At 41.7% G+C, this 71940-nt stretch overlaps 3 protein-coding genes across 3 annotated transcripts; 1 reads left to right on the top strand and 2 right to left on the bottom strand.

Moving 5' to 3' along the window:
- Positions 1 to 32836: 32836 nt before the first annotated feature.
- LOC121437428 (small integral membrane protein 10-like protein 2A) lies at positions 32837 to 33107 on the bottom strand. Its single transcript, XM_041637321.1, has one exon. It carries the CDS (start codon positions 33105 to 33107, stop codon positions 32871 to 32873), a length of 237 nt encoding a protein of 78 aa, XP_041493255.1. The 3' UTR covers positions 32837 to 32870.
- A 7467-nt stretch (positions 33108 to 40574) lies between these two features.
- On the top strand, positions 40575 to 50892 carry LOC121437501 (cancer/testis antigen 55-like). The gene is made up of 5 exons (XM_041637368.1): positions 40575 to 40665; positions 42919 to 43100; positions 46905 to 47043; positions 49816 to 49928; positions 50701 to 50892. The coding sequence occupies exons 1-5, from the start codon at positions 40575 to 40577 to the stop codon at positions 50890 to 50892; spliced, it is 717 nt and encodes a 238-aa protein (XP_041493302.1).
- Positions 50893 to 55562: 4670 nt separating this feature from the next.
- LOC121437500 (synaptonemal complex protein 3-like) lies at positions 55563 to 65453 on the bottom strand. The gene is made up of 9 exons (XM_041637367.1): positions 65329 to 65453; positions 62271 to 62419; positions 61622 to 61688; positions 61338 to 61372; positions 59227 to 59341; positions 58392 to 58491; positions 57885 to 57983; positions 55768 to 55872; positions 55563 to 55646 (listed from the first exon to the last, which is right to left on the bottom strand). The coding sequence occupies exons 1-9, from the start codon at positions 65451 to 65453 to the stop codon at positions 55563 to 55565; spliced, it is 879 nt and encodes a 292-aa protein (XP_041493301.1).
- Between the last annotated feature and the right edge of the window lie 6487 nt (positions 65454 to 71940).

Genomic DNA, 71940 nt, shown 5'->3' with positions numbered 1-71940 from the left:
GGTTTCATCCTCTTGGCACAAGTTTGCAATCCTCTAAAACCAAATAATCAAAACTGGACAGGAGGATTGTGAGTACATGTCTTGTATGGGTTATGGTATATGTTTAATGCTAATATAAATGACTAGAATGAACAGAATCTATATAAAACTGAAATATCACTAAAACCAAAGATAAGAGGTTTATAAACAGTATTTTAGTGTACACATGCAATTTCATGTAATCAATGTGACATCTTGATTACTTTTCGATGAAAAGTAAAAATAATAAAACTCTTGATAAATTTTCCTCCAGAAAACGGTCAGAATCTCTGGCTTTAGTCCAAGTGGGTCTGGTTGATCTTCAGGATCCTACACAAGGTGAAACTGTAGGTATCCAGCGTTCTTTGCCATACTTAGGTCCCAGGGGACCTTTAGGACCAGGACTACTCTACCTGAAGGAGCCAATACATTTTCAATCTTTGGTGTTTCCTATTTGCCTGGAAGAAAGTCAAGAACAAGAAAAACACATACAACTATATGACTGCTGGTTACCGAGCTGGTCCCTCATGAGAGGTGAGTAGTAATGATGAAGAGAGTGGAATATGATCAAAGAATTTTCTTTTTATCAATTGAGGTTTTATCTTTTTTATATTTCATATATGTTTTTGATTTCTCTATATCATAATAACCTCCAAACAAAAAAATTCTCTTTGACTTTTATTAGGAAGTCCTGGTATCCTGCAAAAAAGGCACTTCAGCATCATGCAAGTCAGCACCTGTGCTAAATTTTGGCCTCAACTGAATGAGTTCACTTTCTGTGTGAAGGCCAAGAAGGCTATCGGGGAATTTGGCTGTAAGGTGAAAAATAGAAGAATGTACTAGAAAGACATAAGAAATACCATTTTAAAGTAAATGTTATCTATTATCATCTTTCAGTTTGTCAACTAATGTTTTATTCTCAAATTTTTTGTAGGGTGATCTTGGGGCACCTTTGGTATGTCATCTAAAACAAAGAGACATATGGATGCAGGTGGGAATTTTAATTGACTGTGATGAACATTGCAAAAAGCCCTATGTCTTCAGTCAAGTTAGCCCCTTCATATTCTGGCTCCAGAGAGTTACACAGCCCAGTCGTGCACTCTGGTCTCCTGAAAGACCTGTGATTACATCTCCTTTCAATTCCCTGTCAGTCTCTACCAGTAGGAAAGATTTAACTTTTACATCATCATCTGCTGCTGTTCATCCACACTTCATCTCTCTTCCACAGCCTCAAGGTAAGATCAAAGTGTATTGTTGTATGTGATCCAGTATGAAATTGAGAAAAATAGAGATTTAAAGGAGGTAAACAAAATTTCTGTCTCTGAAAATTTTATTATTTTTCTAATACCTGCTGATTCAAGATTTCTTTGGTCTTTGCATGGGCAGTTTATACCTAATGCACTGTTCTGCTATTGTAATGTTACTGTAAAATGCTTATGGTGCCGATTATAGTTTATATAATTATAATAATTGACTACTCTGAGACCCAGAACATTAAATACTTTGTTACATTTTAAAAGGTAATGAGCAACACATACTTTGATAATTTAATATCTAGCAGAGTTTTTATTAGTATACAATTTACCTATTTAGATGGTAGAATCATTTTCAATTTAGATACTTTGGCTTCACTGATAGGGAATATTGACTTCATAGGTTCTTGAGCAGACAACACTGTAATTCTGTTTGTGATTGTCATCTTTTTCCCTTCATTTTTCTGAAATATATCACTGCTTCATAAATGACAATTTAATATTATTTGCTTCAAGTAGAATATACACTAATGCTTCATAGAATCAAGACCTAGTATAACATTTAATATGAATATGTTTCCTTAATTATATTGAATATTTTTAAAACACAAATGAAAATATTTTCTTTATTTGTTGAAATATAACACTTAAAATGTTTCCTATATTTATTCAAATATAAATTAGAGATGATAGTTATGCTACAGTTTTGTCATCACTTGTGTGGTGTTTTATGACATATAAATTATCTTCACCATTTTCTATTATTCTCCATTAATTGGGCATAGAGAAATTTCTGTGACGAAAATTCTTGTTTTTTTATTGAGAAAAGGAAAAAAAAAGTATCTGCCTCCTCCAAGCCTCCCATTTCCCTCCCCCTCCTCCCACACTTCTCCCCCTCCCCCCACTCCTCTCCCCCTCCCTCTCCAGTCCATAGAGCAGTAAGGGTTCCCTGACCTGTGGAAAGCCCAAGGTCCGCCCCTCTCCGTCCATGTCTAGGAAGGTGAACATCCAAACTGGATAGGCTCCCACAAACCCAGAACATGAAGTAGGGTCAAAACCCCCTGCCATTGTCCTTGGCTTCTCATCAGCCCTCATTGTTCTCCATGTTCAGAGAGTCTGGTTTTATCCCATGCTTTTTCAGTCCCAGTCCAGCTGGCCTTGGTGAGCTCCCAATAGATCAGCCCCATTGTCTCAGTGGGTGGGTGCACCCCTCGTGGTCCTGACTTCCTTGCTCGTGTTTTCCCTCCTTCTGCTCCTCATTGGGACCTTGGGAGCTCAGTCCAGTGCTCCAGTGTGGGTCTCTGTCTCTATCTCCATCCATCACCAGATGAAGGTTCTATGGTAATATGAAAGATATTCGTCAGTATTGCTATAGGATGGGGTCATTTCAGGTTCCCTATCCTCAGCTGCGCAAGGGACTAACTGGGGACTAAAATCCTAATAAACAATAAAATTCTAATAAACAAGGGTATTAGTATCATCCTGCATGCATTTTTTTCCTTAATAATATATTTGCTATTAAATTACAATTTTAAGATATCTGGCTCCATTAATATTTGTATTTAATGGTCTTCTTTCCAACACATCCTTTCATTTTATAGAATGCTATAAAACTAACCATTTATTTTCTACAAAGAAATAAAATAAAATAGAAACAGGAGTTGTTAGATAACATAAAATGGTGTCCAATATTTGCTCAAGCAGGGAAGTAGGAAATATAAGAAGATATTCCCTTTTTAAGGAAAAAAAATCTTTCTATCTAAAGACTAAGGAAACTCTCATTTTAAAAACAAATTTTGCAATGCTACTTGTTTGAGAAGAGACATATGAAATTAAAATCTTTAAAAAGAGGTCCAACTAACATTTCCACCAAATGTAACCTCTCCTTATTTTATATTTTCTTCTCTATTTAGCTTTAACAGATCATATTTCTGTGCAATATGCTATGCCATGGCAAGCTCTAATCTTCAGTTGTGGGAATCAGATCTGCAGTGGCTCCGTTATTAGTAGCTACTGGGTTCTTACTGATGCCCACTGTGTGAGAAACATGTAAGTTTATTTCACATCTTTTCTCCTACAATATTTTGTATTTCCTCAAGTATGTTGAGACTTTCTTTTGAAAAAAATTAGCGTCTAGATTTTTTGTCCATTTCTCTTGTTCTCATGCTACCTTGCTTCTGTGACAACCGAAAATTATCTCAGTATGTCAGTTGAATTTTATGTATTTTAATACTTTTAGTGAATGATTCCATATATACCCTCACTTCCTTTGTAGAGTTCTCTCTCTCTCTCTCTCTCTCTCTCTCTCTCTCTCTCTCTCCAAAGAAGGAAATGAACACAAAATCAAGAGATATTGTTTCTAAAGGTGTAATTTTTATACAGAATTCATTTTAATAAATTTCTACCTACCATATAGGAATCCTGAAAACACTCTTGTGATATTGGGCCTTAGACATCCCAGAAAACCTCTGAGAGTTGCTAAGGTGACTACTATTTTACTGCATGAAAGATTCCGTTTAGTGAGTCAGGCTGCAAGAAATGACCTTGCTCTGGTGCTTCTTCGAGAAGGCCAGAGTTCTATTCATATAATGGCACCTTTAGGAAGCATAAAGGATTTGAACACTTCAGAATGCTGGCTTTCTGGATCCCAAATTCTTAAAGAAGGTTAGTGCACAAATTCTTTCATTTGTCAGGGGAGGATCAATTTTATTTTGAATAAATACCTCGATTTTAATGTTACACTTAAGGAAGAACTATAATTACAATAGTTTAGGCAATCAACCTGTAAAAATTATAGATATACTCACAGATATATATTTTTATATGGTAGTCTTTGTAAGAAAGCATGGATAATAAGACACTGTTACTTCAGCATTTCAAAATAAAAAAATGGCATACATAATAATATGTTGTACATTTCTCTCAAAGTTTGTTGCTTCATGAAAGTTTACATACATGAGACTTGTATTCTTCATCTATTTTTTTAGGATATATATTTGAAAATCTAGACATGTTACAGATACAAGTGATGGGAGCATCCAAATGTGCCTATCTCTATCCAGACATAGGAAGTGCTACGGTTTGCTACAATGCACAAGCCGGTGTTCCTGTAATAAGCATAGTAAGCATAAAAGCTTTACATTACTCTTTTTATCTACCAGAAATTAGAAGGTATAAATATAAGAGATCTATATTTCTGTTAACAATATTTCTTTCTTTAATGCTCTCTGAGTCCATCCATTTCTAATTCTTTTATTGAAAAGGGCAATAGTGTAGTTGAAGGCTCAAATATTTTGTCTGTTCTGATTTTGCATACATTTTAGAAAACATATTCTTTTCTGAATCAAAATTGCACATGCCAACTTTATGAACATTTCTATTACTATTTAGGAAGTCTAAGAGTAAATAATCACTTTGCATAGCAACTTACCTGTCTTTTACTTTACAGGAGTCAATGAGTCCTGGAAGTGCTGTGATATGCAGACCACTATATGGAAATCGCAAATGGAGACAAATAGGCTTCACTAGTCTCAAGTGTCTAGCTACCATAGTTGCTCCACACTTTTCCTGGATCTTGTCCTCAACAGCAAAGTCAGGTTATCCCTTAGATCAGGCACTCATTCCTTGGGTAGAAAATTCCAAGTCCTCTAGCCTTGAGAAACATCCAACCACATTGCTACTTTCCATCATAATATTATTTCAGTGAAAAGGGTTTTTATTTTGTAGTGCACTGATTACATCAATGTGTTCAAACCTGCTGAACAAATATATCAGAAAAGTTAGAAAAAACTTCTGACTTAATGCCTTATAGTACCTCCCAAAATTTTGTTTTAATAAAGAGTATTTCCCTAAACAATGACATCTTATTTTCCGTTTTTCCTAGTTACCAATGATATTTGGCTAAGTCTACTATTTTATAAAATAAGTTTTTAAATCTATATTTATGTGTATTCCATGTATAATCGTGGTTTCCTCAGGAAAGTTGGAATATAGTTGATCCCCTTAGATATACACCCAACTATGAGATACCAAACATACTTGCTAAGAAACAAATTTAAGTCATACAAAATAAACACTGTTATCTTCTATGGCATCTCTCTTCCCCCACACCTGTATCTTAATTACATGTTTGCCTTTAAATGTTCACATAAGTGCAGGTGCCCATGAAGACCAGAAGAGAGTTCTTGTCCACTGGATCATAAATAATAGTTAATTGAAAGCCACCATTTAAAACCTGGTTAAAAGAAGCAAGCACTTTTAAGTACTGTGTCATCTCTCCCCATGCACTAATTCTTAAATTAACAAAAAAATAGAACGTATATTTACCATGAAAAAGCATAACAGGTCTTGGCTTATTATTATGTTATTTTTAAAAAATGAATGATATATACTTTATGTTTAAATTTGTTAATTATAAACAATGTGCACCATTCTTCTCTCCCAGTGTATTGCTAACTATATTCTTTATTAATACTGGTAAGAAATACTTTATAGACACTTAATTGGGAATTAAGCATTATGTTCAATCTAAACACAATGTTGCTTTTATTAAATAAAATTCAAGATAATAACATAGCTCATTAGCCAGGGTAGAATTGGGCCTTAGGTCTTTAGACTATCTTGCATCATAAATTAGAGGGAACTTCTAACTCTATGCAGAACATGAACAAGAAACACTCAAGGATTATTATTGAGATCATCACCATCTTTCTAATGCCAACATATATTTCATCCCCCATTAGTAGAGTAGTTCTCTTCTCTTCTGGAAAAAACCCACAGCATCTGAGGATCATTGTCCTTCAATACAACTCTTGATGCCATTTACTTGATAAAAATCAAAACTAAAAACAAAAACTGACTATCCCTACAATGGTACTGTAGTTACACATCTACAGGAAAATAATAAAATTTAATCCCCACTGCTCCTAGACCTGAGAAGATGTTATTCCCCAATTGCATAGCTACATCTATCCTACTCCACAGCTCTAATCAGATTTTTATTCTTTAATTGAGCTTGTAGAAAAATGTCTCTTGATATGAGTGGATCTGATTCTTTAGGTTATAGACCTCTAGTTTTTGTTTGATCAAAAACTATAGTCTCTCAAAATTAACATTATGCAAATTGCCCTTACATCTTATTGCCTACAGCAATATCATTCTGTAACCCACAATATTCATTATGCTTCTGTTTCCTTAACAAAGTATACAGTCAGAGATGACTTGCCAAGTTTTAGAAAATATAAAATTTTCCTGGAAATATTATAGGGAATGTCAGCCACCCCTAACATTATGGTAATGTAGCTTCACCTAGTGAATAAAGAACTACTTCTTTTCCTAGTCATTCTACTTCTCACTACTGAGAAATATATTACATGTCCGAGTGATAAACAAAGTAAATTAAAAGGGGGCTAACCATTGATTAAGAGCTGATGACTTTCTGCCTAAAAATTTCTGAATGATCCTATTGGCATAGAAATAACAAAGCAATGGTATAATGGTCTGTGAGTTAAAAACTATTGCTTAACTTCTGGAACTCTGGTAATATTAAGAGAAGTAAATAAAATTGCATTTTCCAACTATAAAAATCAAATATGAAAAATTGTAGGAAGTAAAATGGTTTTCAGCCAAGCTGAAATTTGATGGTCAGTTAAAACATATTTCTTGGCTGAGGAATCCCATCAGGACGGGTGAGTGTGTGCTACCCAGGGGCAGACTGTCCCAGAAGAGAGCACAAACCCCCTCCCCCAGCTCCTTCTGCAGGGCTGTCTTTCTTTCACACGACCCAGCACCCCTCCCCAACCCTGCCCGGCTGTATGCTAGGACCAGTGCTCAACTACAGTCTTAAGCTCCTAAACTAAGGCGACCCACCCAGAGCGGTGAGTGCCTGCCAGCCGGGCAGGCATCAGGGTCCCCTGTAAGGGAGCTGGGCACCTTCAGCTCCAACGCCAGGCTTCCTGCGCGCTCCTGGATACCACCCCTCCCCCCCCCTGCTCCATTCATCCTGTTGGCCCTGGATCATTGGGCTACCTGCGGCCCTGTTTAGTTGCTGAGGAATCCCATCAGGACGGGTGAGTGTGTGCTACCCAGGGGCGGACTGTCCCGGAAGAGAGCACAAACCCCCTCCCCCAGCTCCTTCTGCAGGGCTGTCTTTCTTTCGCACGACCCAGCACCCCCAGCACCCCTCCCCAACCCTGCCCCGCTGTATGCTAGGACCAGTGCTCAACTACAGTCTTAAGCTCCTAAACTAAGGTGACCCACCCAGAGCTGTGAGTGCCTGCCAGCCGGGCAGGCCTCAGGGTCCCCTGTAAGGGAGCCGGGCACCTCCAGCTCCGGCGCCAGGCTTCCTGCGCACTTCTGGATACCACCCCCCCCACTTGCTCCATTCATCCTGTTGGCCCTGGATCATTGGGCTTCCGGCGGCCCTGTTTAGTTGCTGAGGAATCCCATCAGGAAGGTTGCGGAGGATTCCCATCTGGACGGGAACAGTTCCTGCTTCTACACTGAAGAGATATACCCTGAGAGTCAATCACAGCAAAGTCTGGACCAAGAGACCAGGCCTCTCCTGGCTCCATTTGAAGGAAGAGATGGGAAGGCGCCAATACAAGAATACCTCCAACAATCTGAAAGGCAACATGACACCACCAGAAACCAGGGATCCCGAAATAAGAAGAATTGTACACCCTACTCCTGAAGAAATAGAAGAAATCGACTCAAAAGTGAACTATATGAAAATAATAGAGGACATTAAACAGGAGGTGAAAAACTGCCATAAACAATTAGAGATTACAAACAAAAAGGTAGAGGAAATGAATAAATCGCTCAAAGACACGCAAGAAAACCAAGAGAAACAAGAAAAAGCAATCAAACAGGTTAGGGAAGCGGTTCAAGACATGAAGAATGAAATGGAAGCAATGAAGAAAGCACAAACCGAGGGAAGAATGGAGATGGAAAATCTGGGTAAACGAACAGGAATGACAGAAACAAGTACTAACAACAGATTACAAGAGATAGAAGAGAGAATATCAGACACTGAAGATACCATAGAAAAAATAAACACACTGATCAAAGAAAACAGCAAAACAAACAAATTCTCATCACAAAACATTCAGGAAATTTGGGACACAATAAAAAGACCAAACCTAAGAATAATTGGAGTAGAAGAAGGAGAAGAAGTGCAGCTCAACGGTACAGAAAATATACTTAATAAAATTATAGAAGAAAACTTTCCCAACCTGAAGAAAGAGGTACCTATGAAGGTTCAAGAAGCATACAGAACACCAAATAGGCTGGATCAAAAAAAAAAATCCCCTCGCCATATAATAATCAAAACACAAAATACGCAGAATAAAGAAAGTATATTAAGATCCGCAGGGTAAAAAGGCCAAGTTACTTATAAAGGTAAACCTATCAGACTTACACCTGACTTCTCTATGGAAACCATGAAAGCCAGAAGGTCCTGGATAGATGTACTGCAAAAACTAAGAGATCATGGATGCAAGCCCAGACTACTATATCCAGCCAAGCTTTCGTTCACTATAAATGGAGAAAACAAAATTTTCCAGGATAAAAACAAATTCAAACAATACGTAGCCACAAATCCAGCCTTACAGAAAATTATAGAAGGAAAATCACTAACCAAGGAGTCCAACAATGCCCACAATAACTCAGTCATCTAGAGACCTTTCACCAGCGCAACTCAAAGAAGGGAAACACACAAACCCTACTACTAAAAAAGTGACCGGAGTTAACAACCACTGGTCATTAATATCACTTAATGTCAATGGGCTCAACTCACCTATAAAAAGGCACAGGCTAAGGGATTGGATACGAAAACAGGATCCAACGTTCTGCTGTCTACAAGAAACACACCTCAACCACAAAGACAGGCACCTACTCAGAGTAAAGGGCTGGGAAAAGGCTTATCAAGCAAATGGTCCTAAGAAACAAGCAGGTGTGGCCATACTATTTTCTAACAAAGTTGACTTCAAACTTAAATCAATAAGAAGAGATGGAGAGGGACATTTTATACTCATAACAGGAACAATTCATCAGGATGAAGTCTCAATCCTGAATATCTCATGCCCCGAATATAAAAGCTCCCACGTATGTAAAAGAAACATTACTAAAACTCAAGGCAGACATCAAACCACACACACTAATAGTAGGAGACTTCAACACTCAACTCTCACCAATGGACAGGTCAATCAAACAGAAACCTAACAGAGAAATTAGAGAATTAATGGAGGTAATGAAGCAAATGGACTTAACAGACATCTACAGATTATTCCACCCGAAGAGGAAAGAATTTACCTTCTTCTCTGCAGCTCATGGAACCTTCTCGAAAATTGACCACATACTTGGTAACAAAGCTAACTTACACAGTTACAAAAAAATATTAGTAACCACGTGTGTCTTATCAGATCACCATGGATTAAAGTTAGAATTCAACAACAATGCTACCCACAGAAAGCCTACAAACTCATGGAAACTGAACAGTCAACTTCTGAACCATACCTGGATTAAGGAAGAAATAAAGAAAGAAATTAAAGTCTTCCTGGAATTCAATGAAAATAAAGAAACAACATACTCAAACTTATGGGACACTATGAAAGCAGTGCTAAGAGGAAAGTTCATCGCACTAAGTGCCCACTTAAAGAAAACAGAGAAAGCACATATTGAAGACTTAACGGCCCACCTGAAAGCTCTAGAAAAAAAATAAGCAGACTCACCTAGGAGGAGTAGAAGATTGGAAATAATCAAACAGAGGGCTGAAATCAACAAAATAGAAACACAGAAAACAATCCAAAGAATCAATGATACAAAAAGCTGGTTCCTGGAGAAAATCAACAAGATTGATAAACCCCTATCCAAACTAATCAAACGGCAGAGAGAGAATACCCAAATTAATAAGATCAGAAATGAAAAGGGGGACATAACCACAGACACAGAGGAAATTCAGAGAATCATCAGATCATATTACAAAAGCCTGTATAACACAAAACTGGAAAATGTAAAAGAAATGGACACTTTTTTAGATAAATACCATATACCAAAGTTACACCAGGACCAGGTGAACAATCTAAACAGACCTGTTGGTCGCGAAGAATTAGAAGCTGTTATCAAAAACCTCCCTACCAAAAAAAGCCCAGGACCAGATGGTTTCAATGCGGAATTCTACCAGAACTTCCAAGAAGAGCTAATACCCATACTCCTTAATGTATTCCACAATATAGAAACAGAAGGGTCATTACCTAATTCCTTTTATGAAGCTACAGTTACTCTGATACCAAAACCACACAAAGACTCAACCAGGAAAGAGAATTACAGGCCAATCTCACTCATGAACATCGACGCAAAAATCCTCAACAAAATACTGGCAAACCGAATCCAAGAACACATTAGGAAAATTATCCATTATGATCAAGTAGGCTTCATTCCTGAGATGCAGGGCTGGTTCAACATACGAAAATCTATCAATGTAATCCAGCATATAAATAAACTGAAGGAAAATAGCCATATGATCATCTCATTAGATGCTGAAAAATCATTCGACAAAATTCAACATCCATTTATGTTAAAAGTCTTGGAGAGATTAGGGATACAAGGGTCATACCTAAATATAATAAAAGCTATATACAGCAAGCCGACAGCTAACATCAAATTAAACGGAGAGAAACTCAAATCCATCCCGCTTAACTCAGGAACACGAGAAGGATGTCCACTCTCTCCATACCTCTTCAATATAGTACTTGAAGTTCTAGCAATAGCAATAAGACAACATAATGGGATCAAGGGGATTCGAATTGGAAAGGAAGAAGTTAAACTTTCGTTATTCGCAGATGATATGATAGTGTACTTAAGCGACCCCCAAAACTCCACCAAAGAACTTTTACAGCTGATAAACAGCTTTAGTAATGTGGCAGGATACAAGATCAACTCCAAAACATCAGTCACCCTCTTATACACAAAGGATAGGGAAGCAGAGAGGGAAATCAGAGAAGCTTCACCATTCACGGTAGCCACAAACAGCATTAAATATCTTGGGGTAAATCTAACCAAGGAAGTGAAAGATCTATTTGACAAGAACTTTAAGGCATTGAAGAAAGAAATTGAAGAGGATACCAAAAAATGGATGGATCTACCTTGCTCTTGGATTGGGAGGATCAACATAGTAAAAATGGCAATTCTACCAAAGGCAATTTATAGATTCAGTGCAATCCCCATCAAGGTCCCATCAAAATTCTTCACAGATCTGGAGAGGACAATAATCAACTTTATATGGAAAAACAAAAAACCCAGGATAGCCAAAACAATCCTATACAATAAAGGATCTTCTGGAGGCATTACCATCCCTGACTTCAAACTCTATTACAGAGTTACAGTAATGAAAACAGTGTGGTACTGGCATAAAAACAGAGAAGTCGACCAATGGAATCGTATAGAAGACCCGGATTTTAACCCACAAACCTATGAACACCTCATTTTTGATAAAGGAGCTAAAAGTATACAATGGAAGAAAGAAAGCATCTTCAACAAATGCTGCTGGCACAACTGGATGTCAACCTGTAGAAGAATGAAAATAGACCCACATCTTTCACCGTGCACAAAACTCAAGTCCAAATGGATTAAAGACCTCAATATCAGCCTGAACACACTGAACCTGATAGAAGAGAAAGTGAGAAATACCCTACAACAGATGGGCACAGGAGATCGCTTCCTATGTATAACCCCAGAAGCACGGACATTAAGAGCAACATTGAATAAATGGGACCTACTAAAACTGAGAAGCTTCTGCAAAGCAAAGGACACTGTCACTAAGACACAAAGGCAACCTACTGACTGGGAGAAGATCTTCACCAACCCCGCATCAGACAAAGGTCTGATCTCCAAAATATATAGAGAACTCAAGAAACTAGACTTTAAAATACTAATTAACCCAATTAAAAAATGGGACACTGAACTGAACAGAGAATTCTCAGCAGAGGAAGTTCAAATGGCCAAAAGACACTTAAAGTCGTGCTCAACTTCCTTAGCAATCAGGGAAATGCAAATCAAAACAACTTTGAGATATCATCTTACACCTGTCAGAATGGCTAAAGTCAAAAACACCAACGATAACCCTCATCCATTGCTGGTGGGAATGCAATCTTGTGCAACCACTATGGAAGTCAGTGTTTTGGTTTCTTAGGAAATTCGGGATCAACCTACCCCTGGACCCAGCAATACCACTCTTGGGAATATACCCAATAAATGCCCTATCATATGACAAAAGCATTTGTTCAACTATGTTCATAGCAGTATTATTTGTAATAGCCAGAACCTGGAAACAACCTAGATGCCCTTCAATGGAAGAATGGATGAAGAAAGTATGGAATATATACACATTAGAGTACTATGCTGTGGTAAAAAAACAATGACTTCTCGAATTTTGCATGCAAATGGATGGAAATAGAAAACACTATCCTGAGTGAGGTATCCCAGACCCAAAAAGATGAACATGGGATGTACTCACTCATAATTGGTTTCTAGCCATAAATAAGGGTTACGGAGTCTACAATAGGTGAATCTAAAGAAGCTAAGTAAGAAGGGGAACCCAAGGAAAAACATATAGTTATCCTCTTGGCTAAGGGAAGTAGACCAAATTGCCGGGGAGAAAATTGGGATCTTGTGGTGGGGTGGGTTTGGGGTAAGGGGAGATGGGGAGAGAAAAGTTAGAAGGGAAGGAGGTCGGGCCTTGGGAAAGCAGGAGGATTGGGATAAAGGAAGGTTGGACAGGGGAGCACGGAACCACAATTCTTAGTTAAGGGAACCACTTTAGGGTTGGCAAGAGACCTGACCCTAGAGGGGCTCCCAGGTGCCCAAGCTGGGGTCCCCAGTTAGTTCCTTGGGCAGTTGAGAATAGGGAACCTGAAATGACCCTATCCTTGAGCAACACTGACGAATATCTTGCATATCATCATAGAACCTTCATCTGGTGATGGATGGAGATAGAGACAGAGACCCACACTGGAGCACTGGACTGAGCTCCCAAAGTCCCAATGAGGAGCAGAAGGAGGGAGAACATGAGGAAAGAAGTCGGGACCACGAGGGATGCACCCACCCACTGAGACAGTGGAGCTGATTTGTTGAGAGCTCACCAAGACCAGCTGGACTGTGACTGAAAAAGCATGGGATAAAACTGGACTCTCTGAACATGGGGAGCTATGAGGGCTGATGAGACGCAAAGGACAATGGCACAGGGGTTTGATCCTACGTAATGTGATGGCTTTGTGGGAGCCCAGCCAGTTTGGATGTTCACCTTCCTAGATATGGACGGAGGTGGGAGGTCCTAGGTCTTACCACAGGGCAGAAAACCCTGACTGCTCTTTGGACTGGAGAGGGAGGGGGAAAGGAGTGGGGGGAGGGGGAGAAGGGTGGGAGGAGGGGGCATAGGGGGGGAGGAGGGGGAGGGAAATGGGAGGCTGTGAGGAGGTGGAAACTTGTATTTTTTTCTCCTTTTCTCAATAAAAAAAATATATTTCTTTCCAAAGTATTTCTTAGAACATACCATAATCATTTTATTTACAATTAATGCTGCTGTTCTTTACTAGTACTAAAATTAAGTTCACATTAACTTAATGTGAAGTAAGACTCTCTAGTATCTCTAAATGAATTATAAAATCAGGGTTATAGATAGAGTAGCTAGTCTTGGATGTGGGATATGATTATGGTTAGGGTTAGTGTTAGGGTTAGAGATAGAGTTGGAGGGGTCATGGTTAAGGTAGGGATAGGGTTATGGTTAGGGTTTAGGGTTGAAATTTGAAGGTTAGTGTTAGGGTTAGCATCAGGATTAGGTTTAGGGTTTAGGGCTTGAGTTAGTGTTTAAAATTAGTGTTAGTATTGTAATAGGAATGGCGGGGCTGCGTCCCCAGCACCCTGGCCGCCTGGCTAGCTTATGCTCGAAATAACAACACACAAACTGTATTCATTTAAACATGCTTGGCCCATTTCTATCTAGCCTCTTCTAGGCTGACTCTTGCACCTGGACTAGCCCATTTCTTATAATCTGTGTAGCCAACAAGGTGGCTTACCAGGGAGATTCTAGCCTATGTCCATCCTGGGTCGGAGCTTCATCGCGTATGCCTCAGAGAGCAGAGCTATCCCCGCGTCCACCCAGGAGAGAGGAGCATAACGTCTCTCTCCAGAGAGCAGAGCTGTCGAGTCTGGAGAGGGGAGCATGGCGTCTCTGCTCACTTCCTCTTCCTCCCAGCATTCTGTTCTGTTTACTCCTCCCACCTATGTTTTAACCTATGAGGGCCAAGCAGTTTCTTTATTGCTTAACCAATGAAATCAATAGATTGATATATGACACTCCCACATCATGTTAGGTTTAGAGTTAGGGTAGTATCATGGTTTATGGATTAGTATTATGTTTAGGGTTAGTGTTAGGTTTAGTGTTATGGTTAGGTTTTGGCTTTAGGGTTTTCAGTTCGGGATAGGGTTTAGGTTTAGGGTTAATATTATGTTTAGTAATTGTTTTAGGGTTACTGTTAGCCTTAGGGTTAGGTATCATTTAAGGTTTGTGGTTATATTTAGGGTTATTAACTTCATATAATCATTAATTTTCCTCAAATAATACATGAAGATTTCTGTGAAAGAATATGTTTCTTTTCACTTTTCTATGCGATGTTAGTATATTTATTAGATTTCTTGAGAAATTCATATATGATTCTTTCTAAAGAGTAACATGTTTGTAGTAATAGGAGCAGCAGGCTGATTCCCTGCACCTAGCCGCCCGCATGGCTAGCTTTACCCGAAATAATTACACGGACACTGTATTCTTTAAACACTGCTTGGCCCTTTAGCTCTAGCCCTTACTGGCTAATTCTGATATCCTGATCAACCCATCTCTAATAATCTGTGAGCACCGGTCTTACCAGGAAGATTCTAGCCTACGTCCATCCTGGGTCAGAGCGTCATCGTGTGTGTCTCCCCGGGAGCGGGGCATGGCGTCCCTTCTGAGGCGTCTGCTCCCAAGAGGAGAGCTGTCGAGTCTGAGCTCACTTCCTCTTTCTCCCAGCATTCTGTTCTGTTTTCTCCACCCACCTGTGTTCTAACCTATGAGGGCCAGCCAAGCAGTTTCTTTATTTTTTTTTAACCAATGACCTTCCTCCATCATTTCCCCTTTTTCTGTTTAAACAAAAACAAAGGAAGGCTTTAATTTTAACATAGCATAATTACATATAACAAAACAGTTATCAAGTAAAAATTACAATAATCTTTATCATAACTAAGGAAAACTATAACTATAACTAACTATTCTTAACTCCATAAAAGACTCCAGAAAGATACAATACTACCTAAGCAAACAAGAAAAAAACAACTTTTAAAATTCTAGAAATGACAGAGACATCTCGCTGCCTGTACAGTCACCCAAAGTTCCTCTGTACCATTGGGGCATCCATCTTTGGCCTACAGGCCCATGGTATCCAGAGACATTTCCATGAAGCAGAACATTTCAAAGTCAGTTCAGTCACTATCTGTTGTGTCCTGCAGAAGGTCTCGCAGACTCTTTCATGTATCAGGAACCCCGAAAGATCATCTCACCTTTAGGCAAGTTCAGTAGTCCTCTCTCTGTGGGTTCTCTGTGTCCAGTTTATGCAATAGTCCAGGCAAGAACAGTTTCTTGCCCAAATGGCTATCAAATTCCATAAGGATCCTCTTCGATGCCCATTTTCTTCTTGGAGTAGATTGGTGCTGCCAGGAGCAGAGTGTCTCATTGTCATGAAAAGTCCTAAGTTATTAAAACATTTAATAGCATATTCCGTAGTCTTTGAAAGATATGAAGAATGTCTATCTAACTGAAATGTATCTCTATATATCCAGAAAATCCAACTAACATGACTACAAGCTTGACCATTACTGATGATTATCCATTAACCTATATTTCTTAATTATACATTACATTTTTTAAAGAACTACACAATCACAATATCTTAATCAATAGCAGAAATATGCATATACATATAACAAAATTGACCTTAAATCTCTATCAATAAAGCAAAATCTATACCAACAAATTATCCATACCTATATCATATCCCCCTTTAAATGTTAAAGAACTTTTATAAACCATATTTGGGAACATGGGCGCAGTTTTTTCTCTCCAAACTGCTTCCTGCTGAATGGGGGCATCGTTAATTAGGTCTTTCATGGTATAACCTGTGTGCTAGTTTCATCTCAGGTGGCAGTTGAGCGAAGCAATTTTCTGAAGATGTTCACAGCAACCCTTCAGGAGGGCGTGGTCCATCATACCATATCGAAATAGAAGAAATGAACAGCATCTCATCCTCTGTGAAAACAAAATAAGAAACTCCTTTCCAAAGCATCTTGTCCTTAGATCCAAATTTCAAAGTCAAGGCATTTTCAAAATATCTATGTTGGATTAGTTCAGCAGCATTTATAAACATATATCTTTTAGCAGCTGTTGCTCTTGCCTCAGCATTCAAACAGAGCATAATAGCATACAGTATCAAAATTCTCTGTGTATTTTCCATCTTTGTATGGCTTTATTTTAACTCTATTTTGTTTATTTTACTTTTATTTTGGTTTTTGAGACAGATTTTTTTGTATCTTTGACCTGGAATAACTCTGTAGACCAGGCTGTCCTTGAACTCTCAGAGATCCGCCTGTCTCTCCCTCCCAGGCAATGGGATTAAAGGTGTAAACTACTACACCTTGAAATCACAGAGATCTGTTTGTCTCTGCCTTCTAGGCACTGGGATTAAAGGCGTGTGCTACCACACCTTTAAATCACAGAGGTCAATCTCCCTCTGCCTCCCAAGTGTTGGGATTAAAGGTGTGTACTACCATACCCAACTACTCTCTTCCTTTTTTTGTTTTTTACTTTAAGAACTTCAACTTTAAGTCTGCATATATTTTTAACACACAGTAAACCATTTAGAAATTTTCTTTGTCTTTGAATCTCTCTTTACTGTATATCTCTCTTTTTCTGACCACACGAGCCTTTAAATTATTGAGCAATATGGGTGGGATTAAAGCCGTGGCTTTGGCAGCTAGATCCAGCCCATTCCTTAGCTTTCCAGCCTCTTGGCTGAGGTACTGGCTGTAGCCATGTTTACTGCCACAACTCTATGGCACTTCAAGGTCCCTGCCAGCAAGTGATCTTCAGCAGCCTGTGTTTGCAAACCGCACGAACCGCCTGTGTAAAAGAGTCAGAGTTTACCCTGGCAGGACAGCCCAGAAAGCTGGCATTTTTAAACGGTGCAGCTTTTTTCCTGCTACGGCTGAAAACCGAAAAGCATGCGTTCAGCTTTTCATCAACACCTTTTAAGTGTTTCGTGGCAGGACCTCTTAATGAGCTGCAGGGTTTTGCAGCTAAAGCTGAGTCAGGAAGCCTCTCTTAGATGAGAGTGCTTGCTTGCCTCTAGCAAGCAGAGCAGACCCAAGAAATTGCCACAAGAAACATGCTTTACTCTATTCTTTTCCAAGCTTTCTCAGTTTTCTGTGGACTCAGTTACCCACACATCTGGGTGCCATTCTGTAGTAATAGGAGCAGCAGGCTCAGTCCCTGCACCTAGCCGCCCGCATGGCTAGCTTTACCCGAAATAATTAGACGGACACTGTATTCTTTTAAACACTGTTTGGCCCTTTAGCTCTAGCCCTTACTGGCTAATTCTGATATCCTGATCAACCCATCTCTAATAATCTGTGAGCACCGGTCTTACCAGGAAGATTCTAGCCTATGTCCATCCTGGGTCGGAGCGTCATCACGTGTGTCTCCCCGGAGCGGGGTATGGCATCTCTTCTGAGGCGTCTGCTCCCGAGAGGAGAGCTGTTGAGTCTGAGCTCACTTCCTCTTTCTCCCAGCATTCTGTTCTGTTTTCTCCACCCACCTGTGTTCTAACCTACGAGGGCCAGCCAAGCAGTTTTTTTTATTTTTTTTAACCAATGACCTTCCTCCATCACATGTTTCTTTAAATTGTTTAAAGCCTTGTTAGTAGAATAAGGATGGTTTTCTATATTTTAGAGAAACCAACAGAATTTATCAAGTGTATTTAGCTTTTCTAAGAATCATGAATTTGTCTCATATAAGCGCATAAAGTTTTCTGTGAAAGAACCATATTTTTAAAGACCATTCTATGCACTGTTACACATCAATAAAAATTCTGGAGAAAAGCTTATGTATTTCTCTTTCAAGAGAATTAAGTTTCTTTAAACTTTTCAAATGTTTGTTAGTAGTAATACACATGGTCTAGTAGGAAATATATGCTGTAATTAGAAAGAATTAGCTCATTATTTATTTTTTGTATTATTATTATTATTATTATTACAAATTTTCACCTCCTCCCTTCCACCCATTTTCCTCCCTCTTGCACCATTCCCCCTCCCCCTCGCTCTCCATACCAAAGAGTAGTCAGGGTTCCCTGTCCTGTGGGAAGTCCAAGGTCCTACCCCTCTGTAGGGCCCTGGTCTCCCTTTTTCCTGTGGTGCATTTATGGGGACAGTTTATGATCAACTAACTAAGATTCCTGTGTGTTTCTGTGCTATGCCTGCCCCACCTGGTGGTTAGCTGCAGGGCACATGATCTTAAGTGTCTTTTGGCCATTTGAACTTCTTCTGTTGAGAATTCTCTGTTCAGTTCAGTGCCCTATTTTTTAATTGGGTTAATTAGCATTTTAAAGTCTAGTTTCTTGAGTTCTTTATATATTTTGGAGATCAGAACTTTGTCTGTTGTGGGGTTGGTGAAGATCTTCTCCCAGTCAGTAGGTTGCCTTTTTGTCTTAGTGACAGTGTCCTTTGCTTTACAGAAGCTTCTCAGTTCCAGGAGGTCCCATTTATTCAATGTTGCCCTTAATGTCTGTGCTGCTGGGGTTACACGTGGGAAGTGATCTCCTGTGCCCACATATTGTAGAGTACTTCCCACTTTCTCTTTTATCAGGTTCAGTATGTTCAGATTGATATTGAGGTCTTTGATCCATTTGGACTTGAGTTTTGTGCATGGTGATAGAAATGGATCTATTTTCATTCTTCTACAGGTTGGCACCCAGTTTTGCCAGCACTATTTCTTGAAGATGCCTTCTTTCTTCCATTGTATAATTTTAGCTTCTTTATCGAAAATCAGGTGTTCAAAAGATTGTGTGTTAAAATCCGGGTCTTCTATTCAATTCCATTGGTTGATTTCTCTGTTTTTTTATGCCAATACCAAGCTGTTTTCAATACTGTAGCTTTGTAACAGAGGTTGAAGTCAGGAATGGTAATACCTCCAGAAGTTCCTTTATTGTATAAGATTTTTTCGGCCGCTCCTGGGTTTTTTGTTTTTGCATATAAAGTTGATTATTGTCCTCTCAAGGTCTGTGAAGAATTTTCATGGGACCATGATGGGGATTGCATTGAATCTATAGATTGCCTTTGGTAGAATTGCCATTTTTACGAGGTTGATCTTCCCAATCCAAGAGCACGGGAGATCCTTCCATTTTCTGATATCCTCCTCAATTTCGTTCTTCAAAGACTTAAAGTTCTTGTCAAATAGATCTTTCAGTTCCTTGCTCAGAGTTATCCCAAGATATTTTATGCTATTTGTGACTATGTTGAAAGGTGATGCTTCTCTGATTTCCCTATCTGCTTCCTTATCCTTTGTGTATAGGAGGGCAATTGATTTTTGGAGTTGATCTTGTATCCTGCCATGTTAATAAAGGTGTTTTTCAGCTGTAGGAGTTATTTGATGGAGTTTTTGGCGTTGCTTATGTACACTATCATATCATCCGCAAATAACGAAAGTTTAACTTTTTCCTTTCCAATTCGAATGCCCTAGATCGCCTTATGTTGTCTTATTGCTATTGCTAGAACTTCAAGCACTATATTGAAGAGGTATGGAGAGAGTGGACAGCCTTGTTGTGTTCCTGATTTTTGGTGGATGGCTTTGAGTATCTCTCCATTTAATTCGATATTAGCTGTCAGCTTGCTGTAAATAGCTTTTATTATATTTAGATACGACCCTTGTATCCCTAATCTCTCCAAGACCTTTATCGTAAAGGGACGTTGAATTTTGTCAAATGCTTTTTTAGCATCTAATGAAATGATCATATGGTTTTTTCTTTCAGTTTATTTATATGATGGATTACATTGATAGATTATCGGATGTTGAACCAGCCCTGCATCTCTGGGATGAAGCCTACTTGATCTGGTCATAATGGATAAGTTTTCTAATGTGTTCTTGGATTCAGTTTGCCACTATTTTATTGAGAATTTTTGAATCGATGTTCATAAGTGATATTGGACTGTAATTCTCTTTCTTGGTTGAGTCTTTGTGTAGTTTTGGTATCAGAGTAACTGTAGCTTCATAAAAGGAATTTGGCAATGATTCCTCTGTTTCTATATTATGAAATACTTTAAGAAATGTAGGTATTAGGTCTTCTTGGAACTTTTGGTAGAATTCTGTATTGCAACCGTCTTGACCTGGGCTTTTTTTGGTAGGGAGGTTTTTGATAACAGCTTCTAATTCTTCATGAATAACAGGTCTATTTAGATTGTTCATCTGGTTTTGGTTTAACTTTGGTAAATTGTACTTATCCAAAATAATGTCCATTTCTTTTACATTTTCCAATTTGGTGGCATACAGGCTTTTGTAGTAAGATCTATTGATTCTCTGAATTTCCTCTGTGTCTGTGGTTATGTCCCCCTTTTCCTTTCTGATCTTATTAAATTGTGTATTCTCTCTCTGCCATTTGATTAGTTTGGATAGGGGTTTATCAATCTTGTTGATTTTCTGCAAGAACCAGCTTTTTGTTTCATTGATTCTTTGGATTGTTTTCTGTGTTTCTATTTTGTTGATTTCAGCGCTCAGTTTGAATATATCCAGTCTTCTACTCCTCCTAGGTGAACCTGCTTCTTTTTTTTTAGAGTTTTCAGGTGGACTATTAAGTTTCCAATGTGTGCTTTCTCTGTTTTTTTTTTTAAGTGGGCACTTAGTGCTATGAACTTTCCTCTTAGCACTGCTTTCATAGTGTCCCATAGGTTTGAGTATGTTGTTTCTTTATTTTCATTGAATTCAAGGAAGACTTTAATTTCTTTCTTTATTTCTTCCTTGAGCCAGGTGTGGTTCAGTAGTTGACTGTTCAGTTTCCATGAGTTTACAGGCTTTCTGGGAATAACATTGTTGTTGAATTCTAACTTTAGTCCATGGTGATCTGATAAGACACAAGGTTGTTACTAATATTTTTTGTACCTGTGGAAGTTTGCTTTTTTACTGAGTATGTGGTCATTTTTTGAGAAGTTTCCATGAAATGCCGAGAAGAAGGTATATTTCTTTCCTCTTTGGGTGGAATGTTCTATACATGTCTGTTAAGGTCCATTTGATTCATTACCTCCGTTAATTCTCTTATTTCTCTGTTAGGTTTCTGTCTTATTGTCCTGTCCATTGGTGAGAGAGGAGTGTTGAAGTATTCTACTATTAGTGTGTGTGGTTTGATGGCTGCCTTGAGTTTTAGTAATGTTTCTTTTACATAAGTGGATGCTTTTATATTAGGGGCATAGAGATTCAGAATTGAGACTTCATCCTGATGACTTGTTCCTCTTATGAGTATAAAATGTCCCTCTCCATCTCTTCTGATTGATTTAAGTTTGAAGTCAACTTTGTTAGAAATTAGTATGGCCACACCTGCTTCTTAGGTCCATTTGCTTGATAAGCCTTTTCCCAGCCCTTTACTCTGAGTAGGTGCCTGTCTTTGTGGTTGAGGTGTGTTTCTTGTAAACAGCAGAATGTTGGATCCTGTTTTCGTATCCAATATCTTAGCCTGTGCCTTTTTATAGGTGAGTTGAGCCCATTGACATTAAGTGATATTAATGACCAGTGATTGTTAACTCCGGTCATTTTTTTTTTGGTAGTAGAGTTTATGTGTTTCCTTTCTTCAAGTTGTGCTGGTGAAGGGTCATTAGATGTCTGAGTTATTGTGGGCATTGTTGGACTCCTTGGGCTGTGATTTTCCTTCTATTATTTTCTGTAAGGCTGGATTTGTGGCTACGTATTGTTTAAATTTGTTTTTATCCTGGAAAATTTTGTTTTCTCCATTTATACTGAACGAAAGCTTGCCTGGGTATAGTAGTCTGGGCTTGCATCCATGGTCTCTTAGTTTCTGCAGAACATCTATCCAGGACCTTGTGGCTTTCATGGTTTCCATAGAGAAGTCAGGTGTAAGTCTGATAGGTTTACCTTTATAAGTAACTTGACCTCTTTCCTTTGCAGCTCTTAATATTCTTTCTTTATTCTGTATGTTTTGTGTTTTGATTATTATATGGTGAGGGGATGCTTTTTTTCCAGTCTATTTGGTGGTCTGTATGCTTCTTGATCCTTCATAGGAATATCTTTCTTTAGGTTGGGAAAGTTTTCTTCTATAATTTTATTAAAAATATTTTCTGGACCATTGAGTTGTTCTTCTCCTTCTTCTACCCCTATTATTCTTAACATTGGTCTTTTTATTGTGTCCCATATATCCTGTATATTTTGAGATGAGAATTTGTTGGATTTGCTGTTTTCTTTGATCAGTGCATTTATTTTCTCTATGGTATCTTTAGAATCCGAGATTCTTTCTTCTATCTCTTGTATTGTGTTAGTTATGCTTGTTTCTGTAGTCTCTATTCCTTTACCTAGATTTTCCATATCCAGTCAGCCCTCGGTTTGTCTTTTTTTCCTTGGCTCCATTTCAGTTTTCAAGTCTTGAACTGTTTCCGTTATCTGTTTGATTGTTTTTCCTTGGTTTCCTAGGATATCATTTACAGATTTACTCAATTCTTCAAAGTTTTTGTTATTCTTCTCATCCATTTCTTTGAGGGAGTTTTTCACCTACTGTCTGAAAAACAAATTGTTGGAGGAATTCTTGCATTGGTGCCTGCCCATCTCTTCTTCCTAATGCTCCCCTATGGGTCTTCTTTTATAGGATCCGGTCTCCTTGCTGGCCAGTGAGCTCGCAAACAAAAGGCCTACCTTGCTGCAGGCAGGCTATTGAAACACTGGTACTCCTGCCCACCCACCCGGTTGCACTCATGATTCGGTCCCAGTGCCCAAACAGGCTGAGCTTGGGGATGTTATGTGCCTGAAGAGAAAATGCAGGAGGTAGGGGATTTCTGGATGCAAGCTGGGTGGGGTAGGAAGAGAGAGACAGTATCCGGGGATAAGAGCCCCTGCAGGAAGACTCCTTTCTTTATTTCGTTGTTTCTTCTCTTCTCTTCTTCCTTCCCACAATCCCCTTCTTCCCTTCTTTTTTCTCTCCTCTTTCATCCTCTCTCCTCTTCCCTCCTCTCTTCTCATCCATTTTCCCTACTTTTTCCTATTTTCTCCTCTTTCATTTTCTCTTCTACTTTTTTCCCTCTTCATTCCTCATCCCTGATCCCTGCTCATCCCCCTCTTTCCTTTTGCTTCTTGCCTCCTCTTTCATCCTTTTCCTTTACCACACTTTCCTCTTCCCCCTCTTCCCCCCTCTTTTTTCATCTCTCTCCTCTTTTACCCACCCTTCTTTTCACAATTTCTTTCTATTTCTTCCTCCCTCTTCCCTTTTACCTCTTCTTTATTTCTTCCTTCTCTTCCCTCTGCTCTCCTTTTGCTTCTTCTGTCTGAATCAAACCTCCCTATCCTTACCTCTTGACTCTTCTTCTCAATTACCTCCTCTTCCTCTTCTCTCCTCCATACCTTTTTCTCTTCCCCTTCCTCCTCTGCCCTCTTTCATTCTCATAACTATGCCCTCCTTCTCCTTGTCTTCTCTCTTCTCTGCTTCCACCTGTTCCTCCTGTTCCTTATTTTCTTTCTCCTACTGCCTCCTCTTCACTCTTCATTCCTCTTAACTCTTCTTCCCTCTTCTCCCCTTCCCCCTTCCTTTTCTATCTTCTCCTCTTTCCCCTTCCCATACATATCCACTTCCTTAGACTTCCTCTTCTCCCTTCACCCACTTGTCCACTTAACTTCCCTTTCCTTTATATTTTCTCTTACCTTCTCTTTATTATTCCCTCCTCTTGTCCATTCTTTCTTTCTCTTATATGCTACCTCATCTTTTCCCACTTCCATCCTCTCTCATCTTTCCTAATACACAGTCTCCCTTCTTCCTTCCTCCTTTTCCTTCCTTCTTATTTACTTCTCCTCCACCCTGTTCCACTTCTTCTTCCTCATTGTCCTTCTACCACCCTCATCAACTTTTCCTCTTCTTTCCTCTTTTTTCTCCCTCACTTTTCCTCTTCTCTCCCCCTTTCTCATTACTCTTCTTCCCTTTTCTTTCATGCTTCCTCATCATCCCTCTTACCTTTTTGTTTGTCTTCCATCTACTTAAATTATCCATACTCTTCCTTCCTCTTTCCTCTCTTTTTTATTACCTTTCCTCTTCTTCTCCAGCTCATTTTTTCACTCCCTTACTCTCCTCTCTTCCTTCCTCTTCTCTCATCTGTTTCCCCTCTTTTCTCCATTACCATCTCTTTCCTTCTCTTACTTTGTCTTGCCTACTTCTCTCTTGTCTTATTCCCTCTTCGTTCTACTACCATCCTCCCTCTTCCTCCTACTTCTTTCTTTCATCCTCTTCTCTGAATTCCTCATTTTCCTCCCTCCTCTTTCCTTTCTCTTCTTCTCTCATCTGTCTTCCATCCTCTGCCCTCTTCTGTGCTCTTCCATCGTCCCTCCTCTTTGCTTGTCTTCCCCTTTCCCTTTTCATCCCTACTACATTATTCCCCCCTTCATATTGTCTTTCATTCTGTTTTCATTTAATGTTACTTAATCTTCCGTCCTTCTTGCTGTTCCCTTCTTCATTCCCTTCCTTTCTCAATTTTCTTCGCTTGACTGTCCTTTTCCCTCCTCCCTCCTCTTTCCCCACTTTTCTCCCTCCTCTCCACCTCTTCTTCCTTTGCCTTCCTCTTTTATCTTTCCTCCTGCCTCCATTTCCATCTTCTCTCCTCCCTCTTCCTTTTTCTTTCTCTTTCACTTTCTTCATTACTCCACTTCTCTCCTCTCGCTTTCCCATCCTTTCTCCTTTCTTTTAAAACACTCTTCCACCCTGAACTTCCCTTAAACCTATCCTGTACTTCTTCCTATTTCTTCCTTCACCTCATCGCCCCACTTCCCTCTTTCCCCCTCCCTCCTTTTCCTCACTCTTCACTCCTCTTTGTGGTTCCCTCTTTCATTTTTTTACCATACACATCTCCCCTCTTTTTTCTTCCAACTTTCATTATACATCTCCCTTTTCTTCCCTCTGCTCTCCTCTATCCTACACCAATAACATCCTTTCACCTATAACCCACCTCAATCCTGCCTTCGTTTCCAGCCCCCTAAAGTTCCCCACTTCTTTCAGCCTCCCTCCTTTTCTCCATTGCCCCCTCTTGTCTACTTCCCTCTCACCATCTTTTTCTTTGGGATGTCTTTCTGCATGCCGTGAATATGTGTTGCTCTCAATGATTGATAAATAAAACTGCTTTGGCCTATGGCAAAGCTAAACAGAGATACAGGAGAGGGAGGGTGGAGTCTAGGAGATGCCTGCAGACATCTTGTCCTCAGCTCCATCTTCTTTCCACCCCATCCTTCTAATGCCCTCAAATCTACCTGTATCCGAACACCTCTGCAGTGTCTGGCCTCTTCCATTCACCTTTACCCTGTCCCTGAGCTTCCTCCTCTCTTCCCCAACCTTCTGTTGTCCTGCTGACCATCATGCCCTTTTAGGATGCTTCCTTCTCTCCTCCTCTTCATCTACATTCTATTCTCCTCTATTCTACCACCAACCTCACCATCTCTCCCTCCTCTTCAGTCACCTGTATGAATATTAAACCTCTTGTAGCCTTACCTACTCACCCTAGGCTCCTTTTTGCTTTGTCACCATGGTTCTGCCATTCTGCCCAGACTCTTAAGTTCTTCCTGAACTTTTGTCCTTTCCATTTTTCTGTCCTCCTCTTCATCCTCCAGTGTTTGCCTGAGTCTTCTGCCCTGCTCCTTCGTCTTCCTCATCCTGCTTCTTAGTTTCCCTCCTACTATCCTCTCCAGGTGTTGCTCTCTCCATCTTACTCTTAGGCTGAGTGTGTGACCTCCCTCCTCAGGCATCTAGAACCCTTGAGTCCTCACTTCTCTTCTCTACCTTTCTATGTCTGTATACCCTCTCCCCTCCCTGGAGTCCTGTCACTCCCTATTTTTACCCTCCACATTGAAGCCCCTACCCTACACAGCATCCTCCTGCCCAGCTCTTAGCTCTCCTTGGATTCTCTATCATCCCCTAATGTCCTTCATCTTTTCCTGGGCTTTCGGTCCCCACCAGCTTCCTACCCTCACTCTGTGCCTGTTGACTTCCCTCCAGACTCCCACCTTCCCCTTTAGCCTCAGGTCCTTCTTCATGTCCTTCTCTATAAACATCTATTTCCTCCCAATCTCTTGACCAGTATCTGCCTCCTGCTCTGTAACTAATGTTCTTAGATACCCTCACAGCTTCCTGTTCGCCTGCCTCATCATCCTCATCCTTCCTTCTCTCAGTCCCATGCCTTCCCCTAAGGGGCTTATTCTCCTTCCCTCCAATCCTCTCCCCTGCCTTCCTCTGTCTCTCAGCACCTGCTCTCACTCTGATTCCTTCCCTCTGCCTGGCCTTCCTGTCTTTCTCCAGGTCTTCTCTCCTCAGATCCATCCTTCTGCTCTCATCTACCCACCCATCTTACTCCTGACATCTCTGTTCCTTATTCCTTCTCCATGATCATCTTGCACTCCTCATCCCTAGGCCTTTCTTTAGTCTACAAACATACCATATGCCACGGGCTTTGTCCTCATCTACAGCTAACTACCCTGAGCCAGTGTGTGTGTGTGTGTGTGTGTGTGTGTGTGTGTGTGTGCGTGTGTGTATGAATGTGTGTGCCTTCCCCTCTGTGATTATCCCCAACTGTGGTGCCTTTCACCCTGCCATCCTGCCCTCTATCAACCTCTTAACCACTTTCAGAAACAGGCCCACCTCAGGACTCTTTCTCTCCTCTGTATACTGAGTTCTCCCCCCTACACACACACACACATTCTAGTGCCTAGCTCCACATTTTCCGACTATCTTTTGAGCATCTTGCTTTCTCCTCCACTTCCTATCCTAAAGTGAAACATCTTCAGTGTCCTACCCACCCTTTGAGGCTCCATGTTGCTGTCCTTGTTCTATAATTCCAGCTCTCACCAGGAACTTCTCCATCTTCTCTAGCCCCTTGTCCTTCTCTGGATTATAACAATCCTTATCTCCTCCCTTACCCTGTCTTGCCTCCAGTTTTCTGCTCCTCTTCCCCAGATTTCTGCCCTCCCCAAGCCTTCTATCTTCCCCTAACCTTCCATTGTCCTTTAGCCATCTATTTCATTCCTGATTTCATCCTGAGCTCCCAGCCCCCCTCCTCAGCCTTCTGGGTCCCCCAGACCCTTACAGTGCCCCAAGCCTCTGTCCGTATTTCACCTTTCTCTCACGTCTGTTACCTTCTCCAGCTTCTGCTCTCCTTTACACTCCTCTCCCTACTCCCACACTTTCTCAGACCCCACCCCAACTCCTGCAGTATTCCTTAGCTTCCTGCATACTTCTTAGGCCTTCTGCCCTCCACAATCCCCTCTTTCCCTCTGGCCATAATTTCTTCCTCAATAGACTTACACCGTGTAACATCATAACCTCCCGTTAACCTTCTGCCCTTCTCACCTACCATCTGCCCTTCCCCCACCCACTGGCAGTCCTCACCAGCCTGATGCCTTGCTTTCTCCTTCGTCCCAAGTCTCCTTCCCTACCTAGTCTTCTGCCTCTCGCATCCTTCCTCGTTCTGCCCTCCTCTCCATGTGTCTTTCTCTCCAGCCTTCTCCTCTCCAGCCTCTTGGCCCCTTCCTCCTGAAGTCTCCCCATCCCTTCCCAGCTCCCAGCTGTCCTTTCAGCCTATGCCTCTGTCTCAGCCTTCTTTCTGCCTTCACTCAGCCCTGCTCTTCGTCCCCAACCCAGCCTCATACCCTCCACGACACCTGCCTTCCTCATCATGGGCTGTCCTCATGTGCCCCCACCATTCTCTTCACTCTGCTATGTTCCTTCTCAGCCCCCCGCCATGTTCCCTATCCTTCTGCCCTAGCCCAGATACCCATTCCCCCCTCCAGCCTGTTGTTAACCCCAAATCCTTCTGTCCTCCCCAGTCTTATGAACCCACCTGTTTCTTGTCCAGCTTACCTTTTCTCTGTCTTCTGTGTTGCCCATCAGACACCACCTTCCCTTAACAGTATGGCCGTCGGTCCTGACCCTCTTCCCTCCCTAGCATATGTCCCTTAGCTCTGCCTGCCTTTTTCTCAGCCTCCTACAGCCTCTGAGCCAGCTGCTCAGTCTAACAAATTCATAGGGTCTTCTGACCCTTCTGACCTGGCTCGGGTACTGTATTCCAGAGCCTTTGGCTCTCTTCCTCAGTCTCCCAACCTTCCTCTGTGTCTCCGGCCTTTCTTCTAAACCTTCTGTTCTCCCCCAGCTACATGTCTCATCTCTGACTTCCCCTACCTGCCTCTCTAGCTTTCAGGCCCACTCTATGACCCCCCTGCCCTCCTCACAGTACAACCTTTTCTTGAGCCTCCTGCCCTTTTTTAGAGTCTTCCACATGGCCCATCCTCCGATCATTCCCCACTCTACCATCCCCCAGCCTGTTGTCACCCTTCCCAGAATCCTACAACCCCTGAGCTTCCTACCTTCTACACCACTCTTCTGCTCACCCCCCAGCCTTCAGCCATTCCTACCTGAACTCCTAGTGTCCCCACGAGACTCCTGAGTATCTGCTCAGCTTTTTGTCTTTCTCCTGAACCCTCTATGATTCCCAAGGTCTACAGTACCCCCACTGGAGCCTCCTGTCTTGCTGTACAACACCTAGGAGTCTCCTGTCCTGCTCCTGAAGCTTCTACCCTACCACAAAAACTTCCTGACTTTCTCTAGTCTCCCACAATGCATGTGAGCCTCATGTCACCTTTCCTGCCCTCCTGGGTGCCCTTTTCCTAGTCCCCACAAGGGTGTCTCTCGCATTCTTGCTGTCTGACCTCCCCCAGCCTGAGCCTCCTGCCCTCTTGCTAAGCCCCACTTCACCTCAGCCCTAGGGGTCCTGGCTTCTCTGGTAACCCCTCAGAATGGAGTTCTGAGAGAACAGAGGTAAAGTCATGAGAGAAAAGCAGGCATCCAGCTCCAGCTTGTGGCAGGTGGTTCATTTTGTCCTGAGTTCCTCGCATGCTCCCAGCCAGACAGCAGTAAGGACTTTACCACCTACCTGCTCCTGCAGACGGATCTCTGGGCTGCACAGAGTGGCCTGCAGAACGTTCTTGCATTTCCCCTTTCTCTTCAGGCTCAATTTGAATTAAACACATTGAGTCCAGACCCTGGAATGAAAGAGAAGCCTCAACTTCAGCTTCTTTCTCTGAACACTGGATGAGAACAACTGGAACATCCTGGGCCTGGCTCTACTGTTGCCCACTTGGTGTGGGAGGAGCAGAGGGTGGTGGTTCTGTCAACGGTGGTCTAGGAGGAGGCTCTGAAGCTGCAGTTTCCCTGATCAGCTCTCTGGATGGCCCCTGCTGGGCTTGGACAGTGCTGTCTTGCACCCCACCCACTTCCCCACACTACGTACGGTATGGCACCTGAGAAAAACAGGAGGCATCCAGGCAGTATTTGGTGTACTGAACTTGAAGATTTTCTTTTAACTTTAAGAGACAACAACATGTGGCAACATCAGAAACGGCATCTCTGACCAGACAGTGCTGGCAGCGCAGAGTTCATCACACATGGAAATGTATGGCCATCCAGGTCCAGTCTCTGAGCTGATTGAAGCTCTTCTGCTTGCAGTACAGACTGCAAGGAGATAAAGTGCATCACGACCCCATCACACAGCCAGGGCACTGTGGAGGAAGAAAAGTAGCCAAGGGGGCGGGGAAAACAGAGGCTCACAGACTACTCAGGGCCAGAATGGGACACGAACACAAAGCAGAGTCCTAGTTCTACCCGCATCTCCTGGCCCAGAGTCCAGTCCATTGCCTTGCCTCTGACCTCACACTATAGCCCATGCCTGGACATGAGCAGGGAGGGGCTTCCTGGAGCAGGAAGTCTAAGAAGGCAGGGCCTCCATCTCCATACTCATTTCTCCCAGTAGGTCAAGGTCCTTATTCGACAGGAAGCCCAGTATACCTGTGAAGCTCCTCCTCAATCATGCAATCTGCAGTGTAAACACGTTCACAGACATGTGTTTATACACACACAAAGCGCTCAGTGAAACTTGGCAGAACAGAGTATCAATCCTGAACTGTGGGAAACAGCAGGGGGCATGTAGTAGCCACCATTCAGTCTGTGTACCTGAAACGAGAGATATGGAGATCTTCCTCTGGGTCCTTGACTCTTAGTGGGCACCCAGGCCACGCTGTCCCTGGGGCCACCTAGCATCTTGGAGGTTTCCATCCTGAGAACCGGATACATGGACCTTGAGCTATCGCTGCCAGAAGAACTGAGGGAAATAGGAGATGGGTGTCCCTTCGGTCATTCCTGGTCATTTGGGCACCCCACCCAAAGCCCCCTGTACTGTCCTAACCGCATCAGTATGATATCCCATGTGATTCCAGGGATGGAGCCCTAAGGCTGAGAACACAGAGATGGGGTGGTGCCAAAGCTCTCAACATCTTCACTTTTCTGGTAGCAGCCCGATCCTAGGAACCACAATGCCATCATCACCAGCTCAGAGGTCTGCATCACAGAACTGCTCAGGAGCCCATGGTAAGCTCTAGAGAGGTGGGACATTTGGCTCTGTTGAGAGTAAATGGCTTACCAGGGGGTTGAGATTCTATTACTAGGTCCTCCACCACAGCTATTCCTGTCTTCAACATGACTTTCCATAGCACACTCCAAGGAAAGGCAGATGCCCAGCTTCCCTAACCAACAGTCTCTCTTTCTCCCTAGGTGCCCTGGCAACTCTCTACTCCCCCCCCCACAACACCGACCTTCCAGGTCGTGAAGAAGACTGCAGAAGGGGTGGGGGAATTAAGGTCCAGGGCAGGCTGAGCCCCCCCCCCCTTCTTCTGTGTGTAACAAGAGCAAACCAAGCCTGGTACTTGAGCACCATTGTGTTCATGAGATAAGGGAATATGTCTCCCTCACAGTGTTACTGGGAAATATCAGTGCCCGAGGGATACTGGCATCTTTTCTATGGCGGGGCCAGAAGGCCTGAGCAACCCCACCACTCTCTAGGCCTCTACCAGAAAGGCCCTTCCTCTTCTAGGCAGGTTCTTCACTCAGCTGCTCCCCGGGCTGCTCAAGAACAGAGGCAGGCATCTCTACATAGGGACCCATCTTGAAATGATGACAGAAGGGAGACATCATCCAGAAGACCAAGGCTTGAAGAAAAAGTCTTCAGAGTTGGCTTCCTGTGCACTCTGCTTCTCCACCCTATCCCGACAGCAGATGCTTGCTGCTGGAATCCTTCCCACTTCCCCAGATCCTGTGGCACACAGCTGCCAGGCTGCTCATGGCTGGAAGATGGGCTTCTGGGTCTCACCAGTGTCATCACAGGTGCTGCTGGGCAGACAGGGAGGATGGGAGAAGCAGGCTGTGGGGGAAAGAGACGATTGTAACCAATATTTCCTGTTCTTTCCTGTCTGCAGATGCAGAGAGCCTCAGGAATGCCCCAGACTGGGTTAGGGGAGCAACAGGGAGAGCAGGGGGAGCAGGCAGAGGACAGTCCCCTGCCCCATCTCCAAGAGTGCAGGAGGCAGTCTGGAGAAGGGCTGCACAGAGCTGCAGAGACTAACCTTGGGCCTGCATGCAAAGAAGGGGACAGACCTGAGGTTTGGTTCAGAAAAGAACTGTCCATTTTATCTGACCACCTGACATAGGGAGACCATTGGACAAATATTTCCTCTTCTAGCACCTTCCTTGGGGGCTCACTTGCCCAATTCACTCTGTCATTCGGGGTTCAGGTTACATCTTAGGAGGCTTCTACAAAAAAAGAGGGGGGGTAGAGAGAGAGAGAGAGAGAGAGAGAGAGAGAGAGAGAGAACTTGAGGCCTGGAAGATGGGAGGGGCTCCCTGTCTGTGTGTTGGTGATGAGCTGACCCTCCAAGATGTCATAGCCACCCAATACCCTATCATGGGACCACCACCAGAGACACCGGATAGCCTTGCCTACCTTTTCAGTTTCCAAGCTTGGCTACGCAGCAGGTGTGCCATGGCGTATTCCCTATTTCCACAAACTAGTTATACCCACCAGACCCCATTTCAACCTGTTCGTGCCTACCTTCCTGCACAGGGCCTGGTAAATCCTGCGGTAGCACCCCCTCTTTCAGGTTTTCCCTCTTTCTGGTCAATCGGAGGCAACAGGTTTGCCAGACTCTGATGATTCTCTGGATGCCGCGGAAAATGACTAGGCTGTTAAGTTTTTTTGTTTTGTTTTGTTTTTTGTTTTATGTGGTATGGGATGCAGTACTGTGGCCCTCCGCGGAGGCCTAAAATGGAGGGACCCAGGCAGTTCCGTCTGCACCCCCCCCCGCGGTCTCTAGGCACTGAGCGGCCCCACGGTCCTTCATGCGTGGCGCGGGGGTGGCGTCGGTGGCGCTCTCCACCAGTGGCCGCCGTTGTGGCTGGCGATGGCTCACTCGATCCGCACCTGCAGGCGGACGTTGAGCATCTCCGAGGCCACCATATAAAAGTAGGGGAAGTTTACACACAGCCGCCAGGCCAGGTCGAAAAAGGTGAGCAGCGTGCGCGTGAGCCCCTTGGAGAAAGCGCTGTAGGGGCCGCGCATCGCCGCCCAACGCGACAATTGCATTGCCAGGCCAAATAGGGCCGCAGCCGCAGCTGCAGCTGACAGGGCTGCAGTCACCGCCATCGGCCTGGCTCACTCTCTCACCTGCCACAAAGCCAGCCCAGGGCGTCACCTGGAACCATCCCACGCTGTAGGCAGCTGTGCCCTCGGGCTCCCGGGTCCCTGCAGCACCCAGTGCTCCACCTACCACCCTGCAGCCTCAGTTGCTTCTGGCCTTCCCGCCAGACCGGCCGCTTCTAGGCTCCGCCCCCTCGCCGCAGGCTCTGGGATGATTGAGATGGAGACCCTGCAGCAGGCTCACAAACTAGCCTCAGAGGTGGGTTAAATGCCTAGCCCCCCTGCACTCTGAGACCAAGGCCTGGACAAGCTGGTTTAGGGACCCCGCCTCTCGTTCCTAATGGCAAGGTCTCTGTTGAGCCCAGGCCCCCTCACTAGACCACTGTGATCCAGCCCCACAAAGTATGAGTTCATCTTCACCTCCTTCCTGGTTGCTCAGTGCTTATTCCTGAGGACCAAGTGAATTAGAAAGTGCTAGTGCCAGAGTTGGCTCCTCTGAATCCCCTAGGATAATGGAAGTGTAGTAGGTTTCAACCACTTTGCTAATGTTGTACAGAAACCATATCCAGAAGCCCCTGCCTATGCACACCTTCATCCTTCTTCCCCAGTTTCCTCAGGATTATGTGGCCAACCAAAACCACGCACCTTTCTTGAATTCAAATAGAACTGTAACTGTACCATGGAGTGCTACGAAAACTATATTCAAGTATTATTTTCTATTATATTTACTGGTGCTGTGTATTTCTGTTTGCAAATTCCAACATAGCCCGTGGATTTCTAAGAATGCCCCCTTTAAACTGTTTATCCTGGTAACTAAGCAACTTTGTCTTGAATTTACATTTGCTCCTTGTTTATGACCCCTGACACAGTAGTGTGCTTAAATGCCCTTATTTTTTTCACCTGGCTTTATGATATGTAAACTAAACTAAACCAAGCTAGACCAAATACAATGAAAGCCCTACCTATTTAATGAAGCAAGAAATCCTCAGGCTTCTGTATGATTATACATTTAAAAGCAGTCACCTTATTGCCTTTTAAGATTTTACAAGGAAGTTATACCTGAGTATTCCTCTCAAAATGCCTGTTCACCATCACGCCCTTTCCTGAACAACTGCTTGCGGGGACCAGAACATTCACATATATTTGGATCATTGTCCTTTTTTCTTGGTCGAGATTTTTGTTGTTGTTGTTTTGCTTTTTAAGGGAAACCTGAAACATTAAAGAGATAGTACAGCAGGACAGATCCACCATCCACGCTCCTGTCTGTTCCAAAACACATCATGACTACAGTCTTTGAGAATTAAGGGTAAATATGGACAGTCATGGGAAAAAAAGATTAGAATTTGTGAAAAACGGATCTGCCCTTAAAATGTCAAAATAATAATGTCCTTCTTTGAAGAAAATATTAAAGTGAGTAAAAAATAAGGATGAGTATAATGGACTTTCTTCTGGGTTTTTAAAAGTTTATTTATTTTATGTATGTGCATAGGTGCACACCTGTGAGTTTATCATGCATCAGGCATGTGCCTAGTGCCAATGAGGCATGCTGATGGAGGCCAGAGGATGTGAATGAACTGATGTGGGTTCTTGGAATCAAACCTGGGTCCTTATGAAGATCAGTAAGCATTCTTAACTGCTGAACTTTTTCTCCAGCCCCCTTAATGTGTTTTCAAAATTAAATTTGAGAGTGAAAAACCTCAAAAAGTAAATGCCAGCTAATGTAATGCTCTCCTTCTGCAGCTAAAATACTTAGAAATGTATTTTTAAAAAGAGGTTAAACAGACCTAAAAAGAGTGATACTTCTAGATTGCTGGGAATGATTTAAAATGCCAATGTTAGCAGAGTGCGAGAAGTTAATATGTAGATTGTAATACCTGTAGTGGACACTGAAATTGACTATATTAAATGCATTATACAGCAGTACAGATAAATAACAATGAAAATTTAGAAGTATTCATGTAATCCACAGTAGGGGAAGAAAATAGGAAAAGGAGAAAGAAACAGAATTAAGAGACAAAGATACATTAATATGTCTTAGTTAAATCCTATCAATACTCATTTAAATTTTGTTTTTGAGACAGGGTCTCACTGTGCAGTCCTGGCTGACCTGCAATTATCTATGAGAACCAGGCTGCTCTCAAACGAGGAAAAATGCCCCTGTCTCCTGAGTGCTAGGATAAAAGGTGTACCCCCACCGTGCTCTAAACAGATCAATTAGAAGACCGAGATTATCAGAGTAGATTAAAAACTCATTTCAAAATGTTTTAAGTAACTTGAAATATTTACTTAACACAGCATAGTTAACAATTAGCCAAGAAATTGAAAAAATATGAAGTATTCAACAATTCATGAAGGGATAAACAGTTTGTGGTCCCCATATACCATAAAATATTCAGTTATTAAAAAAACAAACACGAGTATAGCAGGTGGTCATTAAATAAGGACAAGTACAATAAAATTTCAGTAAACAAATCTTTAGAAAATCCACCCCAACTAGAATAAAACATCAAATATTTTTCAAAAATGTTATGCTTCAAAGAAAACAGACAAGCTTTGCAGTCACATTGTGTCCCATGAATTTTTAACCCCACTAGCCCAATGCTTCACTGCCCTATTCTGCCCAACAATTTAGGAGTGGTTGTTTAGTAAAATTCAGTTTGCCCTAAGGCTGGAGCTTCAAGGGAAAGCAAAGCAAACACCTGCAGAGCTTACAGGCAGAAAACACACGTGCTTCAGTGAGATTAAATTTGTGGTAGAAAGGGACTTGTCGCTAAATAAAAAAAAAGTATTTTACTTCTCAAGGGTATAATGAAAGGAACAGTAATGAAAGCCAGTGATAACTCTAAAAGAGATTTGTTTATGATGGACCTTATAGTCTGTCTTCCAAGATTCAACCAAATCAAATAAATCAAGCCTAGTAACATTAAAAGCAATAGCCTCAACCAATGTATGATTCAATTCCCTTATAGTTCATATTCTATTTTCTCTTTCTCAGACCTTACAAACACTGATTTGTATTTCAATAGGATTTATTTATTATAGAACTTTCTTTATACACTAAAAATTAAATCATAAGGGAACATGTGATTAATACACTGCTCCATTTTTAAAAATCATTATACATCCAAGCATGCCGGAAAATACTTTTAACCTCAGTATTCAGGAAGCGGAGGCAGACAGAACTTGGTGAATTCCAGGCCAAGAGGGTGGTCTATACAGACTGTCTTAAAAAATAAAAATAAAAAATAGTTTTTAGATGGTTTTGACTGCTGTGGCCCATCATCACTGCTTTCTATCTGTACAATAACTGCTCTTCCCTTAATTTGCAATTTTAAGAGAGCAGTTATGAATGGAAAACTGTATATTATGTCCTGTTGTTACACATTTTTTCTTATCATGGAGAAGTGGTTAATGATAAAGAACTGCTCTCTTTTCCCTTCATTTCCTTTCTCAGTAAGAGGGTGTCCGTTTGTTGCCCAAATGCCAAATTTGTATTTTTGATACCCTTACTGCCAAACCTAATGACCTGAGTTCAATCCCAAGGACCCTCATGGTGGGAGAAAATCAGCTTCTGCAGGTTAGGTCATCCTCTGACCTCCACAGGCACGCAGTGTGCACACACATATGTGCATGCAGATGCACTAAATAAATGGATAAATAAAGTTTAAAAGAATGAAGAAATATCAGATTGAGAGCTCATGATACCTTGCTTACATTTATCTCCTTGGTGTTAAAAAAACGAACCCTGGCAGAACCCCTACAAAACTCCCTATGAAATTGTCTGTGATGTGAGCAGCTACGGCGCCTGTTAGGCCACTCGTCAAAGTGCCCCCCAAAACCCACAGGACAGGACTTCTGGCAGCAATTGTAAGCATGAGCACCAAGCACTCAGGGGTAACATGATTTTTTTAAATTACTATTTATTCATGTATGTGTGTGTGTGCGTGAGCGCAAGGATATATATATATATATATATATATATATATATATATATACACACATATATGTATGTATGTATAGTAGTGAAATCATCAGAGCATGCGATCACCCTACATTTAGCTTTCTGAGAAACAGTCCAAGGGGAAGGAGAGTTGCTTTAGCTGCTGTGCCATTTAAACAAGCTCAGTCACAATACGTGAGCACTGTAACTGCTTTACAACCTGCCAGCACTTGCTATTGCTCACCTTTTGAAAAATCATAAACACTAATGTAGATATGATACAGCCATCAGTGTAGTTAAGTTTTTTGTTTGTTTGGGGTTTTTTGTTTTGGTGCTTTGTTTTGTTTTCGTTTGGGGGTTTCTGTTTTTTGAAACAAGGTTTCTCTGTGTAACAGCCCTTAGTGTCCTGGAACTCACTCTGTAGACCAGGCTGGCCTCAAACTCACAGAGATCCTCCTGCCTCTACCTCTTGAGTGCTGGGATTAAAAGTGTGCACCACCACCACCTGGAGCTTTATTAATTTTTATGGCTGACTATGTTAGACACACATGGCATATATGGAATGAAAAAAAATATATATTTATATACAGAAAACTCAGGCCACATAGTGGTGATGCAGCTCTTGAATTCAAGCAGTAGGGAGACAGAGACAGGTGGATCTCTGCGTTCATGGCCAGCCTGGTCTACAGCGTTCCGGGACAGCCAGGGCTCCACAGAAAATCCTTTCTCAAAAACAAACAAACAAACAAAAATACAAAAGAAGGAAAAGAAGAAAACCCGGCAATACACATTTAACTCAGTTTAGTGGCAAGTTCCTTAGCCACAGATGTGGGACCCAGAAAGGCAGAGCTCACTGTGTCACTTACTGTAAATGGTCCTCAGAACCTCCACCAGCTTAACCTCTCAAGTCAATTTGTGTTAAAGGCAGTGGTGGTACATGTCTTCCTGTTCCTGTGGACCAGCTGCCCCCACCTGGCCTTCCTCTTGAGGATGCAATAGGGGACCCCCATCTTGTGACATCAGGAAGGCAGGAAGAGCACCAGCTCTCTAGTGGTTCTGTGTAATCTAACCTGGAGTTGTAGGTGAGCGTGAGCAGAAGGGTAACTGTTAGATAGTCTGGTTAATTCCAATAGGCAATTTTTGGACACTTATAAAGAGAACCCTAACCCCATAAAGGCTCCCTCTATCAAGATATCTCTTTCTTTCTTCTCCTTCTCTGTCCCTCCCCCAACTCAACCATCCAGTTCCCTCATGCTCTCCTCCCTTGCCCTTCCCTCTCTCCCCAAGCTCCCAATTTACTCAGGAGATCTTATCTATTTCCCCTTCCCAGGTGCATCTGTGCATCTTTCTCTTAGGGTCTTCTTTGTTACCTAGTTTCTCAGGGGTTGTGGAATGTAGCCTGGTTATCCTTTTCCTCATTCCAGAGATTTTTTTTTAGTTCCATCCATATTATGGGGTTAGGGAGAAACCTGGTGCTAGGGAAATTCCCAGGAATACACAAGGATGATTCCAGCTGAGACTCCCAGCAATAGTGGAGAGGGTGCCTGAACTGTCTTTTCCCTGTAATCAGATTGATGACTCCCTTATCATCCTAGAACCTTCATCCAGCAACTGATGGAAGCAGATGCAGAGATCCACAGCTAAGCACTGAGTCCAGCTCTTGGAGCTGAATGGAAGAGAGGGAGGAGAGATTATATGAGCAAAGGGCTCAAGATCATGATGGGGAAATCCACAGAGACAGCTGACCTGAGCTCATTGCCTCTGAATTGACAGTTGGGGAACCCTAACAGCATGGGACTGAACTGGGCCCTCTGAATGTCAATGACAGTCCTGTGGCTTGGGTGGTCTCTGGGGCCACTAACAGTGGGAACAAAATTTATCCCTAGTGCATGAACTGGGTTTTTGGAGCCCATTCCCTATGGAGGGATACCTTGCTCAGCCTAGATACAGGGGGAGGGGTTTGATCCTGCCTCAACGGCTGTGGAGGACTTTGTTGACTCCCCATGGGAGGCCTCACCCTTTCTGAGGAGTGTATGGGGGTTTGGTGGGGGGGAGGAAAGTAAGGGGAGCAAGAGGAGGGGAGGGAGAGGGAAGTATGGTTGGTGTGTAAAATGAAAAAAAAATAAATTAAAAACAAGAAATAGAAAGTGCTAGTAATTACAAAGGCAGTATTACCATAGACTATTATAAACTCAAGTAGTATTCAATTTGTAATTTTTATGACAAGAGATTAAAAAATAGTTAAAATGCAAAAATTCTTCACATATAAAATCTAAATGGCCTAATAGAAATTTCTAATTGAAAGTTTGACTTAAATATATCCCCAAATATATCCCAGGTCATCTGCCCTGCTCCACACTGTTCTAACAGCACTAATTTGCACCCAGTGGAATTGGATGAGAGTCGTTGTTAACAACACCCCCACACACACACACACACAAAAGAAGAGAACCAACCCTTTGCCACTGCAGCTGAATGTAGTGTGGCCATCTGACAAAGCAGATGAGGTCTCTTTTGAGCAGCATGTCCTGTCCAAAGCCAAAAGTTCTTAGGGGTTTTTTTCCCCTTCAAATGGAGGATTCTCCATTTTTTTTGCCTCCTAAGTATTCATATCAGCGGAGGCTGGTCCCACCTTTCCCCTTAGCGGCCTTGCCTTTCATCACACTGCTTGGCTGGGGAGAGAGGCACATGAAAAATTTTATTTATCCATTCACCCACTGAAATAGATTCCCAGTGTAATTCTATTGCCTTATTCTTGCTTTTGTTTCCAGGGATTCCGGAGTTCTAGTCGGAAACTATTGCTTCCTTTAACATTTTGGAGCAGCAACTTGTTGCTGTAAACAAGAAGCAATGCTTGCTCCCTGGATTTTCTTCTTGTAAAAATGGTCCAATAGGATGCGGTAGCTCATGCTTGTAATCCCAGCATTCAGGAAGCTGAGGCATCCTTTAATTCCAGCACTCAGGAGGCAGAGGCAGGCAGATCTCTGAGTTCAAGGCCAGCCTCATCTACAGAGTGAGTCCCAGGACAGTCAGGGTTATTACAAAGAGAAACCCTGTCTTGAAAAGCCCACAAAAGAAAAAAAAATTTTTAAAAAGAAATCTGAGACAAGATTACCACGAGTTTGAGGCAGCCTGGGTTAGAATAAAAATCTTATCTCAAAAACAAAACTACAATAACAAGCCATGAAAATGTGTACGGGTAGAGACTATTTTGGATTGACTACTAGATCCCAACTCTATGCAATGGATAAGCTGTGAAGTCCCGCCTTCCTACTTCCCATGACTCGTGGCCTTCATTGTGTAATCTACACTCCTATTGGCTGGTTGAGCAGGCTCACTGGCGCTCCACACGCTCCACACCTGGCAGTGTTGCCCCCTGCAGTGAGAGCCTAGAGCCGGTGTTCAAAGCACCGGAGAATAGCCTCTGCGCGAGCTGCTGTGAATTCTCCCGGGAGACAGAACTAGACAAGCGAAGCCTCACTCCTGGAACTGCTTGGTACTCAAGCTTCCTCAGACATAAAACAACAACAACCATGCACCGGGTAATTTCCAAATTTCGTGCCTTCTTTCAGAGGAAAGCAGACACCGAGGAAGAGAGAGAGGAGAAGCAGAGGCTCTTGGAAGGTATTGCACTAATTCTTACCCCAAAGAGACCTTCTCTTAGACAAGTGTTCCTTCTTGCTTTGGAGACTGAAGAACTTAGAAAACCTCTCCCTGGTTTGGTAGCGCCATCTTATTGCAGTAGGGCATCCCCAGATCCTTATGCTATGCCCTCCTACACCATGCCCTCCTATGCTACCTGCTGGATACCACTCATGCATTGACTCATTCTAGAACTTTCTTGCCCAAAGTAATGACAAAAGGCAAAGAGAAAATAATGACCAATAAAAGCAAAATTATGGTGACTCTAGAGATGGCCCAGCGGTTAAGAGCATTTTTAGTTCTTAGATGACCCACATTCAGTTCCCAGCGCCCATATTTTTGGTCACAATGGCCTCGAACTCTAGTCCTTGGAAATCTGAAGCATTCTGCCCTCCTCCGAGGACTCGTGGTCCATATACATACACTCAGGCTCGTGCGCAAACACACACACACACACACACACACACACAATTTTTCTTTAAAAAAATCTTTAAAATCAAAAGGACAAAGTATAACAAAAGACAAAGAAGGCAGAGGAGCCACTGCAATATAACTGAGGAGCTATTGGCAGTTGATAGCTGCTGGGAAAGGAAGAGCCAGTTTTCTCTAAGGATGTGACCACTGGTAGGTTGACCACACTCCAAGGCAAGCACTAGATGGAAGATTATTTGGGAAGGACAAATTAGACTTGATGGGCTGAAAGAAAGACGGGGAGACTACTAAATTGGGTGACTGGGGGGGTGAATCTGGGAGGAACTGGAGCACGTGGGGTGGATCAACAGGCTCAAAATATATTGCAGGAAATTCTTAAATAACTAGTAAATAATTTTTAGACAAAAAGCAGTTAGGAAATGAAAAAGTGGGGGTGAGAGAGGGGAGGTGTCTGTGCCCAATGTTTGCATTTATCTGCATTCTTTTTTGGGACGTTTTGAACCTTTTGAGATCAGGTCTCCCTGTGTAAGCCAGTTTACCATCAACTCACAACTTTCCCTGCTTATATGTGTCCGAGTGCAGTTGTGCAACAGCACATGTCAGGAGGTCAGAGGTCAACTTTTAGAACTTTCAGGAGTCCGTTCTCTCTTCCCATTTTGTGGGATCAAGGAATCAAATCCAAGTATCAGGCCTGAGGACAAGGGCCTCTACCCTATGAGCCGTTGTGACAGCCCATTAGTTTTGTTGTCTTTACTGTCTATGACTTAGCTTTCTCTTTCTGGGATCAAATGCCTGAGACAAGTTAACTGAGAGGAAGAAAGGTTTCTTGTGGCTCCTACTTTCGGAGTGTTCAGTCAGTGGTTGCTTGGCTGTGTTTCTGGAATTCTGGCAAGACAGAACATCCTAGTGGGAAAAACGTAGGGCAGGAGAGCTGCTCAACTCAGTGCAGGCAAGAAGGAGAGAAAAAGATCATTTTCATCGCAAAGCCCTTCATCCTCAATCCATCAAGCAATATGAATTCATACATAGAATTACTCAGCTAATGAGGTCAGGTCCTTCTTAACCCAAAGGCTTCCCTTTCACTGTGATCAGAACACAAACCACTTTTGTTTTCTGAGACAGGGTGTTTCTGTGTGGTCCTGGTTGTCCTGGAACTTGCTTTGTAGACCAGGCTGGCCTTAAACTCAGCACTCGCCTGTCTCTGCCTCCCAAGTGCTGGGTTTAAAGGCATGCGACATCACAGCCTGGCAGGGACTAAGCTTTTAATATGTTAGCTTGTAGATGACAATTAAAACCAATCTATAACAAAAACCAAGCAAATGAATCATGTATCTTGACCAGTAAGAAGATAGGAACCAAAGTTTACTTACTAACTTTGTATCTCTAAATGTATGCCCTGAAGTCTGCCACTGATCATCTGTCCAAGGGATTATTTTAAAGGTACGTATTTCATCAGTGAGAGTCCAGGAAATAGTGAGAAATGACTGGGATGAATGGTATCCCTCCCTGCTCAGAACGATATCCATTCTAATTAGTCAGCTACAATGTATGCTCAAAGATTCTAGCCTTAAGGCCTGAAAATCCCATTACTATTCACAAGCGTATTAACAAAAGAAGCTGTGGTATCACCCTATCCATGCCACAGACATTCAGGTAGGCAAACAGCTGGCCCACAAACTAGCCGTGTACACTCTTCTAGGCTTAGATGGCTGTTTCCCACAACTTTCTCTGCTAGGGCTTATTTGTAGTATGTGTTTGAACTTGAGAATAATTGATATATTTTTTTCTCTCTTCATCGTTTAGGTGCTGGCATGTTCCAAACAATGAAGGGAGTTGCAACAGGGTCCTGCAGTGGCTCTGGTTACCCTAATGAACACATCCTCAATGCTGGTGTCATGGTGAGCAAGGAACTTCTGAAAGTTAAGCAAAAAGGTCCTAAAGCTGTGGAAATAGATGAGATCATTCACGGATTGAATGCGATCACAGTAAGAGTTGTATCTTCCAGGGACTGCCTTGTGTCTGAGTTCTTTCACCCTAGCCTCTATTCATTCAGCCGCTTTTGAGTAGACATGCTGAAGTGTATGGAAACCGAAATCTAACTTAGAGGGTTGTATGGAACATCTGATCTATTTAGAAAAGTATAAATTACATTATCTATTCCTCAGTATTTAACAATAATTATTAGAATTTATATTATCTTGTAACCTCCTCCTATAATGCAAATAACGGATATGTGTTATTTGATAAGTAGTTATGAGGCGAAAAGATATGTACTATAATCATTTTTTTTAAAAAATAGTTTTATTGAAGTATAATTTACTTACCATGGAGCTCTCCAAGTTTCAAACATTTTTAGATTTATGAAATCTGGATCTAGCACCCCAGTTCAGATACTTATCATTTAAATCTGTATATGCAAATTAGGCTTATTATTAGTGTCCTAATTGACACCAGCAGCAGCAGAATGCGCTACTCCCTATTTGCCAGGGCTGGCAAGAGTGACTGAAGTATTCCCAATCCTTGAAATTTTTAGCCATCTAAGAAGTGAAACACCAGCCAGGCTTCCACACGTGGAATGGCTCTCTGTTGGTTTGGAGACAGGGCACTGAGAGGTGGGAGGGTACACTGGATCATTCACATAGCTATGGGAGCCTGCTGCTTCTTTTATGGATAAAACTGAATGAATAAATTGGTACGGGCAGCTGGAGTTGGAGATTATGCAGAGGGTGAAACTAGGGTTTTCAGAATTGGAAACATGAAAATGAATTTATGTGAATCAATCTTTCATTCATTTATTGCCCCCAAACCAAATTTAATTAATCAACCCTATAAATCAGGAACACCACAATTTCAGTTACTCCTTTGCAGTGCGTTATGCCTATAGCTATATCTGGAGGACGAAAAGACTTTCAGACCTTACTAAAGTGCCATGAGCTGCCGTGACAGTAAGAAGCCGGGAACTAACTAACTCCATGAAGTGCTTGTACGAACATGGAGACCTGAACCAGCACCCACTTAAAAGCTGGCTGCCCCAGCATGACCTTTAGTCCCAGTGCTGAAGCAGAGACAGGGGAGTTCCTGGAGCCTGCTGGCCAGCCAGTCTAGGCAGCCCTGGCATTCTGGTTTGGTGAAAGAGCCTGCCTTGAACAATAAGGTGGAGAACAATTGAAGAAGATCCCAGTGTGGGCCTCTGACGTCTGCACATACAGGCATGAACATCTCTCAAACACACACACACACACACACACACACACACACACACACACCCCACACATTTTACAAGGGTAGGATAAACCAACAGTTTCATTTTCTAGACAGTCACATTTGAACGTGAATTCAACCACCCTTACATACCTTTTCTTAGGAACATAGGAACAAAAGTCTACTCACTCCAGTTAGTGCACTAAAGACAGACCAAAGAAATGACTCTGGCCAAGTCTAACTTGGCTATGTAGTGAGCTTATTGGAGTCTTATATGGGGTTTAGTTATAGGACAACAGGTGACTTAAAGTCAACTCTGTCACCAAAAAGTGTACCCCACCATTGGTGATGACTTCTGAAAGCTGCATCCCTGGAATTCAGAGGAAATAGCTACTACATACGGGTCATTTACAATAAGACTAAGGTGGGGAGAGGGGCTATGGTCGGAATGTATTGTATGAGAGAAGAATAAATAAAAATTTAAAAAGAAAAAATAAATAAGGAAACTATAAAAAATGTCATTAAAAAAACCAGCATGGGAGAAGAACTGCTGAGACTCTCTTAACCCAAGCACAAAATGTCCCATAGGCCAAGACTGTTCAGGTACAAGTTCATGCAGGTTGCCTCGGTCCTTCTCCCAGTTCCTTCCATGCCCCAGGGAACGCTTCAGGAGGCAGGACAAGCCCAACCAGGCGCATTCTGGCCAATCTGCATCATAAACTGTTGCCCCAGGTTGAAGACAGCAGCTTGAGTTCTGGGTGAAGCCTGAGGCTGGGGGTTAGAGGAGGCAGGAGTGAGGAGTAGGGCAGTGTGGGTCTGTGCCGTGGCGTCCTCTTCCTTGTTCAGAAGCTCCAGTAAGAAGAGCAAGGCGCCCATGTTCGCAAGGTTACAGCCTGGTTTGCTGCCCCAAGTCACACAAGCATGCTTGAGAGCCCAGACTGTCGTTGGCCCTACATGGCTCACTGGCACAGCCTTGGCACAGCCTCCTTGGTGGCTTCCCGACAGCATTGCCTGCGTTTCTTCTTCCCTTCAGCATGGCGTCACTCCGCACCAGGCACCCAGGGGCTCTGGAGGCTTCAGGAGCCACAGAAGATGTGAGAGCAAGACCTAAGTTAGATCAGGAAACAACAAAGCCCAGGGCCACTAGATGCTCTTACCATGGGCCAGCAGCTGTGGGGGGGCTCTCGCTGGAAAGTTTTGAGCTTGAAATTCTGCTCCTGAGTGCTTATCTTACGTGTATATATTAGGCAAATGGGTAGTGTATTGGATTATAAACTGCATGTCCAATTGTGTGGAATGGAGCCACCAAATTATGGCACTTCCTTTTTGTGGGATGCCAAGTTATCTTTTAAAAAGTTAGTAAACTGACTTATTTGTGCTCATTTGGTTATATATTTATTACATGTGTGTAATGCTGTATTCTCCTGTAAAATAGTGCATAGGTAAATAATCTCGAATAAAGGCGGTCTTAGTGTTATAGTTCAGGGAAGAAAGGTACAGACCGCTACACATGTAAAACTGACGTCCTTTAGTAGCTGACAGTGGAGGGCAGGCCCTTGCCGTAAAGAACTCCCGGCACCGAAGCTTAGGGGTACAGAGTTTATAAAGGCAAAAAAACCACAATGACATTATTGTCAGGTATAGGCTGGGGGAACTTGGTTATATTAGTTTTGGTTATGCATTCAGTGTGCAATTTGGTTACCCATCCAGGCTATGGTGAAGGTCATGGAAAAATCCCTAATGTGTGGCTAAGGCTGATGTGACTGTTCAGGGCATTAGGGACTGAAAATTGCCTACACAGACACAAAATGAAGCCATGGTAAGATGTTATTTTGGTCATTTCATGAGAGCACGGCCAGCGGTTATTGCATAGGAAACAGACTTATGAATTATCTGTAATTTTTCTTGCTTTTGTACTCTTTTTTACATTTTATATGTTGAACATAAATTATTTTTGTAATGACAAAAGCAAAACATCAGATAAATATGATTGCAATTCGAAGAAATAAAGATTAGATGCCCCCATTTTTCTTTAGATATGGCGCCAACTTAACTGTGATTTTTAGACCCTACAGCCTTGGTTGCTTTCTTCGCTCTCATACTAAACTTGGCCTGACCATGCTTAGCTTCCAAGATCACGAGACTGATAGTATTTAGGGTGGCATATGGCCACTAGATTTATTTTTCTCAAATTTACCTTGACATTCTTTTGTCTCCCTAGATGCTCTGGTCTGGAATCTTAGCATTTATCCCCTCCCCCTTTTCTGTATTGATGCTGGCTTATCCATTGTAGTCAATGTGGCATACAAAAGCAAGATGCTAATGATAGAAGCTAAAGATCACTTGTGGGAATGTGTAGCAACTCTCTGTATTTTCTTCTCAACTCTCCTAACCGGCTCTAAAACTACAGCAAAAATGATTGGAAGCTCAAGCATTATTTCATCAACACATTTCAATTTATGTGTCAATTGTCAACATTATTTGAACTATTGAACAGATTTTCAGGTTAAAATTTAGATTTTTTTTTAAACTTGAGTTTCTTTGAAATAACCATTTTTATTTCATTTGTTTGTTTACTTACTTTCCAGGTAGGTGCTTACTGTGGTGGCCATGATGAACCACCAGAGCGTCACATGACAGTGTCACTTGACTGTATGAAGTCTCTAGTGGATGGTGTTGATCATATCAATCACGATCTGTCCTTCTCTCTCGACATTGTCTGTAAAGGTACACTTCGCCTTTTTATTTACTTATTTGTTTTTGTTTTATTTTTTGAGACAGGATTTCTTTGTGTAGACCTGGCTGTCCTGGAACTTGTTCTGTAGACCAGGCTGGCCTTGAACTCATGGAGATCTGCCTGTCTCTGCCTCCTGCTTGTTGGGATTAAAGGCATGAGCTACATTTTTAAATTTAAAATTAGGTGTCTATTTTAAGTATTATTAATTCGGTTCCAGGTGAAATTTGAAATATGCTAATTTGATGAGAGGGTTTTGTATTACATCTACTACTGCTGTATACTTGGATTTGGGGTTGGATTGAACTTAGAGCTCCATGCTTGTGAGGCAAGGTCTCTACCACTGAGCTACATTCCCAGTTCTCTTCTTGGCTCTTATCAGTTTCACTTCAATATTTGAAGAAATATCTCGTATTATATGTTTTTTTATGTTTTTATTTGTTTGGGTATACTAATATTTGTGCAGTTGTTTTATTTATGTAGATATATAAATAGAATTTCTATTCTAACACTATTACATGAATGAAAAAACATTTCATAATAATTTGAGTGCTTTAAAATAAGGCTTGAAAATACCGCTTTGCCTGTCCATATGTGTGCATGTGTGTGTGCATTCAGTGTTGAAGTCCACTTGTATTTATCTGATATAACACTCTATTGTTTTATATCTAGAGCAATGACATGTTAATTTAAAGAGACTAATAAACTTCAATTTGGTTCAAAAGAGAGTTCTAGATATTGAGGGCAGAGGACAAAATATGGAAGACTTCATTAAACCTTTCTTATAAAGAGCTCATAGTGTCATTGGGAGAGATTGACACATGACTCCATTAAAATAGCCTGATGCAAAGAAACCGTGGGCAAAGCCATAGGAATGGGAGTGATGGCAACAATGAGAGGAAACAGACTGGTCTGTGCGCTGTTTAAGCTGCACTTTACACCCTGCCCAGCTAGTGTCTCTGCCTTTAATGATTAAGTTGGAGAACCAAGAAGAAATGAAAACTAGCAGTTTGCTGCATAATGAAGTGTAAATCTAATGAAATGGAAACCTGATGCCTTTATTATTATAGGGCTTCCCCTCACCTTGAGACAGTGACTTCCTCTATTGCCTAGTTTTGTCTCAAACTGTTAGACTCATGCCATCTTCCTGCATCAGCTTTCCAGGTACCAGGCTGGGCTTTGAAAGATGAATTGAAGGAAAATAGACCATACCCACTGTAGCTTAATCAGGTGCCCTTTAGCTTGGAGAAAAAGAATGACATTGTCCCAGTACACAAAGCCGCTTTCTACTTTACTTTTCTTGGCTGTAAGAACCTGAACTTGATCTTGGTTGTTATGTCAGGAACCCTCTCACGATGACTGCTTGGTAGTGTCTGGGATTTTACGACATGTTTCCTCAGAAATTCTCAGTTTTCAGAGGAAAGGGCCCCTGTGATTGCTGAGCTCCAAAGACAATTAATTAGCCTGTCCCTTTACCCATCAACAACAGGAAGGATGTGAGGAACACTCTTTTCAAAGTGGAAGGGCTTGGACATGTTTGTAGTGCAAAGAGTATGGCTAAAGGTGCTGAAGAGAGCAGGAAGAGAGGATAGGGTTAAGTCCCTGAGCTATACATAGAGGACAGGTCCCAAGGCATAGGTGGAGAGACTTACCTCTGCGAAATAGTTAGTCATAGTAGCAGACTTCTCTAGGGTAAGAAAGACAGTGGCTAAAAAAGAAGTATTGCTGATCCCTAGCACTGGAAACAAGTCCTAAATGACCCAGTCACTTAGATAGAAAATTGTTAGAATAAGTACTATTAAATGAATACTACGAAACCCAGTGAAAATGGCTAAGAGTTCTGTTTATTATTATTATTATTATTGCTATCTTATTATCTGTGTGCTGCTAGATAATAATCAAATCATACTAAGTAAGCTACAGCCTCAGTAATTTCTTTAATGAGACACCAAAAGAAGTAAAACAAAAACCATGTTCTTTTGTCCTATACTGAGTAACAAGTATGTCATTTCCTTCCTGTTCATTAGACAGACACTTCACTGCCTCACTTTGTTTCAGTACTGCTTTCCTTTTTATCTTTTAAATGTTGCATGTGTGCATGTGTTGCCTGCATGTATGTATATGCCGCTGCTTGAATGTCTGGTGCCTACAGAGGCCCTGGAACTGGAGTTACAGGCAGCTATAGCCTCCATGAGGTTACTGAACACAGAACATCTGCAAGAACAGCAAGTACAGCAGGGCGATGGTGGCACACGCCTGAGTCCCAACACTTGGGAGGCAGAGGTAGGCAGATCTCTGTGAGTTCGAGGTCAGCCTGGTCAACAGAGTGAGTTCCAGGACAGCCAGGGTTACACAGAGAAACCCATTCTTAAAAAAAAAAGACAGAAAGAAAATGGCAAGTACCTTTAACCACAGAACCATCTCTTAGCCCTTACCCTTTACAATAAAAATGTGTCTCTTTTTATTTATGTGTACGTGTGTATCTGTGTACACCACGTGTTGTGTGGGTGCCTGCAGAGAGACCAGAAGAATGCATAGACAAGCCACAGGTGGCTGTGGGTACTGGAAGCTGAACCTGAGTCCCTTGCAACATTAGTAAAATATCTTAACCATTCTCCAGCCCTGGGGTTTTAAATGTTAAAAATGTACTTTACATGTAATAGAAACTGTGTCGGGGATTACAGCATAGTGCATGGTGAAATGTCAGATTCCCTTGAATAAAGGCACCCTCCCTCTAACTTGATTTTCTCCTGTGACTGTTACAGATTTTGAACCTTATAAGGGTGACCTGGTAGAAATTGAGTTTTCGGAACAGGGAGACCCACTGAGCAGAAAGGCCATCTCGGTGAAGCCTCTGAAACACTATCATATAAACGAGGTAGTTCACATACTGTACTTGCCTTTGGGGCTGCCTCTCTTTCATTTAGTGGTCACTTTTGCTGCTCAGGATTATACTACAAGTGTTAGGAGACCTAAAATAAAAGCCTTGCCAAAATGAACTTGTTTTCTTATTCAAAGTACTGGAATTCTAAAAGGAAATGACAAGAATAATATAGTTCTTATGATGAAGTTTGAAGTTTATGTAGCCTACCTGGGAGGCGTCACAATGTGGTAAACACCATCAACACCAAAAGTCAGTGATCAGGTTTCTCGGAATTGTTAAGAAAAGTGAGCGGTGTGTCCTTTAAACTCCTGAGCAGTATGTGGGTATGCTATGGGTAGTAAAAACGGAAAACAAGTTGGCTTGCACTCACTTTGTACCAGAGGAAAAATGAAGGAATGTTCTTCTAGCGCAGGTGACGAGGTAGGGGAAAATGATAGCCTACTTAACAACCCATTCCTTCCCCACTCTTCTTTTCGAGCAGTCAGCCTTAACGGGAAGTTAGCAGTCATTGTGGGTAATCTTTAGAACCAAATTCCCTCAGCAGAGGCCTTGTTCTCATCCTCAGGGACTGTTTGCATTGCTGTGAGGTTGGATCTGGACAGGGATGTGCCTACATAGCACCTGAATGATGCTGTTGTGTAGAGTAGGGTGCAAATCTGTGCTGGGGTGAAGGGATCTGCTGGTTAGAGCCAGACAGAAAAGGGACAGACTCTGACCATGAATTACGGTTTCCCACACTCATTGGTACCGTTTTTTTTCATCCCAGGTTTGCATTACCAGAGCAGACGGACGAACTGGGGTGTTAGAAGACACCATCTTTTTCACCTTGGATTCTCTGAAACTTCCTTCTGGATATGTGCCTCAACGAGATGATATTGTCAATGTGGTTGCAGTACAGAGCATTCAATCCCCCTATTTCTGGAGAGCAATCACAATGACCCCAGTACAAGTATCATAGGAACCAAGCCTTTGTAGTTCTTCTTCACCATTACTTCTATGGCTGAGGGGCCTGGTTTAATGCAATAGTTTGAATTATTAAGCCAAAATATATGTTCAATATGTTTTTACTTGGAAACACCCTGATGATTTTGTTGGAAGTATGGACTCACTTAAGAAGGTGCCTGATCTATTCAGAGACATCCCCAAACTGGCTTTTGTCTGTAGCAAAGGAACAACACTTCATACTAGGTCAAATTCTTTGTTTTCCATGGTCAGGAATGTATTGTGCTGCTAGTGGCCCTTGAGCAACATTCAGAGGGAGCTCAGCAAATAGAAGTGTGTAATATCTGAGTCCCCTTATACTGTATACAATGTTTACTTTTTCCATAGCATTTTTCATTTCCCAGTACCTATTCAGTTTGTTAAATTTAATATCTATCTAGTGGAACCCATACTTCCATGTCAGAACGTGAGATTCGTATATACAGGGTTTGTGTTTATCCACAGCTTCTCGGCTGTGCCTGGTAGTTGAGGTAGATGGCATCTTGTTAACTTTAATAAACAAGTTATCTAAGCAACAGTCCTGTTTACCTGTGGTTAATTTGCCATTCAGTCTCCGGGAATGAAATGTTCTGTATGTTATCAGCTGTTTAGTTGCTGGGCATTTGGAAACAAAAACATTGCCGTATGGGGTGTGAATCAGCTTCCACGATCTTCTTTGTGGGAGAGGTGAAGCTTGTGTCCAGAAAAGCACTGGAACAAATCCGAAGCACCATGAAGGAAGGGGACACGGCCTTCTCAAGCTGGAGGCTGTTACTAAGATCCCATGGGTTTACCCCATGAGATTCCTCAATTTTTCTTAACAGCATGTACCCAGATGACTGTACTATTGTGAGGTATGTATCAATGTGTGGTGTCACTGAGAGGTAATGGTGAGTTCTAACTCTGTCCTAAGAGTCAACTTTCTACCCTATGCCACTGGCCATGAGTAAGTTTGATGATGATTTTCCCTTACATTTCTAGTCAGCACTGTTGTGGGATAATCTTTTAGTACACTGTAAAGATGTGTGTCTGCCTAAGGCACCTTCTGATTGGTTTAATAGAAAGCTAAATGGTAAATAGCTAGGCAGGAGAGGATAGGCAGGACTTCCTAGCAGAGGGAGAAAATCAGGAGGAATCTGATGCTCAGATTTCTCCAGCAGACATGGGGAAAGCTAGACGTGCCATACTGAGGAAAGATAAAAAAGTCACATGGCAGAATGTAGATTTAAAAATATGGGTTAATTAAGTTATAAGAGGTAGATGGAGCCAGTCAGTGGTGGCGCATGCCTTTAATCTGGCACTCGGCAGGCAGAGGCAGACAAAACTCCTGAGTTCGGGGTCAGCTGTGTCCACAGACTGAGTTTCAGGATAGGCTCCAAAGCTACGAGAAACCTTGAAACCCTGTCTCAACACACACACACACAACAACAACAACAACAACAACAACCAAACAAAGAGCTAAGTGAAAACAAGCCTAAGCTAAAGGCCAACCTTTCATAATTAATAAGTCTCTGTATCATTATTTGTGAGCTGGTGGTCCTAGCATTAAATTACTACTACAGCACTTCTCACAGTCATTGTATAATTAAAGACACAGGAGTGAACTGCTTTAATCTTAAGTAAATTCTCAGTAACTGTGATACTTATCACACAGTCATCTAGGTATTGGACTAATATCAAAAGCATGCATGACCAGGTTGTAATGGAACCTGGCTCATGCCATTGTCTCTCTTGTTCCTGACCCCAGGACCCATAACATAGGAAAGGAAGGCATGGGGAAGCTTGGAAAGCTCCAGGTCCCTGTGACTATCATCACAGGAGGGGTGGTAGGGACATAGCATTTAAGAAAACACAGAGAAGAAAAGAGGAAGGTGAGCTTAATGAAAAAAGCATTTTCAAAGCCATGGACTACCTACCATATGCCATGGTCAATTGCTAAACTAGGAGAGTAGCAAGCTGGTGGAGGAAGGTCATTGGTTAAAAAAATAAAGAAACTGCTTGGCTGGCCCTCATAGGTTAGAACATAAGTGGGTGGAGTAAGCAGAACAGAATGCTGGGAGGAAGAGGAAGTGAGCTCAGACTCGACATCTCTCTCGGGAGCAGGCGCCTCAGAAGAGACGCCATGCTCCCCTCGCCAGGCCAGACACAGGCTATGAAGCTCCGACCCAGGATGGACATAGGCTAGAATCTTTCCGGTAAGCGCACCTAGCTGTGCTACATAGAATATTAGAAATGGGCTAGTCCAGGTGCGAGAGTTAGCCTAGAAGAGGCTAGATAGAAATGGGCCAAGCAGTGTTTAAATGAATACAGTTTGTGTGTTGTTATTTCGGGCATAAGCTAGCCAGGCAGCCAGGGTGCTGGGGACGCAGCCCCGTTGCTCTTATTACTACAGCAAGCATGTACTTTATACACACAGGGAAGAGGCATGGTGAAGAAAGATAACATACCTTATGAGGAAAACCATATTCATGGGAATTAGATACCCAGAAAACACTCTGAAGTACTTATTTCCCTTCTGTAGCTATGGGAAAATTTGAGAAATAAAGACCTCCTTAGAAATCCTATGAGTATTTAAGATTCCTATTTCATGATGGAAATATAGCAATGAAAAATGAGGCAGGAAAATAGGGTCAGACACACAAGACTGTGAGTCATAAGATTACAGTAACTGAAAAAAAAACATCCATTTGACTGCCGTAAGGATTGTGGGGGGGGGGAAAAACAACCCTTCTAGCAAAGAGCATTAATCACCTAAACAGCAAACAAAGGGTCCACCCTTTCAGAGAATCTTTACTTTCCCTCTGTAATAAAAAGTACTTGGACGCATAAATGGGGTTCTTGAGCCACACACTCATTTGTTTGAGGAGCATATTTTATGCCTTTACTTGTACTTCTAATAAAACTAGACTTTAATTATTACTACCATATGTCTTGCTGAAATCTTCATTAGAGATGGAAAGAACCTGGCCTTTATGTCATGGTTGACCTGAGAGATTCCCTCCAGTAACAAGAGGCAAGTTTTTGGTGGGATCCCAGCACCGCAGAAAAAAGAAATTAAACTGCCCTCTTAATCTAATTATGCACTAATGGTCAAAGACTAATTTCTTCCAATATAAATTATACTAGTTTGAAAAAGGATGGTTTATATACATGTCTGTCTTTTTTAAGTTGGAGAACGGTCACTTTAAGGGATTATATAGGAAAAAAATAAACATGAAAGAGAACTTTTGCTTTTCCTCTAATGCGTTTTTGTCTAAACATATGTTTAGTTATATCTAAAGTTTCAAATTTATGACATCACACTTTTTTATGTTTCTCTTTAAAAATGCACTTGGTTTTTCAAGATAGGGTTTCCCTGTGTAGCTCTGGTTGTCCTGGAACTTTCTCTGTAGACCAGGCTGGACTCAAAGTCAGAGATCTACCTGGCTCGGTCTCTTGAGAGCTGGGGGTAAATGTGTGTGCCACCACAGCACAGCACAAAATACACCTTTAAAAAGGCAAGTTATTAAACTATTAGTTTGATAATGAGTCTAAAAAATCTTCCAAACATTTGCTAACATTTGTATTCAGTGACACTCAAGGAACTCTATCTTTGAAGAAAAGTGTAATGTCCTTCAACAACGAAAAGTAATGATACATTATTTTTTTTTAGACAGAGTTTTACTCTGTAGTCCTGGATAGCCTGGAAATGGCTTAGGTAGATCAAGCTGGCTCAAACTCCCAGAAATCAGCATGCCTCTGACTCCTGAGAGAGTGCTGAGGGTAAATGTGTGCTCCACTAGGCCCTGCCCTCATGATATCCTCCTTCGCGTTACTAAGGACATGTGTTATTTAACTGCAGACCAACCCCAATGACATTTGATACCCTGTGGAAATGAAATTCTTGAATGTCTTAAAATTAGTATGTAGGTAGGGCATGCTGTGGTACATGCCTTTAATTCTAGCACCTGGGAAGCACAGATAGTCAAATCTATGAATTTAAGGCCAACCTGGTCTATATACCAAGTTACAGGCCAGGCAAGGCTCCATGAAAAGACCTTGTCTCAACAAACAAAACCAAACCTAGTATAAATTATCAGCTTGATTGATGTATTAACTGTTTAATTCCAGGATACTAATGCAGGCCCTTTAACACATTTTCTTAGAATGGGCTATGCAATTCAGTTAAGTATGGAAAATGGATTGGAGCAGTTTTTTTTCTCTTAAATAACAATGTAAACTAGGCATAGTGGTGCCCACCTGTTGTCTCAGGTACTTTGGAGGCTGAGATGCAGGGACTACCTGAGCTTATACACCAAGTTTATTTTTTAGTTCAGTGTTAGAAACCATCATGGCAATCACGGTAAGATCCTGTCAGAAAAAGATATGAAATAAAGCCAAGGTACCTTTGTATACCTGATGTTTGTACCTTTGGGACTGATATACTAAAGACTAAAGTCAATATCCAAACAATCATTTTTATTGAAAAAAGTTAACAATGTCATAAAGAAAAATCCACTCTATTATAACAAAAGAGTGAAAGCTTTGACATACAAGAATAGTTGATACTGACACAACTGGATTTTATTCAAAATAAGGTAAGACAAGGTGAACAAGCTAATGACTAAAGACCTTGCCGTATCAACCAGAATTTATCTTAAACTATGATTATTCGCTGGCACCTGAACCGTGTTCCTTAGGATGCATCATGGACTGAAAAGCCTGTTGAAGGCTAACCATCTCTTGCTGATGCTGTTAAGGAAAAGAGATAGTAAACAGGTTTATTTCTTACTGTCAGTGTATTCCTACAGTAGGAAATAAAATATTTCAGTGCTTTTATTAATTCCTATTTCTGATTTGAAATACAACTTACAGATTCTTTCATAATTTTTCTTCGCAGCCTGTTCATTTCTTCTTTAAGTTCATTGTGTATATCCATAAGCAGACAGTCGTTCTTCTTCTCCACATCCTCCAAATTCTAAACACAAAAGGCTAGTTTAGTCCCATGGCATCTTTCATCCCAAGTTCTAAGTTTTAAAATAAAATTTCAAGAGAATTTTAAGTATTTTAGTAATACACATTACTTTGAGAAAAAAGAAAAAAAAAACAAACCTAATACACGAAGACCCAAATTACTACTGTTAAGCCACAAAATAACTCAGACATCAACCAAACAGAGTTATAGAAGATACAATGGCACACTGTGCTCAAGAAGCAGTTTTAGTGAATGTTAAGGTCAGGCTGAGGCCGGAGAGGGCAAGAGCTGGGCACAGTATCACAAACTTTGCAGGCGCCACTGGGAGAGCCTGAAGGCTAACATGTGGAATATAGACACTTTCTCTTCCAGAAAAAGGAAATGGAAAATAGAGAAATAGGAATTCTGAAAAGTCTTCTAGGCAACCATCATAACTGCGAACATTTCTAATGATTTTCTCAATCATCAGGCTACAATCTACTTAAAGACAAAAAGTCAATATAGCATGATGTGACAATAAATTTACCAAAGGGAAAAATAATCTATAGTATGAGATCATTTTCAAGTCATTAATAGCAAAATTTATATTATTGTTTTGTAAGAGAGTATCTCACTTTAGTGACCAGCTACCTTCCAACTGTCCACTCATCTGTCTTTAGCACTAATACTGCACCAATGTGCTGATCATTTAAAAATGATGGTTTAAATCTTTCCTAATCATTTGCCAATCATTGCCATTACATCACCAACCAAGTGACAAATACAATGTTAAGTGCTATGAAGAAAACAAGAGAGAATAATACATAATTGCTCATTTTTCCAGAAAAAATAAACATTTTAACCAAAAGCATAGTGGCCGTGAGGTGGTGGTGCACTCCTTTAATCCCAGCACTCGGGAAGCAGAGGTAGGCAGATCTCTGTGAGTTCGAGGTCAGCCTGGTCTACAGAGTGAGTTCCAGGACAGCTAAGACAGTTATAAAGAAAAACCCTGTCTGGAAAAGCCAAATATATGTATGTATGTATTATATATGCATGCATGCATATAATTTATTATATATATATATGTGTGTGTGTGTGTGTGTGTGTGTGTGTGTGTGTGTGTGTGGCAAGAACTATGAAGAATGAATTGAAAGTCAGAGCAAACAGTTTTAATAGTAGAAGCAAAGGATGATGAGAATATTAAATAGTATAAGCTAGGATCTCAGCAATAGGACTTAAATAAATAATGAAGCACTATGGAAATGAAAATCGTCAAAGTCTAGTAGTGAAAACATGGGCTATGAAGAAATTTGAAAATAGTTTCAGGGAATATTAGAGCAAACTTGTAAGAGCTGCATTCGGAAACACATAAAATAATTTTCTTTAAAATATTTTAAAACTATTGTTTATACATCAACTTACTAGCATATACTTAATTCTCAAGGAACAAATTTTAATCTTTGACTATTAAATTCTAGGATAATGGATAAGTTATTTTAGCCATTGGAATAATTTTAAAAATTGACATGCTAGAAAAACCTCCCTACTAAATTTCAAAACAAGGTTTAATTTAACTTGGGTCCTTCCTGGGGCTGGAGAGATGATTCAGTAGGTAACAGCAGCCGGTGCTGGAATTGATGACCAGCACCCACAAGGCTGCTCTCAACTTTCTGTAACTACAGTTACAGGATATCCTTTGCACTAAATATTTTCAAAAAGGTATTTTGAGCCTTTCCTGTTTAATATATATAAGAATTACAAAGATCATAGAAATGATATGTAGACTTTCTCTTTCCAGTTCAATAAAGAAAATGAATATACTTGAAGTATGACTATTAATATATGTGAAGCATATATCTATGGAAAACTCATAATTTGCCATCTTCTATCTGAAATAACCACCATAAAACCATTAGAATTCTACAGATCTACCACATCAATTAAAAACAATTCATTCAAAATGGAAATTACCTTATTCTGGTAAGGAAAATGTACATTATATCTTTAGGAACATATTGTTATCATGTCTAACATACCTTTATGAACTGCTCATGTATTTGTTTAATTGTTTTCAGTCTCTTGCTCTGAACGAGTCTACACTGTTGAAAAGCCTTTTCTTCCTGTTGAAAATCATTCTACAAATACAAAAGGAAAAACTGTATTAACAGTTTAGTAATGGTTGGTTGTTCTGGGCCTCATACATGCACGACAAACACTGTCCTTTTGAGCTACAGCTTAATCTCTAAAACTTTAAATTAAAAAAAAAGTCTATTTTAAACTCAGAAAAAATATTTTAAAATGACTAACTTTATTATTTCTCTTTAATAACCATTATGCCTGTTTAAATTATTCTCTAAACACTAACATGTTATAAACCTTCTTCATTAGCTTCCTAAAATTATAGGCCAGATAAGGTAGATAATCATTTTCAAGACACCATTTATTCTTGGAAATTTCAGTCTCCAAACAAGCCCAGCTTTGTTTTCTGAAACTAACACAGGAATAGCTTCTCTATGCATATTAATTAGAATTGTGATACCAACCATTAGTTTTACATATTTTTCCTGCACTTTCTGAAAATCCAAATCCCATTGCTGAAACAGATTTGTAAATGCCTGAGCAGACTCTTCGTTAAGCTTTGCCCTGTAAACATAATAATGAATGGCGTTACTTCTTATACTAGTAGGAAAGTAACATTCAAGCCAAAATTGAGTTGATACACTATTATAGTGGAAAAAGAAAGTAATAGCAGTTTAAATATTCTGATGAAAAACTCAGAAGTAAAATTAGATTTACACTGATTCCAGAAGTGCTTCTTCCTAAAATAAAAGTCTCCCCTCTCATGGGGACTTTTGAAACCTGGAAATTTTATCATATGTATATCTATTTTCAATATAATATTTTCTCCAAAAAGTTTATTTTTCATTTTTTTCTACTTAATATAGAGTCTTAAAAATACTAAATGATTTTCAAACAAAACATTTCACTAAGTTCCCCACTCCCCATTTTGGCACAGCCACAATCTAGTATAAACCAAGGGGTCATATTCAAATTGACCTCTCTCTACACCATCAGCTATGGTTAAATAACAGTTATTAGATTCTATTCATCTAAACTTAACTAATTTCAGGAGTGAATAATAAAATACCAATTGTTATTTAAAGGAGAAAAACCTAATCTTCATTGGCTTCTGTGAAGCAACACTATAAAGATAGGAGGTCATGAAGGCACCTGCCTAGAGAAAAGTCAAATATTTTCACTAGAGACTCAAACAGAAAATGACATTTTTCTTAAGTGCTTTACATAAATATATATTAAAAATTGGTACAGACAGGTTTTTTGTTTGTTTTCTTTTGTTTTAGGAAAGAAAAACCTTACACAGCATCTTCACGTGAGTTCCAAACTTGTTTCATATTCTGGTCAATTCCTTCCAAAGACTTAGTATTTGTTTCCAGTCTTTGTCTCTTAGCAGTAAGAGCACGGTTAATGTCAACTGTATTTTAAAAAATGTTCATTAGAATTCAATGCTTAAGAAATTACTTTGTTCTCACACATTCAAGTAATTATAAATTCTAATAATGCTCACTCATCAATAACAAACATTTAAACATTTAACATTTAAAACTATAGTGTCAATATGATACAGCTTTCATATTTTGAACACCTAGAATTTTAGATTTTCTGACTAGGTCTGTTCAGTCAACAATTTCTATGAAAACATTCCAAATCCAAAACTCTGAAATCTGAAGCATTTCTGGTCCCAATCATTTTTAATAACCATATGGTAATTAGGATTTTCCTAACTGAAGACGTTTTTAGAGGTGACAAAAATGAACTAATAAACAAAGCAAAGGGGAAGTATAGGATTTATGAAAAATAATTAAATAAACGCTAACTACTTCTAAAATTTATAAAACACTCTATACTGGAAGCGTGCATTTGCCTGAATTCTTGTTAGAGAAGATGGAATAAAATTGCTTATTAAAAATATACCCTAAAAAGGTTAATTTGTCAACATTATTTGTAAGAGAGAGTGAATGAGAGGCTGGGGATGTAGTTGAGTTTAAGCACTTGCCTAGCATATCTTGTTTTGTATGCTATGGTTACTATTTATATTTCATTAAGCGTTTATAGGGCTTTTTTACCACTATGGACAGCAAGCAGTTCATAAAAAATTTAAATTTCAAATATGCTGTGGTAGCAAAAAAAAAAAAAAAACCCGACAGTGCACCGCTGCTAACTCCAGCACTGGAAAGGCAAAGACACACAGATCTCTGTGAATTTTTGGCTAGCCTGGCCTACATACCAATTTCCAGGCCATTTAGAGCTACATTGTGAGACTGTATCTCAACAAGAAAAGAAAATTCTTATCAGTTACTTTTAATAAGCATAAGAAATTTCTATTATATAAATAATTTAGAATTTTAGTAGCTAAAATTTTTTCATACAACACATATATGGAAGAGATAATTTCAGCAGCTAACACACGTATTAAACAACAAATTATAAAACATGTATCTTGACACCACTAAATAGAGAACATCTTTCAAAAAAGCTGCTTATATGAGTAATCCTTAAAGAAGCCTAATTTTAACTGTTTTGTAAGTGTATATGAATGGGGGCATTTTGCTTTCATCTGGTTAGGTCTGTGTACCATGAGCCTCATTTCCACTGAATCCAAAAGGCATCACTGGATCCCCTTGGACTGGACTTACACATAGATGGTTGTGAGCCACCATAAAGGTGCTGGGAATCAAATTGGATTCCTTTGGAAGATGCCAGTGCTCTTAAACGTCGAGCCATTTCTCCATCCCCTATTAACTCTTAAAATAATACTATCCTTGGTTGGGTTTGTTTGTCCCTGTAATCCCAGCACCTGTGAGGTTGTCAGGTGATCTACAATATTAATGCCAGTCTGAGTTCCCTATTAGACGATCTCAAAACAAACAAGTAAACAAGCAAAAGTGAATATTCTCCCCAAGAAAGCCGATGTAATTGATCCTTAACAAACTTCGTAAAACAAGGTTTTAGGGTTCAGATTTTAAACCTCTGTTGGCTATCTAATTTTCTTCTTAGATTATAATTTATTAGAATGAAAATAGTAACAAGGAGTTATATTAGAAGCTTCAGTTTTATACTGCCTAGAAAGGAATGCAGTATAAATCCTAGGAAATAAAATGATTTTTTAAAAAGAAACTGATATACAGAATAAAAGAAACTGATATATAGAAATAGTAGATGGTTTCCTCTTTTCTTCTTCTAAAAAATCCATTGAAGTCACATATGTCTAAAAGCATTATTTTTACTTTTCTCATCATGAAAAACTATAAGGAAGAATATGATGCTAAATCACAAATATTTTATGAAAATCTTATAAATGAGAACAAAGCATTGAAGAGTAGGCATGTAATATACTGGTTAACATATTATATGCAAATTATTGTGTAGTTTTAAATAATTTTCTTTAAAAAAGTATCTTTAAAACATACCTGAAACTCTTCCACAAAGAGCCTCTACCTTTTCCCTAAGAAGAAATCACATTTTAAAAATGGCACTGTAGTTCAGTAAAAGAGCATTTTCCAAGCATTCACAAACTCCCCTATTAAATATCAAATACAATGACAAACACTGTTTTGTGAAGGATTCATAAGATATAACAGTTTGGAAAAAATAGCAAATGTCAAGTATCTTATATATACTACCTGTTACATAAACAAAGCAAGTATTTCTTGAAATATATTATTCAACAGTCAAACAATTTTTAATATATTACCCCATATCTACAAACAGTTCTACGGGACTTCTCCTTCCAGGTGAATCACTTGATGAACTCTGTTCCACTGACAAGAAAAAAAATTTTGAAATTAAGAACACTTCTAACAAACAGTAATAAAACTATGTTTGCAGTTTTTTCAGACATTGACAACTTAAGCTTTTGTATTAGATATAGAAATGCAATTTTTTCTTTGAAGGTTAGATGAAGTTAAATCAGGATTCATGACCATGTGTAGGAATAAATTTTGAAGTGTTTCTAGGATAAGATTACATAGCAAGTTATTTATCAATCAACATGTTAGGACTTCAAAGGCAAGATACACTACATGGATTTCTAAAATTTAGGTATAGGGATATGGAGAGTAAAGTACACAGAATAAACTAACAAATTGTAAGTGTATTAGATTCAATACAAAAGAGCTGGAGCAAAGTATCAACACATTCGATGCCTTTAAATTTTTTTATGTTATTATTAGTAGTAGACACACATCAGTGTGGGAATCAGAGAACAGCCTTCTGCAGTAGATTTCTTTCCTTCCTTCTACTATGAGGGTTCTGGGAATCAAACTCTGGTCCTCCTGCTTGCAAGGTAAACACTTTTACTCCCAGAGCCAGTTTGGCAGCCCCCAACATTTGACATCTTATACCTTGAGTATCACTCGGAATTGAAACACAGAAATCCGGTTCATCGTCTGAGTCATAAATTACTATGTGCTCTTTCTCCGCATGTGAGCTTTCAGGCTCTTGGGGCTCTTCCGGATCCCTTCTTGCATGGGGAAACATAACTGTATATTTTCTGTTTGAAAACACAAGAAGAAAAACAAATCTCTCAAAACAACTGAATCCAAAGGTATTATTTAAGTAAACTGAGAAAGCTATCAAATAAAATCAAGATGTTCTTTTTTTATATATTATTTATTTATTACGTATACAATATTCTGTCTGTGTATATGTCTGCAGGTCAGAAGAGGGCACCAGACCTCATTACAGATGGTTGTGAGCCACCATGTGGTTGCTGGGAATTGAACTCAGAACCTTTGGAAGAACAGGCAATGCTCTTAACCACTGAGCCATCTCTCCAGCCCCCAATCAAGATGTTCTTATGTGAATAAAGTGTTAACAATTTTCTTACTTTACTGCATCCAAAGGAAAACAAAAATGGCAGTTGTCAATGTAAAAATGATACACAATAGTGGAAAAAGTAAAGGGTGCTCGGGTTGTTTCTAATGGATTTGAGGCTGACCCCAGAAGTATAGAGATAGTGCCTAGAACATTTCTGGCCTTTCAGATCCTACTGAGGACCCTATTCCCTCCTCACCATGCCAGCTCCCCAGTTCTACCAGGGTCCCTGGAACCTCTGCTTCCCTGGGCCTTTTGTTGTTCCTTATCCCCCTAACTCTTAATCCCTTTAGCTCCCCCCACCCCTGTACTCACCCTTTCCCCTAGAGCCCTTTCCTCACACTGAGTTCCTCCAGGACTCTAGCTCCTACACGCTTTTCAGTACTGCACTCCCTCTCCAATACTAAGGACTAACACTTCATACTCAGTCTAGCTTGTCACTGCCTTTCATGTTCTCCTTGTCCCAAGAGACTCCATCCCTGCTAACCTTTTCCCAGCTCTCCTAACCTACAAGCTCCTCCTAACCCTCTAAATCTTTCTTACTTCTACCCTCTCCCCAGTTCTGCCTCACCTCATACACTCCCCAGTTCTTCCTCATCCGTAACTCCTCCCCAGTAACCTCTCCTTGACTCTTCCTCACCCCCAGTTCTTTTCTTCTGTCTGCTTCCCCCTTCCTCCTCACCCCATTGCAGTCCTTCCCCCAGTCCCTCCCAAGCTTCTCCTTGTCCTTACTCCCTATTCAGGTCCTCCTCCTTGGCAACCACTATCTAGAACCTTCTAATCCCCAAGACCTCCCCAGATCCTGACCTCTAGCCCCTACCTAGCTTCAACTCCCCAAGTCCCTCCTCATCCCTTTTCCTTCTGGTTCCCCATACGTCCCCAGCATCTTCTCACCTACAGTCCTTCCCAAGATCATCCTCACATCAGAGCTCACCCTTGTTCCTAGCTTCTCCCCAGCTCCTCCTTACCCATAACTTCTCCCCAGCTCCTCCTAACCTCCCAGTTCCTCCTAACCACCAATAGCTGTCCCCTTGTTTCTAGTCCCTCTCCAGTTTATTCCTCATCCCATCTAGCATCTCCTACCCCTTAACCCTACTTACTCCTACTTATTCCAGCTCCTCCCCAACATCTAGTTCCCCTTTGTTTTTTCCATTTGCCCAGCTCCTCACTCCAGCCCTTGTCAAGTTCATCCTCACCCCTAACTCCTTCCTAGCTTCAACTCACATCCAGCTCCTCCTTACCCTTGGCCCCTCCCCAGTTTGGACAGCCAGCCTCTCCTTTCCGCTCCCCAAATCCTCCTCACTATGTATTTCTTCCTAGCTTCTCGGGCCTCCCCAGCTTCTCCTCATCCCCAATTTCCTCCTTGCTCCTAATCACTTCCCTGGTTCCCCCTCACCCTTAGCCCCAACAGCCAACTGGCCTCCAGCCCCTCCCTGTATCTTCATTCTCACTCTAGCTTGTCTTTATTCCTAGGCCCCATGCTACTCTGCCGCACCACCCTCTGCTTGGAGTTGCCACCTCCATAATGACAGCAGAGACCTCCCCCATCCTCTAAGCTTCCCTTCCTTCCACTTAGGCTTTAGTCTGCTCGAGGAAAGGAACCTCTGTTTTACTATCAGAGGCCTCAATGGGGTTCCCGGCCTGGGCCACCTCCATTTTACTATTCAGTGGCCTCGTTCGGTCACCTCCATTTTACTGCCAGAGGCCCCACCGAGGTGATGGTCACCTCCATTTTACTGCCAGAGGCCCCACCGAGGTGATGGTCACCTCCATTTTACTATCAGAGGCGCCAGCAAGATTCCGGTCACCCCCATTTTACTACTAGAGGCCCCGGCAAGCTTCCGGTCACCCCATTTTACTATCAGAGGCCACGGCAAGCTTCCGCTCACACCCATTTTGCTATCAGAGGCCCCAACAAGCTTCCGGTCACCCCCATTTTGCTATCAGAGGCCCCAGCAAGCTTCCGGTCACCCCCATTTTACTATCAGAGGCCCCGGCAAGCTTCCGGTCACCCCCATTTTACTATCAGAGGCCCCGGCAAGCTTCCGGTCGCCCCCATTTTGCTATCAGAGGGCCCAGCAAGCTTCCGGTCACCCCCATTTTACTAACAGAGGCCCGGGCAAGCTTCCGGTCGCCCCCATTTTACTATCAGAGGCCCCGGCAAGCTTCCGGTCACCCGCATTTTACTATCAGAAGCCCCGGCAAGCTTCTGGACGCACCCATTTTACTATCAGAGGCCCCGGCAAGCGTCCGGTCACCCCCATTTTATTATCAGAGGCCCCGGCAAGCTTCCGGTCACCCCCATTTTACTATCAGAGGCCCTAACAAGGTTCCGGTCACCCCCATTTTACTATCAGAGGCCCCGGCAAGCTTCTGGTCACCCCCATTTTACTATCAGAGGCCCTAACAAGGTTCCGGTCACCCCCATTTTACTATCAGAGGCCCCGGCAATCCTCCGGTCACCTCCATTTTACTATCAGAGGACCCGGCAAGGTTGCGGCCACCTCTGTTTTGCTATCAGAGGCCCTAACAAGGTTCGGGCCACCTCCGTTTTACTACCAGAGGTCCCGGCAAGCTTCTGGTCACCTCCATTTTACTGCCAGAGGCCCCGGAAAGCTTCCGGTCACCTCCATTTTACTCAGAGGCCCCGTCAAGCTTCCGGTCACCTCCATTTTACTCAGAGGCCCCGGCAAGCTTCCGGTCACCTCCATTTTACTATCAGAGGTCCCAGCAAGCTTCCGGTCACCTCCATTTTACTCAGAGGCCTCGGAAAGCTTCTAGCCGCCTCCATTTTACTCTGAGGCCCCGGCAAGCTTCCGGTATCCTCCATTTTGCTGCCAGAGGCCCCCCGACGATGTTCACACCTCCTCCATTTTAATATCAGAGAACCCCCCCCCCACGATGTTTGCACCTTCTCCATTTTACTATCAGAGACCCCTGACGAGGTTCGCACCTCCTCCATTTTACTATCAGAGGCCCTGACGAGGTTCGCACCTCCCCATTTTACTATCAGAGACCCTGACAGGGTTCACACCTCCTCCATTTTACTATCAGAGGCCCCCCCACAAGGTTCGCACATCCTCCATTTTACTATCAGAGACCCCTCCCACGATGTTCGCACCTCCTCCATTTTACTATCAGAGGCCCCGATGATGTTCACACCTCCTCCATTTTGCTATCAGAGACCCCCTACGAGGTTCGCACCTCCTCCATTTTGCTATCAGAGGCCCCGGCAAGCTTCCGATCACCCCCATTTTACTATCAGAGGCCCCGGCAAGCTTCCGGACACCCCCATTTTACTATCAGAGTCCCCGGCAAGCTTCCAGTCACCCCCATTTTACTATCAGAGGCCCCGGCAAGCTTCCGGTCACCCCTATTTTACTATCAGAGGCCCCAGCAAGCTTCCGGTCACCCCCATTTTACTATCAGAGGCCCTAACAAGGTTCCGGTCACCCCCATTTTACTATCAGAGGCCCCGGCAAGCTTCCGGTCACCTCCATTTTACTATCAGAGGTCCCAGCAAGCTTCCGGTCACCTCCATTTTACTCAGAGGCCTCGGAAAGCTTCTAGCCTCCTCCATTTTACTCTGAGGCCCCGGCAAGCTTCCGGTATCCTCCATTTTGCTGCCAGAGGCCCCCCGACGATGTTCACACCTCCTCCATTTTAATATCAGAGAACCCCCCCACGATGTTTGCACCTCCTCCATTTTACTATCAGAGCCCCCCGACGAGATTCGCACCTCCTCCATTTTACTATCAGAGGCCCTGACGAGGTTCGCACCTCCTCCATTTTACTATCAGAGACCCTGACAGGGTTCACACCTCTTCCATTTTACTATCAGAGGCCCCCGACGAGATTCGCACCTCCTCCATTTTACTATCAGAGGCCACCGACGAGATTCGCACCTCCTCCATTTTACTATCAGAGACCCTGACAGGGTTTGCATCTCCTCCATTTTACTATAAGAGCCCCCCGACGATGTTCGCACCTCCTCCATTTTACTATCAGAGATCCCCCCCACGAGGTTTGCACCTCCTCCATTTTACTATCAGAGAACCCTGACGAGGTTCGCACCTCCTCCATTTTACTATCAGAGACCCCTGACAAGGTTCGCACCTCCCTCATTTTACTATCAGAGACCCCTGACGAGGTTCGCACCTCCTCCATTTTACTATCAGAGACCCCCCCACGAGGTTTGCACCTCCTCCATTTTACTATCAGAGACCCCCCCACACAATGTTCGCACCTCCTCCATTTTACTATCAGAGACCCTGACAGGGTTTGCACCTCCTCCATTTTACTATCAGAGACCCCGCCCCTACGATGTTTGCACCTCCTCCATTTTACTATCAGAGGCCCCCCACAAGGTTCGCACATCCTCCATTTTACTATCAGAGACCCCCCCACGATGTTCGCACCTCCTCCATTTTACTATCAGAGACCCCCCCCCACGATGTTCGCACCTCCTCCATTTTACTATCAGAGGCCCCGATGATGTTCACACCTCCTCCATTTTGCTATCAGAGACCCCCTACGAGGTTCGCACCTCCTCCATTTTGCTATCAGAGGCCCCGGTAATGCCGATGGGCGATTTGCTGTACAAGTAAAATGGCGCCTGGAACCCCGGCCTTCCTCTATGGGACAGACTCCCCCCTCCTTATTCTCCTTCATTCTCGCACTCCTTCCTCCTCAAACTCACCCCTTCCTCCTGCCTGAACTAACCCCCCTTTGGCTGAACCAGGCTTACCGTCACAAAATGTGATCACATTCACAACTCAGATCTCCTTCAGCCAACTGCTCCGCTTCACTGCTCCGCTTCACTACTAGGAGGAGCTTCTGGGGTAACCGACTTTAAATGGAAGGCTCAACCGGGAACCTCTTTGATTGGCTAAATGCTGTGCGCATGCGTGTGTGGGTTACTAGGCTCTTCTGCGAATGCGGGCAGAAATCACAGTGAGTGCGGAGCATCCTGTGGTGGGTTGGTGCCTTGACAGAGGCAGGGCTTGGGTATGGGTGGTTGCAGCTCTTGTGGGCTCCTGGGGGGGGCAGGGCTTTGCGTGCAGGAGACGGCCCGTGTGTAAGGGGAGCAGCTGTGGGGGATAGGGTAAAACATAGGTATAGCAAATCAGAAAGGGACAAGTTGGGGTTCACAGATGTGGGCCATTAACTGATCCATTAGAATCTTTTTTAAAATTTATATTTATTTTTGTGTGGGGCATACACAGCACTTGTGTGTAGGTTAGAGGACTACTCAGTGGAATCAGTCCTTTCTGCCCATCAGTGAGCCCCTGAGATCGAAATCAGGTACTCAGGCGTTGCAGCAGAAACTTTTACCATAAAACAATTTCTAACAGACCGATAAGGGCCTGCAGCTTCTCTGAAAATGGGTAAGTTTGAGGTCTTGCGATTGTACAAGTCACTAGAGAGGACGACATAGACTATCAATAAGGAAGGAATTGGAAATTGTGCTTTTTGGACTCAACTAGCAGCTCAGGGCAGCTCTGGGAAGTATTCACTCTTCCCTGCATGCCCTCTGCTTAGATGGCAGGGGCTCCCTTGGATGGGAAGCCAGACCTCTTCCCACTTCCATACATTGAACAGAACCATGATACCACAGGCAGTAGTCAAGCCACCAAAGGAGCCAGAATTGAGCACTCTGGAGCAGGAGGAGTAAGGAAGGTCAATTTCTTCCAGCAGGGTTGAGAGAGCAGTTACAGGTTTGGGTTTTTCTGGGCAACCTGGCTGGTTCAAAATAATTCTGGTACCTCATACAGGTTAAACTTACCTCTGGACATGTTCAGACCTGTTTTAGAAGGGAGGCCACTTGTTGATTCCCAGCCACCCAACTAGCTTAGACCTGAAATAATCACACAAAAATTGCATTAATTAAATCACAAAGAACAAATAATATATAATTCAAACTGTGAATTTTCCATTTTTGCATGGCTTATTTTTCTTTACTCCTTTTAATCTATGACTGTCTGTACTCTGTCTCATTAAAGACTTTACCTTTTTAATTAAAAAAGCATTAACTTTATTTTATGACTCTCTATACTCTTTTTCTTCTCTCTTCCAAGCCTACGTATATTTATTCAATACTCTGACTCATCTGGATTTGTCTTTATTGCATATCTGTAATTCTTTCCTGTCCAAGAGCGCTTTTTAAAATGCTAAGTGCTTCTTAAAACTTAAGCTGTGTCATTACTATTATATATATGGTACTTTCTGCTTGCCTGCCCAGTCTTAAACTTAAGCTGTTCAATTACTATGATATCTATGGTACTACCTGATTGCCCACCCAGTCCAGCATAGTGGAGCCCCTCGTGCCTCTGAGAGCCATACACATAGCCCCATTCTCAGGCACACAGGCAGTCCATGTCACCATTAATCAAGCCACAGCATGCTGCTCACAAGCCCCGTCTAAATGCTTCATCTCCCAAAAGAGCCAGAGGTTGCACTGGCAGCATGGCCCAGAAAGCCTGTATTTCAAAATGGTGTGGCTTTTTTCCTACAACCAGTGAATCAGGAAAACCTCTCTTAAAGGAGCTGTGGTGGCATGTTGCCAGTAAACAGCAAGAAGCTGTGTTAAACTCTGTATTTTTGTGATTTTTGTTTATGGAATTAAGCACTCTCAGGCTTTAAAGTGGATTTCAGTTTGCCATGTTTGTGCCAATCTGTTGTAGAAGGGAGGCTGCTTGTTGGTTCCCAGCTGCCCAGCTAGCTTAGATCTGAAATATTCACACAGAAACTGTATTAATAAAATTACTGCTTGGCCCATTAGCTACAGCTTCTTATTGTATAACTCTTAAATTAATTTAACCCATTTCTATTAATCTGTGTATGGCCACAAGGCTGTGGCTTACCAGCTAAAGATCCAGCATCTGTCTCTGGCAGGGCTACATGGCTTCTCTCTAACTCCACCCTCCTCCTCCCATGCTATAGGCCAAGCCAGTTCTTTGCTCATTAAAGCAACACATAGACAGAAGGACCTACCTCCCATACCACAGACCAAACAATACCTTTTTTCCTTTTGGGTGGTGACATTGGGGTGTCTTCAGAGCACACAGTAGCAAACAGATAGAGATAGATTTTCCTGGGGCTCTGGAATATCACAAATTACACACATCTAGAAGTCCTCTCCAGCTGGTGCACACTTCCCTGCTCCTGGGAGTCCCTAAGTGTTGGGATCCAGTCTCTGTGGATCTTGCTGGGGCTTCCAGCATATTACTGAAAGCCCATAAGAGATGACTAGACTTTGATCTCCTTGATGTCAAATCCTGAAAAATTACTCAACTCTATTCTAGGAACCAAGATGCCCTAGCTAACTTAGCTTCTGCTAAACTGCCTGCTTGTACAAACCTTCCCTTCCATCTAACTACTTACCTTAGCTTCTGTTAATCTGATTGTTTGCAGCAACCCCCACCTGTGAATGGAAGTTTCTATTCTGCCCAGTTCTGCAAGTTTTCATTAGCAAAGAAACACACCATTTGTAAAGAGACTGCACTTTTGTTTCCCAGTCACCCAGACTTGAACAATCACACAGAAACTTAATTAAAACACTATTAATAAAAACACTATTTGGTCAATGGCTTAGGTATATTTCTAGTTAGCTCTTAAATCTTAAATTAACACATTTCTATTAATCCATGTGTTGCCATAAGGCTTGGCTTAACAGTAATATTCTGGTAGCTTTCTCCATCGGCACCCATATGGTGTCTCCTTGACTCTGCCTACTCTTTGTATACATATCTGTTTGGATTTCCCATCTGGCTTTACTCTGCTAAGCCATTGGCCAAAATTGCTTCATTCATCAACCATAAAAGCAACAAATATACAGAAGGACATCCCATATCACCCACCTACATTCCTACCCTGAAGCTGCTGAGCAAGATACTAGAATAGGCTTTTAGTTTTTTTGGTTTTGTTTTTGTTTTTTTTTCCCTTACCATAAACACTCATTGCTACACTTGGGTCCCAAATACCTGAATGTAGTTCCTACCAGCTGAAACAAAGGCTTTCAGTTAGTTAAAATTGTGTCTGATTGGACATTATTTCTGGTGGGCTACCCATAACATTGTATGTGCTAAAAGGTTGTGTGTGTGTGTGTGTGTGTGTTTGTATTTTGACATAAGGACATTAAAATGAAGAATGAACATAACTTAAAAAAGTCAGAACACTTCCTTCTGTTTTGTGTAATTCATGATCACTTAATTTTGCTATTTAAATGTATAGAGAAATATTTCTTGGAGTCTATTTTTCTAACCATGCACTATAGTGGGATTTCGATCCATTTAGCCAATACCTTTGGAGTAGAAAGCCCTAGATTGTGATCTTGTCTGCATACCTGACCACTTAAAAATTGAGGGCACAGGCTGTACTCTCTGACTCTCTCGTTTTCTTGCTTGGGTGGGTGGACCCTAGTTCCCCTTAGCAGAACACAGCAGTTGATTGCAGCAGCATTTAATCTGTATCAGTGGGGAATGTTTATCCCATTTTATACCTAAATAAATTCTTTCTAAAAACTTGTAGTGACTATATGCTTACCCATTCCCTCAAAATACCTGTTTGTGTTTTTTCTATTTAAAAATTGTTTGTGATTTGCCAGGCAGTGGTGGCACATGCCTTTAATCCCAGCACTCAGGTGGCACAGACAGGCAGAGCTCTATGAGTTTGAGGCCAGCCAGGTCTAGAGAACAAGTTCCAGGACAGCCTCCAAAGCTACAGAGAACCTCTGTCTCAAAGAAAAAAAAACTAGCAACAACAACAAATTGGTTGCTATTATACTTCTTAATGGTTAATAGGTCTTAATTCTATTTTTTTCTTGCAGTGCTTGTGAGCAAACTCACTTCTTAGGCATGTTAGGTAATCACTTGCATCACTGAGCACAAATTAATTCAAGGCAATTTTGTGTTCTTTTGGTGGTTTTCCAATACAGGGTTTCTCTGTGTTTCCTTAGCTGTCCTGGAACTCACTCTGTACATTAAGATGGCCTCCACTCAAAGATCCACCTGCCTCTGACTCCCACATATTCGGATTAATGGCATGCACCACCACTGCCATCCCAGTTTGAATATTTTTCTTTATCTTTACACTTTTATTCCATCATCAGCTTTGAATTTTATAACTCTGGCAATTAATGGTTTATTTTAATTCATATGAACTTTACCTTTTTGAAAATGGTGATAAGTATATAAGAAA

This window comes from Microtus oregoni, unplaced genomic scaffold (assembly GCF_018167655.1).
Source record: "Microtus oregoni isolate MIOR12 unplaced genomic scaffold, Mior012 000052F_ref0000163, whole genome shotgun sequence".
Lineage (NCBI taxonomy): Eukaryota > Metazoa > Chordata > Mammalia > Rodentia > Cricetidae > Microtus > Microtus oregoni.
Note: the sequence above shows the minus strand (reverse complement) of the source record. Positions and strands in the feature narration are given on the sequence as shown.

Excerpts from the sequence above, each read along its gene's own strand:
- LOC121437501 (XM_041637368.1), top strand. The coding sequence starts at position 40,575 with ATGCACCGGGTAATTTCCAAATTTCGTGCCTTCTTTCAGAGGAAAGCA. Across the intron at positions 43,101-46,904 it reads ACGGATTGAATGCGATCACA|GTAGGTGCTTACTGTGGTGG; the intron begins GTAAGAGTTGTA and ends CTTACTTTCCAG. Across the intron at positions 49,929-50,700 it reads AACACTATCATATAAACGAG|GTTTGCATTACCAGAGCAGA; the intron begins GTAGTTCACATA and ends TTTTCATCCCAG.
- LOC121437428 (XM_041637321.1), bottom strand. The coding sequence starts at position 33,107 with ATGGCGGTGACTGCAGCCCTGTCAGCTGCAGCTGCGGCTGCGGCCCTA.
- LOC121437500 (XM_041637367.1), bottom strand. The coding sequence starts at position 65,453 with ATGGAGGTGACCGGAAGCTTGCCGGGGCCTCTGAGTAAAATGGAGGTG. Across the intron at positions 58,492-59,226 it reads AACTCACGTGAAGATGCTGT|GGCAAAGCTTAACGAAGAGT; the intron begins GTAAGGTTTTTC and ends TTATGTTTACAG. Across the intron at positions 55,873-57,884 it reads TACATGAGCAGTTCATAAAG|AATTTGGAGGATGTGGAGAA; the intron begins GTATGTTAGACA and ends TTTTGTGTTTAG.